This window comes from Chenopodium album, chromosome 13, assembly GCF_948465745.1.
Source record: "Chenopodium album chromosome 13, dcCheAlbu1.1, whole genome shotgun sequence".
NCBI lineage: Eukaryota > Viridiplantae > Streptophyta > Magnoliopsida > Caryophyllales > Amaranthaceae > Chenopodium > Chenopodium album.
In genome coordinates, this window is record NC_137846.1 from 40,190,676 (window position 1) to 40,262,764 (window position 72,089).

Consider the following 72,089-nt stretch of genomic DNA (forward strand, 5'->3'; position numbering starts at 1 on the left):
AAAAGTATAAGCGTGATGCATTGCGATTGTTCAGATTTTTTAACTAAATTTTCAAACTTTGCAATATTAAGATGTTTTTACATGTTCAAAATTTACAATTGTTCAGATTTTTTAACTAAATGTTCAAACTTTGCGATATTAAGATGTTTTTACATGTTCAAAATTTGCAATTGTTCAGATTTTTTTACTAAATGTTCAAAAAAATAGGCGTGGTGCACCTATTTCTAGGTGCACCATGGTGCATCTTAAAATTTACGCCCTGGTTATATGTCACGGGTGAAGCATATGGGGTCTGCGAGTGCTCTATAATTACGTCGTATATTTTTTATTTCTTAATCGTATGAGAAACGCTTGAAAGTTTAGAATCTCTCCTGGCATATTCTAAAATTTATGCATTTCATCTTATTATTAATTATTTTTTAATTATTATTATTACTATTATTATTACTATTATTATTATTATATTATTATTATTAGGAAAAATTAATGGAAATAATCACACCTTTTGAGCGTCCGTGATAAATAATCTCACCTTTGGGATTTTTTTTAATAATCCCACCTTTACACCCAATCCACTCGACTTGAACAATTAGTTTTACTTTTAGGATTTCTATACAGTCCAACTACATAATTTAATTAATTTTTTTTATTAGGGGCCATTTGGTAGTGTCCATCAATAATGTAGGTAATCACTGACAAAACCTTGGATTTATTTGAAATTTCAAAAGTCATGCTAAAGTTGAATTTAAGCCCAAAGCAAACATGAGCCAAGAATTATTTATTAGAACCCATTTTTAAGAATTAATAGAAAAATTATCAAGGTGAGCTAAGCTATAGCTTGCTCAACTCGCGTTTATTAAGGTTATGAGTTTGAGACAAAATAACTCGACTCAAGTTATTATCGAGTCGACCTCAATTTTCTCAATTCGATTAGTATATATTTATATAAATTGGTTGTTTATAAAATTTATGGCATACCATTTTATAACCATTGATTTTCTCAATGAAAACCCTAGTAGTAGTAGTAATAGTAGTAGTAGTAGTAGTAGTAGTAGTAATAATAATAATAATAATAACTTACAAGAGAGAACTTAGTGTCTTCTATATATTGTAACTTTTCCATGTTCATAGTACTCATTTAATTTTCAATGTGGAACTTAAGTTAAAGTTTGACATGATTTTTGCTTTTTAAAACCACTTTTAATTAATACTTGTCTTTTTTTATCTATTTTCATGTTGGATTTCAGCAATCCATTTGCTTAACAAAATTAATATGTGGTTAGCTTTTTCTCCCACATCTTTCTCTATCCTCTTTCCATTACATAGTTTCATTTGTTCAATCTTAATCAATATTGCCTACTTTGTACAATAGTATTTCACCTCATCTAATTAATTTCCCTACAAATTTAAAATGCGGTGAGTCATGGACATAAATACTAGTTTCTTTCTAAAAATGTACCAAATTAAATTTTAACCATGATATTTTATTTTTCGCAATTTAATAAAAATATTATTGAATTACTCACGAGCTTATCAAGCCAGGTTATAGCTTTCTTAGCTCGAGTATAGGCAACTAGAGTTGGGTTTATACCAAGAAAACTAGGTTTAGGTAATGTCCAACCACAATCAAGATAATTACCAACAAAATTTGGTTTAGGTAATGTACAACCACAATCTTGGTAATTACTAAGAAGACTGGGTTTAGGTAATGTCCACCACAATCTTGGTAATTACCAAGAAGACTGAGTTTTTTTTGGCTAGTCTCCCGGCCAGCCAACTTTGGCTAGTCCCTCATTTTGCAAAATGAACATATAGTACAAAAAATATGAACAATTTGTAATTGAACATATTTTGAAAGGAATATTGAAACTAGATATGTATATCTGAAAATTGAAATGAACATTTAATTAGATAATAATGAACATTATTTTAAATGGAAAAGAAACCCATAATAAGATGAAATTATTTTTTAAAAAATTTAATTTAACATACAGTAAATAAAATATTTTATTTAGCAGCTTCAGTTGAAAAGTTTCCTTTGCTTGCTCTATATTTCTTTGTTAAGCAGCCTATAATGATGCTTCTTCTTCTTCAAATTTTTTTTTTAGCTTCAAGATCTACACCCTTTTCTTGAATATTTTGTCTTTTGGTGCAGCATTTTGAAAATGTTCAAAATTTCAAGGTTTTTATATATACCTGTTAAATTTAAATATTTGTAATGAAAATTACATATAATAAGTATGAAAAATCCAATAAATATATATGAACATTTTCTAACTGTTAAGAGAAAGATCATATTAACATAATCTGATATACCACATTCTAAACTTTTTCTAATTTTGTTATAATTTGCAATTTTTATTTTCATCTTCTACTTGTCAATGTTAATGCAGAATGTCAATTGAAAATTCTTTAACATAAAATGAACATTCTCTACAAATGAGCAAACTCAAAAATCCATTTTAGTTGAAAATGAAAATGAAATTTTAATTTTACAAGAACAACATCCTATAATTAAATTAGAATGAATATTTAAATGTTGAGGATGAACATCCTATAACATGAATATGAAGATGAAAACCTATTACTTTGATTAAGTAAATGAAAGTGAACATTTAATTTTAGGAGAATGAACATCCAATGTCGTCATGAATTATGAACATTTGATTATTTATTTTCCATTAAAAGGTGTTTACACAAATAATGGATCAGGAGTAGAAGTATTCTAGATGAACATCATTCGTTTACAAAATGAACAAAAATGCAAATCCACAAAATCTGATTAACAACAAAATTATACTATCTTATCTTGTAAATGAACATTAAATCATATGAGAATGAACCTCCAATGTGATTAATTATGAACACTTTATTATTTATTTTCATTAAAAGGTGTTTACACATGTTGTGGATTGATTACACATGTTATGGATCAAGACAATTCTAAATGAACATCACTCATTTACTAAATGACCAAACAAGCAAATCCACAAAATCTAATCAATATCAAAATATATTTTCTTATTTTGAAAATGAACATTAAATCATACATGAGAATGAATATAGAAAATGCACATCTTCGTCATCATCACTATATCATTAAAATGAACATTTGATTTTAAGAGTTGAAGAATAAACATTTAATTCTTATAGAATGAACATTTAGCCAGTTAAAGCGCGACTAATTACAATATATACTCCAAAATTATGAACAAAATTTAAACGAAACACTTACAATCCTCTGCTTCCATTCCTTTTGGTGAGGCATAAATTTTCTTATTCTGGACATTAAACAAAAAAAAAGTTAGGGTTTCACTTTTTTGGCATTAAACAATGTAATTAGTAAAAATTAACTTACAGATGAATTGAATAATATCACCATCTGTTGATTTTATTTCAGGCGTTGATGATGCAATTCTTGCTCTGAACAAAATGTGCAAAATTGTAATTAATTAACCAAAATTGAAAATGTGGATAAAATCAACAAAAATTGCAACGAAATTTGGCAAAATTCCTCCATAATAATGAAATAAATTGCTACAAAAAGTCTAGCTTGTAATTAAACAATTATGCTACTAGTATAAAGAAAATTGCAAAATTACCATTTTCCAAGGTTGTTTTTCATATTCTTTAGATGTTGCTCTACTTTCATCTCAAACATCCATGTTTATGCATGTCATTTTGATCTTTAAGCTTTTTTAGTTTAATATATTATGGTGGTATTGTGAGGAAATAGAGAGAGAAAGATATGGTTAGAGACATAAAGTGGGTATGACAGCTTTTGAAAATGAAAAATGGGTTTTTCTTTCTATTAAAAGAGGTAATTATATCTAATTTAACAACATGTGTTTGACTGACATCACGCGCGCATATCATTGATGTTGAAGCAATTAAACGGTGTCGTTTACAGCGAGGGACTATAAATATATAGCTAATATCAAGGGCGGAGGCAGGATTTTTAAGTTAGGGGGACCGACAATGAATCAATATATAAGTATATAGCTTATTATTCTAACAACTTTTTTAAATCACGCTTTATGATTTTTTATATAAAAAATGTCAATAATAGATTACATGTTAAAATTATTGGCAATCTATTTTTCTATGCATAAATTTGATGTTAAATCCAATTGTTGACTATCAACCACTTGTTTTAAAAATTAAGAGTTTTTTTATTTCATGTTTATACTAATCATATCAAGGAAAAAAAATTGATCTACAGAAAAAAGTAATTTTTTTTATTTTTATAAAATAAAGGCGGTAATACAAGTAGACTATCGAATAATCGAAAAAATAATACACTGTAAAAGAAGTTTAGTAAAGAATTTGGACAAAAAAAAAGATAGGAAAGCATAAAATAAAAGATCTAATATCGTTGGAGTTATAAAGAACATTATGGGTTTAAAACTAGGGAGTTAAAGAGTCACCATTGGATAGTTTCTTAATGCTCTCAACATCAACAAAAAAAAAAAAAAAAAAAAAGCTAAGTAGCATCGAACCTCGGACCTAGAGGATTAATTCTAAGCCCACTTACCACTAAGCCCCTAAATTCTAGCACAAATTTTATGATATCATTAGTATATATACTTAAAAATTGCAGGGGCCAATTAACGAAAAAATAAGGGTTGCTGGGTTGGGCTATAAGGGTTGGGCCTCTGCCAGCCTCCCCTGTAGCTCCGCCCCTGGCTAGTCTTGAGACTAGCTATTACTTATTACTCATGTTCAAATAAAGAAATTGGGTTTATTTAAATGAAATTGGTAAGTACAATAGGAGTATGTAAGGAATAGTTTACATACAATTATTTAAACAAGTCTAAATAATTAATAATGTTTAGCCCAAAATATATTTTACTTTTATAAGACTCAATAATTAAAATATTTTATCCCTTTAAAATATTTCGTTAAAATACTTGAGCCCTTGAGAATACATTAATCAATTAAATTGTTTATAAATGCATAAAAATATGGAGTATTACACACATGAGGGGTAGGGGTGAGGATCGAACCCCCATCACTCGAGGGGAAAGGAGGTGATGGAGAGACTAACCATCCCTCCAGTCCTTGATCCTCTGTCACTTAGGTTGTTAAAGAATAATCAAAAGGTATGATAATTTCTAAAGAACCATGAAAAAGGTTAGATTATTCTTAAAAACTATTCACATTTTATACATAAAATGGTTTAGAATAAATGTTTGAAAACAAAAACAAATTGCGGTTAAACTTTTTTTAAATCAAACCATAATTTTGAAACTGTAAATCAAATAAAAGTGTTAAAAAAAATTTGGGTTTTTCTCATTGGTAGCTGTAGGGAATATTTCAAACATCAATTTTGAGCCCTACTGTGATCATGCATTCAAGCATGGTGGCGTATAAAGGGAAAGAAGCTAGAGCAAAAGAGTAACCAACAAGTTTTAGGAACTTGTAAACCGTCTACAGGTGTGTAGGATTCGTTCAAAGCGCGCCTACGTAAGCATGTTGTGAATATGCTTGGCACTCATAGGAAGTGGGAATCGACATTATACGATTAAGGACAAGGTAAGTAAGGAGACACAAAAAAGTTTTTAAAGAACTTGTAATCCGTTCACATATCATTTAAGGCAACCATGAATAAGGGACAACGATAGGAAACAACGATTGACCCGTGAAGGTTACACCCCATTCATAATCCATGAGATTACTAACTCCATATGGTTCGGAACCACGAAAGGAGGATCCGGAATGATGGTACGAAGTGAATAAATTACTCACGTTCCGCTCTTTAAATTGCTACATCATGAATAAATTGTTAGTAACTTCAATAAATATATAAATCAAATTGAAACAATTAAATTAAATTAAAAGTAGACTAGATTTGGCCCAAACCCTTAATCGATTCTACCTTTCAAGCCTTGGTTTAAGTATGGAACTTCAAGTCAAGTATGGACTCCTTGGAGTGCTTAAGGAATGAATGATGTAATTAGGAATATAGATTTAAGGCTTATAATATGAGAGAGAGAGAGAGAGAGAGATAGAGAGAGAGAGAGATAGAGGGATTAGAATGTGTGTTGGTGTATAAGAGAGAAGGAGAGAACTATTTGGTGCCCCGAAACTGAGGAAATCAGCCTCGTATATATAGAGAAGTATGAGGGGTGAGGTACGGAACCCTAGAGTTTAATCGCTGCAAAAATTAAACCCTAGAAAAATTGTCGTGTCACAATGCAAAATACCGTGACACGGTACAAAGTGTCGTGACACGTCACAATATGCCGCGGCGTGACAACTTTACCGTGGCGCGGAAATTTCCAGTTTTTACACGTTTTTAAAACTATGATAAATTTTGATCCGTAACATGGAATAAGGTTATAATACACGTTGGAAAGATTATCAAGTCTACTTTCCAACCCAATTAAAATCAGGTCAAAATCTTTTGTATATTTTAAGATAATGTCGTTTTAGTGAAAGGGTGTCGGTTTTGGGCCGAGTTTAGTGTTTTACTCATATCTTGTTCGTTTTGAATCAAAATTGGCTTTATGATATATCGTTGGAAAGTTTATTTCATGGCCTATCCAAATAATATTCGGATCAAAATTATAGGGCCACAAAATCAGTTTAGCTCGGTTTTGTGATGTGGTCATGAAAAGTGGAAAATAAGTTATGGTTTGGGCAAATGGGCTAAGAATTAGGTTGGTTTATGAAATATATTGGATTGAACATAGATTTAAGCACTCTAAAGATTATATACTCAACCCGATCAATAATGGCGGTGAAAGGTTGTTCATCATCAGGTTTGGTTTTGAGGAGAAATTCTTACATGTCTACAGGGTGTGAAGGTTACACCCAATTCACGATCACAGAGATCGCTAACCCCATAATAGTCCGGAACCATGGCTGGATATTCGAGGATGATGGTATGAATCCAACCTAAAAGAGATTTAAACCGCCCTAAATAGGCCTCTACTTTATTCTTATGATATTCATGTGCGCAATTCGATCAACATACAATCAATAAATTAATCCTAAGAATATTTAATCTACGTTAGTTGATTATTAATGCACAAATAAATCTATTATTGGTGATCACTAGAATAAAAACATATTAGCCTAAACCAAATTATTAATTATCTTATTAAGCGTGATTTCAAGTACAAATTTTCTTTAAACCTGCAAATAAGGGCGTGATCAAGCAATAACAATAAATCATAAATAATCATGTAATGTAAAATCATTGACACAACAATCAACATCATAATTAATATAATTAGCAAGATCCTAGGCATGATACTGTCATGATTAATAACAAATCCTAGTATGTCACTAAACAAATAAATATCAAAGCTTTAGCCTAAACATGACACTAGAAATTAAAATAACCTCCTAACATAATACTATGAATTAAAATAATATTATAAGAATACATTCTATATCAAAAGATAATAGATTTACTCACTTTGATGTCTCGTACTCTTTCTATCAAAAGAATACACACGTTAATAAACTTCAAGAAAGATTAAATTAAACAATTAAAATAATAATAATAATTGAAATATAGATTTGGGACAAAACCCTTAGAACTCTCAACCTTTCATGTCGAGGTCTAAGGCAACTTCGAGCTTGGTTAGAGGTATTCGAGTCTCGTGAATGAGGAATCGTGATCAAATCAAAGAAGAATCAAAGAGGTGTGTGATGTGTTTAGGCTAGGCTTAGAAAATCAAGAGAGAGCGAGAAAGAATAAGCTTTAGTTTAAAGAGAGAAAGAGATGATGATTGTTGGTGAATGAAAACAAACGAAAAAACCAATATTTATAGAGAAAAATCGACCGAAAAGATCAGAAAAAAAGTCAAAATCTGTAGACACCTAATTGTGTCTCCCCAAAAACCAAACCCAGTGATGATTATCTTTTACATCATTGAGTATCAAACGAGGTGAAATGTTGAAGAGTCTTGTGATTTCTTCTGTTTTCTAAAATGTTTTAATAAAAACAATTCATTTCTTATTTCGAAAATCATTCATTTTCGTGCCCTATTTATGAAAAAACAATCTAGTTTAGTATGATCTATAATCTGGGTTCAATAATTGTGTATTTGGATAAATATTGAAAATATATTTCCAACGAATACATTATAAGCCCAAATCCGAGTTATAACAAGGAAGTTATAGCCAAAATACTAAACTGGGCTCAAACCAAGCCTTACCGACGACCCAATGAACATGTGAAGAGTCCAAAGGCTTTAATCCCATTCTTAAACCTATTAGGATTAATTAGAAGCTTCTTTAAGTCTCTAAAATATCTTAATTATCCTTTTTGAAAAGATAAAGATCAAGAATTTGAAATTGAATAAAACTTTCGTTTTTGAAAGTCCTAATTCTATTCGAATTGAAAGACATTCAAAGACGGTCAGATATTATTTTTTTGCCTCATAATTTTAATCCAAATTTTAGATGGTTGGATAGATCTTGAAATTATATTTCCAATGATATATTATAATATTAATTCCAAGCAATAACGAAAATGATATGAAAGAAATACAAAACACTATCCAAAACTGACACTCTTCCGCTATTTCGGCCATATCTTTTATTCTAAAAAACATTTTAATCTTATTTTAATTAGGTTAGAAAGTAGACTTCAAGATCTTTCCAACGACATATTATACGACTTATTTCAAGTTCTGGATCAAAAGTTATTATAAAAAAAATCCGCAAAAAATTGTCTCATCATCGCATCGTGGTAGAGCCATCGCGACACGATAAAAGGAATTTTAATCCGATTCGAATTCTGATTCTTTTCTTATCGTTTACGATCAATTTCTCTATAAATAGGTTCAATTTCCCCCGTTTTCAAATCATCAACAATCATCTATTCTTTCTCACTCTCTAAGCTAAAGCTTATTCTTTCTTTCTCTCTTGATTTCTAAGTCTAGCCTTTTCAAAATACACCATACGTCCATCACGAGACTTAGATACACATAACCAAGCTCGAAATTGCCTTACACTTCGACGTGAAAGGTTGATAGTTGTGAGGGTTTGGTCCCAAATCTATTTCAATTATTATTATTTTGATTGTTTGATTTAATATTTTCATTGAAATTACTAATGTGTGTATTATTTTGATAGAAAGAGATACGAGGCTTCAAAGTAAGTAACTAGATTACTTCCTTATTATTTTTTTTAATATAGGAATCATGCTTAGAATATTATTTTTATTCCTAATATCATGTTAGAATGTCTTTATTGCTTTCTAGTATCATGTTAGGGATAAAGCTTTAATCTTTATTGTTTAAGGACATGCTACGGTTTGTTATTAATCATGTTCGTATCATTTCTAGGATTTTGCTAATATTATTATGTTTTGATGAGATTGATATTATGATGATGAGTGTTGTGTGAAATTATATATATAATTTAACGTAATTTGTTAATTAATGAATTGTTTTATGTTATTTGTTAATTTACGAATTGTTTTACGTAATTTGTAAATTAACGAATTGTTTCATGCTATTTGATAATTTACGAATAATTCATATATAATTTGTTAATAATTATATGTTGCTTAATATATATTATTGTAATTACTTGATCACGCCCTCTCTTGCAGGTAGGGATGACAATTTGATCAAGTTCTACCCGAGGTCCGATTCGATCCGAAGAAAAAAATTCGATACGAATCCGAAAAAAATAATCTGACTTCGACACCGTTAAAAAAATCCGACTCCGAGTCGTAGGAGGGTTTCGATAATAATCCGACTAATCTGACTCGACTCCAACTTCGAAAATCCAAGAAATCCGACTCCGAATCTGACCTCGACTTCTAATATGTAATTTTTTGTAATGTTCAACGCCTTGTTTTGTAATGTCCGACCCTATGCTTTTTTTGTACAACTATTTTCAATGAAATTCTGTGAGTATGTTTTGAAAAATAGAAAAGATATTACTATACTTTATGATTAAATTTGCATTGTAATTTGCATTGGAATCTCCCAAGAGGCCAAGATTCCAAATCGAAAGGAGTACACACCTTGAAAAATAAGGTTTATGCTTTTAAAAAATGTATAAAAATTAAATTTATAAAACATAATAGTAATAATAATATTCCATATATTTTTTGTAAATTCACCTTTTTCTCCTTGACTTTTAACCAAAAAAAAACCAAAAGTGTTGCACCATATAGGCTACAAATAAGCATTAATACATCATGTACGATGTTATATAAGTGAAATTCGGATAAATTGAATCTATTGGGATAAATCAAAAGAAAGTCAAATGGAATCAAACAAAAATTGAATCAAATAAGTCAAACGAATTCAAATAAAGCTAATTAAACCAAATGAAACTCAAATGTAGTCAAACAAAGCTTATTAAATCAAATGAAAGTCAAATGTTATGTGGTGAAATAAAACTAATTAAATCAAAAGAAACTCAATTGAAATCAAACAAAACTATTGAATCAAATGAAAATCAAATGAAGTCAAACAAATTTAATAAAAATAAATGAAACTCAAATGCATTTAACAAAAGTAATTGAATCAAATGAAAGTCAGCTGAAGTCTAACAAAGCTAATTGAATGAAATTGAAGTCAAATGCATTTAAAAAAACCATTTAAATCAATTGAAACTCAAATGCATTTAACAAAGCTAATTGAATCAAATGAAATTCAAATGTAATCATACAAAGCTTATAGAATCAAATGAAAAACTTAAATGAAGTCATACAAAGCTAATTGAATAATATGAAAGTTAGTTATCTAATCGTATTCAGTTATTTATTTATACTAATATAAGGGTGTGTTTTTGACGTCTAAACTTATCTAAATTTAACTTGTTAGACTTAATTAGACTTTATTAAACTTTACCTTAATATGCCAAAAAACCAAACAACAACAACCAAAAAAAAAATAAAAAATAAAAAATAAAAAAAACAATTAACTATATATTTTCTACTAACCATATTAATATAAAAATGTACCAAAAAAAAAATCAAAAAAAATCAATTTTGTTATTAAGGAAAATCACTTCCAATAGATGACAAGATTAATTAAGATTAGAGAAGCTTAGCTATTAAAATTCATTTTAAGTCTAAAAAAAATTATAATTCGTTTAAAATTAAAATTTAAAACACAAAAATAGATACCACCCAAAAAATATGGTACTGATCCGTGCCATTTATGTCACCTTTAGGCTATGTTTTCTTTATATTTCTATGCTTCTTTGTAGTCATTTATGTCGTGTTTTTAGAGAATAATGTTCGATTCGCGTGTTTTTGTGTTAGTTTAGAGAAATGCATGCTTTAATGGTTTTCTTATCATTTTATTCATTTCTCGGCTATTTCTCTTGCTTCTCCGTTTCTTTGTCTTGTTTTGTAGGTACGTCGCGGGCTATATGCATGGGAATTGAAAATAGCACCCACTAGGATCAATATGCACTTTTCGGAATTGAATTTGAGTTTGAAACAAAGGAAAACGAAGGATTGCAAAGTATCAAATAGGACCTTTGTGCATTGTTTTAGTCATATCTCAAGTTCTACAGATCGGATTAGGGTGATTCAAGTTGGGTTGGAAACTAGACTTGAAGTGCTTTCCAATGATAAGTCGCACTCCTTCATAAGATTCTTAGATCAGAAGTTACAGCCTTCTGAAGTTGTCCCAGGAAAACTGCCGCGGGCGCGGGGTTGCTGCTGCTCCAAAACTGCCGTATTTGGGCAGTAAGCACCCGCGATTGTCCCGAGGGCTCCCCGCGGGCGCGGGCTTGGGCCGCGGGCGCGGCTATCGGGGTGTCCGTTCCCCTCCGCGGGCGCGGCCGATTTCTCCGCGGGCGCGGGTTTCCGGGTCTTTTACGATTTTTAAGCTTCTTTTCTCCTTTTGTTTATATAGTTTTTGGTTTCCTTTATTCTTCATTCATGTAATTCTTTATTTTTAGGATAGTTTTCTCTCTCTTAGGTTGAGAGCTTCTCTCTCTAGATTAGGCTAGCTTAGGAGTAGTTTTAGAGAGAGAAAGTGAAGAATTTCAATGGTGATTGAGAGATTGAAGATGCAAGTGTGACAATTGTGTTGGAGATCTTCCTAATTATCAATGAGCATTTCTAAACTCTATCTCATTCAATTGCTTTGTTTAATTTGATGTTTGTTTGGTTTGATTTTGATATTTGATGTTTGATTAGAGTAATTGTTCTTGATATTTTGTTGATTCTTGTTCTCTATAGTAAATAGTAGTTTTGATCATGTTTCTTGAGTATTTTACTTGCTAGGGTTTGGGTAAACATGTGTGATTGATGGATTGAGATTGATTTGGGAATTTGAGTAGTTCTTGTGTTGTGATTAAATTGATTCATAGAGGTTTGCATGTTGCATAAGTTTGATTGGAGTAGCTAACCATGATTGCTAGCATTGATTGCATGATTGAATTGATTGACATGACCACTTGATATCGATTTGATCATAATTAGTTGAGTATTTGATTATGTTTCTTCATATTGTTTAGCACTAGAGAAATCTATGTTAGAGAGTGTGAGGATGATTAGTTGAATGCCCCTAATTGCTCCTACTATTTGTCTTTGCATTGCTTGGATTGCTTGACTCCCTAATTAGCTTGGTTATCATGAATGCATGTTGATCCCCACTCCCTAGTGTTTCATTTGTTTGCTTCTTGATTTAGAAAGTAGAATAGTGTCACCTTTCACCTTAGACTTCGACCTAGCTTAGGCGTTAATTAGAAATACTTGAACATAACCGTTCCTAGCGGTTCGACCCTTGACTTACCTCTATACTTGTATTTAGGTAGTTGAGTGATTATAAATTTGTTTGACCGTAGGGAGGATTAGTTCAACGACCTAGTTTTCCCCACGTCAGGTACAGCTAAAAAATTTCAAACAACAATGTTACAAACCTTAATCAAAATTTGACCCTCTAACTCAATTCTCTAGTCGTCACAAACACAAAACCTTCCTCTTCTCTGTCTCTTACTACATAGTGCACCATCACAAACTCAATTTTGACGCCACCACCGCGCTCCGACCACCACCACCTTCCAACTACACTACGTACAGCAGCCTAGCTACTTCAATTACCAGGTTTTTTTCTTTACTTTTTTAGTGTTCTTAATTACATCTTAAATCATAATTAACTTGCTTGTTGGTTTAAATTGGACTAGATAATTTGTGAAGCCAACTAGTGGTTGATATATTATTTAATTCTATTTGTTGCTTAGTTCTAATTGTTGATGTTACGGTGGGAATTGAAATGGGTGGGTCTTGTAATTTTTACCATTGAAGATAAGTAGTTTTGCATGTCAATTACAAGAGAACTATGGAAAAATTTAATGGGAATTTTTTAGTTTGAAAAATACTTCTTATTTAGTTTGAAAAATAAATAAATTGATTGTAAAGTCTTCTTTGATTTGTTGCCCCTGCTGCTTTATTTGTATATACTGTTCGTTATTTGCTTAATTAGTGTTATTTTACACTTGCATATAATATACAGCATTTCCAACGAATAATATTTGATTTGTTTGTTTAGATATAGTGTAAACTAAATGTCAACATTGTATTTTGTATATAGTATAAGCTAAATGCTAGTATTGTTTTGTATATAGGGATGGAAGAAGTTTGATCTACCCCTATTGGAGCAAAACAAAAATTTGGGAGTCGGGTCAGAGGCGCGTCAGAGTCGGAGGCGGGTGACATATATATAAGTCGGAGTCGGAGGCGGGATGTAGGGGTCGGAGGCAGAGTCGGAGTAAAAAAAAAAACGACAGCTTATAGGGTAGGAGTCGGATTATGCATAATCCGATCCGAATACGACTCGTTGCCATCCCTACTTGCAGGATTAAAGGGAATTTGTATTGAAATCACGCTTAATAAGATAATTAATAATTTTCTTTGGACTAATATGATTTTAATTTAAGTGATCGCCAATAATAGATTTGTTTGTGCATTTATAATCAACCAACATAGATTAAACAGGTTTAAGATTAATATATTGATTGTATGTTGATTGTAAAGCGCGCATGAATATGAGAAGAACAAAGTAGAGGCCTATTTAGGGCAAGTTTAATCTCTTTTAGGTTGGATTTGTACCTTCATCTCCGAATATCTAGCCATGGTTCAGGACCACTATGGAGTTAGCGATCTCTGTGATCGTGAAGGGGTGTAACCTTCACCTTGTGAACAATTTACATGTTCCTTAAACTTGTTGGCGACTCTTTTTCTTTAGCTTCCTTCTCTTTGGACGTCACCATGCTTAAGTGTATGATAACAGTGGGGCTCAAGTGTGGGATAATTGAAATATTCCCTACAAAATCTAACTCGGAGTAAAACATTTTTCATCGTGTGGCGATGTAACAATGCTTATATCGCTGCATGATATTAGCATCGCTGTGCGATGATTCCATCGCAACGCGATATTTTCCAGAAGATAATATTCATACGGAATTTGACTTCCAACCAAATTGGGTTAGTTGAATATCCATACTTATCCTTGTTTTATCAGAATTAAATCCATTAAAAACAACTGTTTTATCCGATATAGAATTCTTAGTCTTTATCTTTTCTAAAAGAGGATAAATTAGAAATTTCTAGAAGATAATAATAAATCCTAATGGGTTTAGAAATATAGTTAAGGTCAATTGACCCTTTACATGATCATTGGGTCCGCAAGTAAAGCTCGGTTTTTACCTAATTTAGTATTTTGGCCATAACTTCCTCGTTATAACTCGAATTTGGGCTTATAATATATCGTTGGAAAGCTGTTTTCAAACCCCATCCAAATACACAATTATTGAACCCGTATTATGGACCAAAATAAAATGGATTGGATGATTTTAGACAAAGGACACGAAATAAATGATTTTAAGGGCACGAAATGAATTATTTTGGTCAAAAACATTTGAAGAAGGGTTAGAATAAGAGAAATTCACGAGACTCTTTTACTTTTCACCTAAATCGATAATCAAATACATGAAAGATATTCATCACTGAGTTTGGTTTTTGAGGAGACACAATCAAGTGTTTACAGTAGCAATAAACATTTGTAAATTCTCTATGGTAGCAAAATTTTTGTTAAATTCTCTTAAATAGCATTAGTTTTATAATTATTCCATAGTATAGAAACATGATATATTAGCCTAAAATACACTAACCATGGTTATGTAATAATAAATTTACTAAACTAACCTCACTCAATTTATTGAATTATACTTACAATAACCAAAACCCTCATCACTTCACTGACGAAAAACGTTCAAATTTTTATTTGATCGCTCAAACTCAAGTGCAATCATCAAAATTGTTCACCTCAATCATCTCAATCTGCAAAAAAAAAAGGCCTAATTTCAACAGTTTCAAGGTAATTCCTTCCTTCTAAATTTCAAACAAAAAAACAAAGTATTTGCATTAGAATGCCATGGATGCCCTGTTTTATGTATGAACTAATGTTGATGAATTATGGGTTGTTTTTATGTATTAAGGATTAATCAAATTTTGTTTTTTTGTTTTGCTTTTGTGTGTTGATTGTATTAGGATGTATGAATATAATGCATTGTTATTGAATTGAATATATGTATTTGTGCATTTATCAATTCAATTTCTCTCTTTTTTTTGGGTATTCGAATTATATTGAATTCATCTAGAATTTAGTTCTTTGCTCTATTTTTCATTGAATGTAATACAATTAGGGTATTCGATTTTTTTTTTCTCCTGAACTATGCAAATTGAAATTGAAAGTCATTTTTTTTTAAATTGCAGAATGGGTGACGAAATTGTGTCGAAATTTTAGTATAATAGTGGTGATGTTACTGTTGTTGTAGATGACATTGATATGATAAACCTTATTGATGTGGTTATTGAATATTGGGACAATGCAGTTAAATAGGGTATAATGATGCCTAAATTTCCTAGCTTTAGATATGTGCATAAGATGAAATACCACTATCTGAACAATGATTAGGATTCAATGAGGATGTTCAGTGAGTTGGCCGGAAAAAGTGAGATTAACATATGGGTCTATGATGAAGGTAGTCCAACTCGGGTTTTTAAAGATGCTAAGTGATGTGGGTGCACGGAACTTGGTGGAGGAAATTGAAGAAGTGACACGTGTTGTGACACGTAGCCGTGCTAAATTACTTGGTGGACACCTCTCGAGGTTGATTATCATAAAACTTGAGTAAGTTTTGTTTTCTTAGAATAAAGCTCCAAGGGTTCCATGTGTTAGCCAAAAAAGAAACTTATCAATGTATGATGCAACTACTTCATTCAGCCATATATTCTTCATTACAAGGAATTTTCATATAATTCAAATTTTTGGTGAAAGAAGAGCCCAAGAGCTTTCCAATGACTAGTCACATGCCCAATTTGAGCGAGAAATGAAGTTATGAGTGTTTGAAATCGAGCTATCTAGGAAGAACCGCTGGAGTGACCGCTCCTAACTTTGGAGTGACTGCTCTGCCCTTTGGAGAGACCGCTCCATCCGAAATTGGGATTTTTGGCAGAAGCTTTGGAGTGACCACTCCCATATATGGAGCGACCGCTCTGTTTGTGAAGAGCGACCGCTCCAACTATTTAGAGCAACCGCTCTAAGACCCCTGTTTCGAAGCGGCTTTGTTCTTCTTTTTTTTTTGTTTTTCTTAGCTTCCTTTAATATTGGCCTTTCATTTCTAATCCAACGGGTGTAATTCAAGTACTCTAGGGTTGTTTTGAAAAGCCTATAAATAGGGCTAACTTGCTTTTGGTGACAAATTTTGTTTAATTTTGAATCTCATGAGATTTTCTCTCTCTACCCATAATATTTGTGATTATTTGCTTTCTTTTTTATTGCTACTTTGTAATCTTTGTGGTTACACCTTAATACTAGCTTTACTTTGTGTTAGCTTTGATTAAGAACCCCTATTTCATAGATCTTGGTGATTGTTGAGATAGGTTTATCTTGTTTTGTTGATTTAAGATTATTGTAGGTTGATTTTTCCCCCTTTTTAATTTCTTTCTTTTCTTGGTTATTTCATATCACTAAGAGTGTAAGGACGACAAAGAAAGAACAAGAGATTAAGGATCGGAGAAAAAAGATGCAGAACTTGTCGGGTTTTCAAATGCTGGTCATAGTGGGATTGGGAGGCATAATGATGTCACTATAGTTCCAAAAATTCCTTGAATAGGTAAGCCTTCAAAATTAACACCTAGAGAGGAAAAAATTTAATGTCTGAGGGTACCGTCATTCCAACTCCAAACCCTACCATTTTCCAAAATAATGAAGGTATTGAATCAGATTAGGTTGATTTAGATGCATTGGATGATTTGAGTCAAACAATAGGTCCTGTAAGGGCTAGAGGGGAGAGAAGAGGAGAAAGAGGTGAAGGGAGAGGAGGGAGAAGGGGAGGTTTTAGAGAGAGAGAAAGAGGAACATCTAGAGGTTTTGAGTATTAGTTGGGGCTTGAAAGTGAGGCAGGAGCTACAATTGGTAATGTAACATCTCAAACTGAGCTTTTTGTTGAACTTGAAGCTAATATAGGTGTAAGAATTGTAAGGAGAAGTCCAAGGAAGCATAGATAAGCTATTGTTGAACCTGATCGACCTGAAAAATAACCTAAACAACAACAGCAATTGTCAGTTGTGTCATCCCTTTCATTTAAAGCCCTAGTTATGAAAAAGAAAATGCCAAAGACAACAGCTATGAGGAAGGGTTTGATAACTTCGACTTCAATTTCACCTTCAGTTGCTGGAACGTCTAACATGCTTTCTCTTGAAAATCAAGATCTTGATGATGAATATGATCCTGAATTCTCCTTCTCTGGCATAGACAATGAATCTTCAACTAATAGTGATGAAATTTTAGATGGTGAAGATGATGGGCAAACAAATAATGAAGCTGGGATTGTTGTTGTGGATAACTATGACCCATATGTTGATGATGTTTGGGAAGATGATGGTGTAGAAGATGATGGGGATGGAAAGTACTTTGTAATGCTATATAAAAACGAGGAAATGTTTGATAAACAGGAATATGGTAAGATAAAATTAAGACCATGGAAACTTTTCTACTAAGCAACATTTGAGAAATGTAGACAGGGACTATTGTATACAATGTGGCTTTTCAATAATTGTTGATAGGGCAAACAATTCAATTTACATTGTGTATTGTTCTGCAGAGAGATGTGAATGGAGGCTACATGCTTCTAAATTAGCGGATGGTTTCACTTGGGCTATAAAGTCAATAAAAAAGTGGAGAGCACACATGCTTGGGTTTGGAAACTAGATATCTAATGGTGACTTCAAAATGGGCTAGTGGAGTGCTATTGGAATACATTAGAGCCAACGATGACATTTCTTGTAAGGCATTGAATGCATTACGATGGAACAAATTTAATGTTCAAATGGCCACTAGTACATTGTATAGAGTCAGAGCTCGGGCCTTAATTGATATACATGGTGGCTATGATGAGTCATATGCTTATTTGCCTAGTTATTGTGAAATGATTAAGAAACTAACACTGGTTCTAATGCTAGTTGTGTGTGGAACCCAAACACTCATGTTGATATGCCTTTGGCTTTTGTCACAAAATTCATTTAAGCCATGTTTGGATGGGTTGATGGATGGAATTATAGGGTTTGTTGGAGTTAATTGGACACACTTGAAAGGAAATTAGGGGGTGTTCTTCTTTTTGCATGAAGATTCAGACACTTGGTGCTTCTTTGTGCATCATTTGAGGGATTTACTTAGGTCAACTGGAAGAGGAGATAAATGGTGTATCAAATTATTATCTTTAAATATTAGTTATTATCTTTAAATATTGATTTTTATTATAAAAAATCAATTATTATTATTATTATTATTATTATTATTATTTATTATTATTATTATTTATTATTATTATTATTATTATTATTTATTAATATTATTATTATTATTATTATCAATAATAAGTATTATTATGATTATTATTATTATTATTATTATTATTATTATTATTATTATTATTATTATTCAATATTAATTATTAAATATTAAATATTTATTATTATTATTATTATTAAATATTACTTTTTAATAATATTATTATTATTATTAAATATTACTTTTTAATAATATTATTATTATTATTAAATATTAGTTTTTAATAATATTATTATTATTATTAAATATTAGTTTTTAATAATATTATTATTATTATTAAATATTAATTTTTAATAATATTATTATTATTATTAAATATTAATTTTTAATAATATTATTATTATTAAGTATTAATTATTTATTATTATTATTATTATTAAATATTAATTTTTAATATTATTATTATTGTTAAATATTAATTATGCATTATTATTATTAAATATTAATTATTATTATAATTATTCAATATTAATTATTATTATTATTAAATATTAATTATTTATTATTATTATTAAATTTTAATTATTATTATAATAATTCAATATTAAAGGTTATTTTTAACAAGAGCAGAGCAGATTTCAGCATAGCAGAGCAGCTCTAAAGAACGGGACCTAAGTCTAATCGAAAGACAAACAGGTAGTACTACATCAGAATGACAAATCTACTCCCACCGTCCCATAATACAGTTCCTCTTTTCCTATTTTGGAGATCCAAAATATTGTTCCTATTTCTATTTTTGGATAGAGTGTAAAGTCTATATACCCTCATTTTTTTAAATTTATTCATTAAACTTTCTAAATTACCCTTAAATTTTGCACATGCCATATACTCCCTCTGTCCCTTATTGATAGTCCCTTAGGCTCTAATTTAACTCCTAAAATAATAGTCCTATTTTCCTTTTCCAACTAATATTAATATTATTTTTTTAATCGAATTTCCTCCAATTTGCAATAATATTTGTGTAAATTTAGCTTTCATATATAAATTTTGCATTTTCATATACTTTATTATCTCTACTTTTTTTGCATACCCCATGTAAATTTACCTTTTCAATGTACTTTTACTACTCCCTCCGTCCCATAATATAGTTCTTGTTTGTGATTTTTCACGATATTTAAGAAATAGGAGGAGAAAGTGGATAAAGTATATTAATAAAAGTGAAAAGTACAATCATAGACAAAAGTTAGAGAGAGAAAGTGGAAAAAATTACTAAGCATGTGCAAAATTTTAGGGTAAATTAGGAAATACAATAAATAAAGTCAAAAAAAAGTGAGAGTATAATGATATCTACATACTATCCAAAAATAGAAGCACGAACAATAATGTGGTTCTCCAAAATAGGAAAACAGGAACTATATTATGGGACGGGGGGAGTACTTCTTATTTAAGTTTTTTAATTCCCGTGAAATTTTACCATAAGAAACTATCAATAAAAGACAAAAGGACTACTTTTTTCACTTTCTCTCTTTGACTTTTCTCTATAGTTATACTTTTCACTTTTATTAATGTACTAGGTTAGTTCTCATACCATGCACGGTATTTTCAATACTATTATTAAACTATCTTATAATTAGTTTTTGATAAACCAAAAAAAAAAAAAAAATTAAAATCATAGTTGACAAATTTTGATCAAAATGAATGATTATGAAAGATATATTATATATAAAATGATGTAGAAACTAAACTAATCAAAGTTATGTTAAGAAATTTTTTTATAGGTTTTTAAATATTTATATTAAAAATATGTCAAATCTTTTTTATTTTAAGCTACATTATAAAGATTTGACATATATTTAACACAAATATTTGAATATAATAATACTTCACTTTCTCTAAGCTAATTATATAGTCATCTCTGTTAAAATATAGTAACAATACATGATCGTATATAATAGAACACCTGATTGCTTAGCTTGTTACCAAAAGTGAGTAAACTATAAAGTTAATTAAGTATGATGTTTAAATAAACGATATCAATTGACACAATCAAGATGATACTAAGTAAATCATATCTTGAGTATATCTCAAAAAAGTTAACTTATTTGTTAACTTATATAAGAGAATATATCTCAAAAAAGTTATTGTAGTATGAGTAATTGCCATTTTTTCATTCACATTTTCAAAACATTATATTTGTATGTGAGTCAACTATAATATTACATGCTATGATATATCTAACGATATTTTTAGTTGCCATTATTAAGTGTGAATATATTTAAGTTAATTTATATATAAAAAAAAAACTACGTATTTAAGTTAATTACTTCACGGTGTGTTTTTTTTTTTGGAAAAATATATGGGATTTTCTATAATACAGAGTAAGGCCCTGTTCACTTCACCTTAAAAAAAATAATATTCAATAAATATAATTTTAGTTCAGTAAAATTAATTTCAGTTCAGTAAAAATAAGTTCAGTTCAGCAAAAATAATTTCAGTTCAGTAAAAATAATTTTAGTTCAATAAAAATCATCAGTAACTTAAAGAAGAAATATAATAGCAATTCAGTAAAATAATTTCATTTCAGCAAAAATAATTTCAGTTCAATAAAATTAATTTCAATTTAGCAAAAATAATTTTAATTTAGTAAAAATAATTTCAGTTTAGCAAAACTAAGGTGAAGTGAACGAGGCCTAAGTAAGTATATTGCTATATTTACATTTTTGCTTTTTTTTTGGAAGGATTTACGAATATTTACATGTTTGCTTTTTTTTGGAAAAACATATAAAATCTTGTAGAATATTGAATAAGTAAGTATATATTGTTATATATATTTGCAAAATATTTGTTTCTTAAATACAAATGGTTTTCCGAAAAAAAAATTAAAGACACATCAGGAGATGACACGTGTCATTGCTGGTGTGTCTTTTCGTATATTATTATTGAAAAATACTGGATGAAGCCCGTGTGATGCACGGTTTGTTTGCATTTTTTAAAATAATTTATATATATATATATATATATATATATATATATATATATATATATATATAATTCTTAATATCAAAAGATAATATTTTATATTTAATTAATTTAAACTGGTAAATCTCATTCGCCAATTTTTCTTACGTGTTATTTAAATTATTTAATTCTAAAAGAAATTAATAATCTCGTATTTAATTGGCTACCACTAAAATTTATTATCCTACATGGTGCGCTGAAAAAATTAAATCCTACGTGGCTCTCTAAAAACTCAGGAAAAAACTCCCCTTTATATATATATATATATATATATATATATATATATATATATATATATATATATATATATATATATATATATATATATTAATTAGATTTGTTTCTTAAATACAAATTGTTTTCAAAAACAAAAAAAAAATAAAAAAAATAAGTAAAGTTAAAGACACACCAGGAGATGGCACATGTCATTGCTGGTGTGTCTTTTATTATATTGTTATTGATTGATGATGATTACAAATGAGAATGATAATAGCTCCAAATTAAATATATGCAAAACTATTAAAAATAACAAACCACTATGTTGTAAAATTTAACTATAGTAAATTGTTATTATTAATACTTTCTTCCTCATTCTCAATATTTTTCTTTCTTTCAATGCTTCTTATAGAAAAATAAATAAATAAATAAATAAATAAATAAAAAATTCTCCAAAATAATCTATTTTACAAATCTTCCTATTGAATAAAATAAAAATTTGTCTTACACAAACCAATAAAATTTGTTTCTCATACATTTCAATTTTTAAATATTATTTCACAAAGTTTGTATTTTTATAACACATTGATCATTATATTCATCATTTTATATTTAACAAATCTTTCGTAATCCTTTAGTTTGATTAAAAATTTTCAATAACATTTTTAGATAGTTTTTTTTGTTTATAATAAAGTAATTAGTTTTATGCTCGTGCGATGCCCGAATTATTTATTGAATTTTAAGATAAACTATTTATTTACTACGTATATGTCAAATTTTAAAAAGTATCATAGATATAAAATTTGTTAGGAATTGATTTGTTTTTGTGATGATTTAAATATGTAGTAGGCATGTAATGACAAATAATATTGGTGAAAATGTTCTATTAAAAATTATATTAAAAAAAAAAAAGCAAAGTAAGCTTACAATATTATAAATTTCTAAAAATTAGCTAAAAATAAATTAAATTAAATAAAAAAATTATTCTAAACCCGTTGGATTGATCCAAACCCCAAACATTGGGTTAGGGTTGAATATTTCTTTACCTGTGCCTAAAGTGACCAACTCGAAATGACCTGTGAAACCCGATTGACAGGTCTACATACCGTAATGAAACTATATTAGATTGTGAAGTATTTTATTTCAATAAATTTGGAAAATGTTATATATAAGAGATGTGGTACGTTTTGAACTAAAAAAATAAATTTATATGATAATTATTGAGAGTTATAATCTATTATATTTTTTTTTGAATAAAATTATAATTTAATTTGTATATATGAAATTTGGTATTTTATTAATAATAAAACTCTAAACTAATATTTTTATCCTAAATTCTATCCAAATTTGATTGCAAATAAAATTCTAAACTAACTTTTTATAAATTCTTAAATGGGCCTGGTTCACACTAATTTATTGTGGACCACTAACATTAGAGACAATATGATTGTTTTGTTAATAAAAAAAAAAGTCACTATATTAAAATAAAGGTTATTATGTTGAAATAAAAGTTAGTGGGACATTAAAAGCTATAAGAGGTTATTTTTTTAATGATATTTTTAACATAATGGTCAATATGAATAATAAAGATCACTATATTAAAATTAGGTCACTATTCAACATAATTTCGTACTTTAAGTTCATGATAATATTAATGGTCACACAAGTTTTAAAAAAGGTTACTATGTTAAAAATAAAGTTACTATATTAAAATGAAGGGTCACTATGTTGAATATAATGCCAGTTACGTGTGGATAAACCTTAGGTTCACAATAATATTATTGTGAACCAGGTCCACGCAAGATTTTTTGCTAACTTTTTAATCCTATAAAATTCTATCCAAATATTTTTTTTTTAAAAAAAATATATATTTAAATAAACCCTACATGTCAAAATAATCATTAATTATTTGTCACCAACGTAACGCGACACTTGGCGAAAAGTTACTTAAAACTCCAAATTTCTATGTCTTGTGGCCGAACAAAAAATTTGGATTTATATATTAGTTATATGATTTCATCTACTTTTTCTTCCTATTTCTTAAATACCATAAAATAACACCAACAGAGAACTATATTATGGAAATTTTAAAACAAATGTTTTGTACTTGGATTTGTTTTTTGGTAAACGTAATTGGGCGAATCACAATAAACCTTCAAACCAATTTGATAGTATCTATTGTAGAAAAAAAATAAACGCCAATGTGCCGATAAACAAAATTAATACTTATCATTTCAAATGATTACCTTAAAAATTGCATCAGTAATTAGATAATAAATGACAGAATCAGAATAACATGAAAATCACCATCACCAAGAACAAACAAATTAAGGTAAAAAAAAAAGTACAAAAATCAAGATCTGACGAAAAAACACAACGAAGATTTTGGGCAAAAAAAGCGTGATTTTTTTTAACAAAAATAGCATAAAATTCTAGAAATCAGCCCAACCATTATAGGGCGGGTGAAATAGAGCCCTCGATTGATAAACAAAAAAGAAGTCATTGGATCAGCCATTAATGGAGATTTAGAACGAATTTGATTATGTATCAAAACACCTTAGCATAAATCTATAGAAATAGAGATAAAAGAATAAGGAAGTTTAGAAGATTGATGTCTGCCTGCAACGGAACTCAAGCGCAATAGAGACTGCGGTGAGTTCTTTAAACGGCAATGTTGAAAACCCTAGTTTGAGGTGCTGGGGTTTTTATAGATGAGGGAGAGTTTGATGACTAGATGTTTAAACTTGACCTGCCCAAACTATCGACTTCTTGATCGATTTTTTTTTTTTTTTTAACAAAACTGAAATCTAAAAATCATTTTAAAATAGTTTTTAACTTTTCGGTTGTTAACTAGTCTTAAACCCGTGTAATGCACGACTATTTAATGTGTTATAATAATTGTTTTTGTATTTACATTTTTGCTTAATATTTCAATTTCATAAAAAAATTATACTCCGTACAAAATATTTTAATAGCAGTATTAAATAAGTACTCTATATATTTCAAAAAAACTACTTAAAAAAAAGAATTTTAAAAGTAAAATATAGTAAAAGTCTTATCAAAAAAAAAATTTAAAAAAATAAAATAAAATTTAAACGTATGTTATGTTGTGAAAAACTTTTTTCATACACTTTTTTTTACACAAAGTTTCACATGTGGCTGGTCACACCGTGCGGCCAGCCATAATATTAAAAAAAAAATTATTTTCTTCTCTTCTCTCCCTTCTCTTTCTCTCTCATCTTTTCTTCTTCTAGGGCAGGTTTTTGGTGCGGCCAGCCGCACGGTGCGGCAAGGTGCCACGTCACTAACCCCTCTAGTAACCCCTCAAGTAACCCCACTTAAGTAACCCCTCAAATAACCCCTCAAGTAACCCCACTTAAGTAACCTCCCAAGTAACCCCTCAAGTAACCCCTTCAAGTAATCCCAATTAAATAACCCATCTAGTAACCCCTTAAGTAACCCACGACCTACCCATCTAGTAACCCCTTAAGTAACCCCCGACCTAGTAACCCTTGACCCACCACCACCCCCAATATGCCACTAGCCCCACCCCCAATACGTCATGCCACCACCACCATACACCGAACCCACAAACAAACATAAATCCAACTGAACCCACAACCAATTCGTAAAAAAAAAAAAAAAAAAAAAAAAAAAAAAAAAAAAAAAATCTAACAAATACTTTTAAAATTAACAATGGCTTCGAATTTCACTTCAAATATGGTTAAAAAGGCCATATTCGACCACGAAAACTATAGAACTAGAGTTTTTATGGCCGAATTTAGCCTTAAAAACCCTTAGGTTGTTTTTCGGCGACATTAACGAGGAGCTCCGACCTTGAAAATTCGAACTCAACTTCCCATCAACGATTCAACGATTATCTCTTCATCAAAAAATTCATATTCTAGAGAAAAAGAAAAGAGGAATGAGAAAGAGGAGAGAGAGAAGAAAGAGAAAGAAGTAACCCCAACTTAGAAGAAGTACAAAGTTTCATATGTGGCTGGCCACATTGTACGGCCACCCACAGATTTTTTATTTTTAATTCTTTTTCTATCTCTTCTTGCTCTTCTCTCTCTCCTCTTTCTCTCTCCTTTTTTCTTCATCTCACCCACGCTAAATCCTCTCCTCTCATGTTCTCAGAGAACACAAACTTCACAACCATCGTCGATAGTCGTGGTTCGTTCGCCGGTGGTGGTGGTTTTTGGTGGTTTCGTGGATGGTGTTTTTAAGGCCATATTAAGCCATGGTCGAATTTGGCCTTTTAAGCCATATCTGGAGTGAAATTCGAAGCCATTGTTAATTTTTATGGTATTTGTCTGATTTAATTTTTTATACGGTTTAGTTGTGGGTTTGGTTTGATCTGAGTTTGTTTGTGGTGTGGGGTAGTGGGTACGAGAGTTGGTGGTGGTGTGGTGGGCTTTGAGGGTGGCTGTTGAGAAAGGTTGGTGTTGGTGGTGGTTAGGGTGGGTTTTGGGTGTGGGTGTAGGTTCGAGTTCGGTCAGGGTTAGGTGGTGGGTGGATTTGGGTTAGGGGCAGGTGGCATGGCGTTTGGGGCTGGGGCTGGTGGCATGGGATGGTGGTGTGGGGCAGTGGTTTGTGTGATGAGTGAGGTGCAGCAATTGGTGGTGTGGTGGAGTTTAAGGCTTTGAGACGGTGTAGGATTAGGGGTTACTAGGTTGGTCGGGGTTTACTAGGTCGGAGGGGTTACTAGGTCGGTCTGGGGTTACTAGGTCGGTCAGGGGTTACTTGGTCAAGGGTTACTAGGTCGGAGGGATTACTCAATCAAGGGTTACTAAGTCGGTCAGGGGTTATTAAGTCAGTCAGGGGTTACTTTGTCTGGGGTTACTTGTTGTTTGTTGACGTGGCACCCTGCCGTACTGTGCGGCTGGCCGCACCAAAAACTTGTTGCCACAAATACTGCAATAATTACTATTTTATGAAATTTCACAATTATTGCAACATTAACACCTATACACATTTTCTCTCTATATCTCTACTCTATTACTGTAAATATAATAAAGGATTACTCTATGAGTATAATAGGGTTACTCTGTCAGTGTTAAAGAGGTTACATCGTTTTTTACAAGCGCTTATATGGTGTGGCAAGCCACACTGAAAACACGTTAATATACCTAATTAATAATAAAGTTAACCACTCTCCCTTCGTTCAATTAAATAATCTCATTTTGATTTTGCATAGTATTTAAAATGCATTTTTGAACAACAATATCTATAATTATATTTTAACAAAAAATTATTAAAATTTTATGTTATAAAACTATACATTGAGACGAATCTAACAAAATCTCACATGATTAGAATTTTATATATATATATATATATATATATATATATATATATATATATATATATATATATTTTGGTGTTCCATCCGGTTTACCTTTGGGCTAATCCGGATTCGAGGATCAATGCTGGATGCTTAGGTTCCAGTCCCCTCCCAATTGTTGTTACGGGGGATCGAACACAGATCCTCCCTATTAAGTGCAAGCTCAATCACCACTGCACCAACAATCAATTGGTTATAGATATGTTAATAATGTTAAGTTTTTGGTCAAAGAATTACAAGTTTGATTAATAACAATCAAAATATAGGTATCAAATTGAAACGATGGGAGTACAATGTTATTTTTTTATCTGTGATACCTTGAAACTTTATAGTACAAAATTTGAGATTGATGAGAATTTTACCTTTTTTTTTTTTTTTTTTTTTACCTGGCATAGGTTGCTTCCCATCTTTTAAAGGTGAGGAAAAATATTTTTATAAGGCTTAACCAAAGATTATTAACTTGTTTACATGAAAGATTGCTAACAGAAAATAAAAATAAATAAACAAGACAACCAGCAATCATCTCTGTAATTAATCTTTCAAAACTATACTAAAGGTTATCTTAACATCTTTCTTTACACTTCTCATAAGTAAAAATTGTAAAATTATTTCCATAATCTAAGACAATTGGAATAAAAAGAAAACTTTGAGCACAGCTCCTCCCACCCCTCCTAAGCTGAAAACTTTTAATTGTATTTTATTTTATTTCTTGTAAAAAGCAAATGAAAAGAAAAGGATAAAGAAAAACTTTTGAGGTATGAAAAGAAAAAGAAAAACTTTTGAGGTGAGTCCAAGAACTATCATGAGCTATCAAAAAGAATACAATTAGAAAAAAAGTACAAGTTAGAGGAGTTCAATTCTCCACAGATCATGACTACGAGCAGCTTCATGAATGAAGCGTTAATGGTGTTTACTTGTTCTTGCTAAGATGTTCCGGTCAACTTGAAGAAACCCCAAAAAGGGGGGTGATAAGCGAACATCATTTGAGTCAAGTCCTCATTCATGAAACAGGTTCGAATATGTAACACTTGAACTGCAGGCGCACACAACAGAAGGATTCAGCAAGGTGATATGGAATTACATGCATTAGGACTGAAATTTTATTTAACCAGTATTTCATCAATAAGAATTTAAGATTACTTTTGAAAAGTAAATGGCAAATGTATAAGAAAAGGTAGCAAAAGTGTACCTTACATTGAGGCTTCCATCTCATCATTATCCCAATCCCAATGATCCAAACTCAGCAAAAGGCCATATCTGTGGTGTTTGACAAAAAAAAAGGTATTAATGCATATTTTTATATCTAACTCAACTAGTCTGAGATACGAAGATCAAAAGCAGTATCTTATACATAACTGAACCGGTGTAAAGTGTTGGGTTTGTGGAAACTGAAACCATAACTATGGTAACAATAAACCATAACTGAAACTGAAAGCATTTTTAGTGACATGGAGTGCAAGGAGAAATGTAAAAATAAAAAAAATAAAAAAGTCTTTACTAAATAAGACGATGTTTTATAACATAGCATCATCATCTATCTTAGCTAAACAATATGGTAGTGGTAAACCATGCTGACAAAAATTTCACGTGTTTTATTCCAAAGCAAAAGACTGATTATTTATTTATTTTCATTTAATTTTACTACATATTTTATTTTAAGCATCATAATCCTATTCAACTATTCAGAGAGAAACATCTTTCATTTCTTTCAGCTTTTGGACTTACAACTTTATCCAGTACTATATTCCTTGTTCAAGATTTATCAGCTACAGGTGCATCAGACATTTAAGAAAGAACCTTGAAAAAATATTGGTAGGAACCGAAACCAGCAATCAGCTTCATGTGTTGACCAAAATGCAATAATTCCAATAATTGTATCATGACTGTAGGCTTATATCATAAAACCAGAAAATTTACAACAGCAAAACTAAAACAAAAAAATGGATGAACATACCCGACAAAATGCTTTGCCTTGGATAAGTCCATAAGGAACTGATCCAAAATGCCGGGAATCATTTGATGCATACAGGTTGTCTCCCTGAATCCAAACATGCCCTTTTGGCACCTGTTCAATTTGTAAAATATAAAATGAAATGACAGTATATGTTTCCTGCCCTTGGAAAAATGTGAGATTTTCCCACAAAGGCATAATGGTTAATCCAAAGCACGGGGAAGACAACTGATCAACATTCACTACTTAACAAGTACTTCTCATTCTCTTGATTTGTCATGCAATGTACAATTAGTGGTCAATCTAACAAATAGCATCACCACACATTGAGAATTGAGATCCTCAACAGAGTGGAACCCAAGAAGAGTAAAAAATACACTAATTTATCAGCATAAAACACACAGGGCTATTTCCAACAATCATGCAGGACAACAAAGGAAGTATTTTGAAGTTTGAGCAGCACCAAGATTTTCAGTGTATTTAGAACCCCATTTGATAATAAAGATAACATGGAACTCAGCTTTTCTCGTGCTTATAAAGAGCCTCGTAACAGTCTGTTTACAAAAGCCTGTAAGAGCCAAGTGAATTTATTTGTAATCAAATGCTCACAGACATCAATTATCAATTTAGTGCACAAAATGCTATGTCTGCCCAAAACCACACACTCTTATTTCAAAAACCTGGCAGATGATAATAGTGAATCCACATGATGAAAATGACATCTAACATGATAATAAATAAAAACAAAGTAAAACACAAATATTATAATTTAGATGTAAGTCCTCAAGACTGGAAGAGATTGCTGGCTAGAAGAGCAAACCATATTCACACCAAAGCATCAACATGGATCCTACCCTACCAATCTATGTTGTGAAAGACTATCCTCAAGAATCCCCCACATTTCGTTGCCATAATCATACCTTTTCAACATGGATCTTTTATTACTTGGAGGGCCACAATTCTAGTACCAAGGAATGTGAAAGGAGATGAGGATATACAAGTCTTGATTATTAGAGAAGGGAAATGCTTAATCCACTACATCTACCCCATGCCTATTTTCCAACAAGATTGATCACTGCTTTCTGCTATACAATATAGAGTAGTGGCATGCTCCTTCTCTAGTCTTCAATTGATGCAACATCTATATTTGACGGGATAACATCATTCCTTAAGTTTAAAGGGCACAAGGCGCAAATTTCTTTGGAGCCTAGAAACAAAGCACAAGGTAAAGGCAAGTGCCTTTTGCAGGTGAGCCACACTCTATTTATATTTTTTCATTTTAAAAAAAAAAAAAAAAAAAAATACTATGAGAAAAGGTGAAAGGACCATGTGATCAATAGCTAGGGGTCTTCAAATGGAACCAGGAATGTGGGTTTCTCTCTCCTAAAGTAATAAAGTAATTCTAACCTGTAATGGACCAGGCCCAAGGCCCAAAGCTGCCAATTGCCAAGTTTTACAAGAGAAGAGAAAAGAAGGAAAAGGGGGGGGGGGGGTGGGGGTCAAGGCTGTCAAGTGTTACCGCAGTCACAGCACAAAAGCAAGGGAAGGAGGTGGCACATGAAGACAAAAACAATTAAGAGCTGAAGGTAGCAGTGCAGCAGCAAGTAGTGGAACCATGGCAAGCAGCATTGGTAGAGTATAGACAAGAGTAGTAGTAACAGCTAGTGGTGGGCATGGGCCGTGCCGGGCCTACCGTGGGCCGTGCCTAGGCGGGCCATGAACAGTGTCGTGCCGGGCCGTGCCGGGCCACGGTGGAGGCGGGCCGTGCCGGCCTTCAAGCTTCCCCTGTCCACGGCACGGCACGGCCCACCGTGCCGGTCGTGCCGTGCCGAGCCGCCCGTCGTGCCGGCCCACGGCTTACCCTTTTTTCTTTTTTTTTTTAAAAAAAAACAATTAAAAAAAACTTTAAAAAAACTTGAATTTTTTTTATGAAAGAAAAAATTGAATTGAATAATTATACAATTTAATATTTGAATTTAATAATTATTAAATTTTTTATGGAGTTAAGTTATATTAAATATTGTTTAAATTATATTAATATTTATTGTTCATTCATAATTTACTATATATCATATTATTCATATAACTATATAAGTATTAGACAAAAATTAAATAACAATATAACATATTCCATAAAATTAAAAGTTGAAAAAATTCATTCATAAAAATTTATTAAGTAAAAGATAATATGAAGTACAAGTGTACAACTAACAATAATTGATGAATAACTTATTTTGTTATTTTATTATACGGCTAATGTTAATAGAGTACATAGCCAACATAGGAAATACTAACATTTTCACTAATTAATAGAGTACATAGGAAATACTAGAATTTTCGCTAATTAATATTAATTCTCGAGTTGTTGGTAATCTTCAATCAAGGTCTTCATTATCTTCTTCGTCTTCATCTTCGGCTTCATGTTCACTAGCTAATGCGGAGGAGCTAGTTGAACCAGAACGATCGAAACCATCGATGTTGTCGTTGGCCGTAAAAGTACGATCTTGGATGCGTTCTTGGGCATCCATCCAATCCTTCAAGCAAACACACATTTCTAGTGTTTCGGGCAACAAACTTGTTCTTCTATCGTCTAGAACCCTTCCCGAAGCACTAAAAGCTCGTTCGGAGGCAACGGAGGAGGCTTGGATGCTGAAAATATCACGTGCCATTGCCGCCAAAATTGGATGCTTTGTGCTTTGGGATTTCCACCAATCTAGGATGTCCATCCCCAACCTCGAATCTTCGTCCAAGCCTTTCATGAAGTCGTAGTTTAAGTACATTTGCAACTCCGAAACATCGCTTTGTGTTCGCCTTGATGATGATCCACTACCTGAAAACTTAGATAACATGTTAGCAGCTTGGGCCGCCAAACTTTTGCCCGTTTTACTTACGCTTTTGGATGTTTGAGAAGGGGCAAAATGAGTGACGGTTCCATATTTAGATTCATAAACTCTATATAACTCAAAAAATTTATCTTTCACATGATTTTTATATTCTTCGGCACCATCACCGAGTTGCATGCATTCATAGTAAATATCAATTAGCATAAATGTGCCATCATACTTTGATCTAGGATCTAAAATAGAAGCAAACATATAAACCATAGGAAGCTTAGTGTAATATTTACGCCATTTAGCCTCCATTTGTGGAACATAATCATTGTAATCTTGTTGTGATCGATGTTGAGAAAGAAGTTGAGCAAATAAACATGCATTTTGAAGGAAAGAATGAATGCAAGGAACATAAACAGAAGAAAAACAGTGAGTCATACTATATAATAATTGTAAAAATTGCATATATTTTTCACAATTATCCCAATCGGAGTCTGCTATCATGAATTGTGGATACTTATTATTGTAAAACAATGAAAATGGAACTCTATACGAAATTGCCTGACTCAACATGTCATAGGTGGAGTTCCACCTAGTTGGACAATCCGTTTTTATTCTAATAGGCTTTATCTTATTTTGCTTAAGATATCGCCTCCATTCCTGATACCTACTGCTAGAAGACATAATAGACAAAACAACATTTCGAATTTTGGAATAGTATGGACCAATTGCTTCTTGTCCATCCTTAACACACAAGTTTAAAACATGACAAATGCATCTAATATGTAATGCATCTCCATCCATTATGACATTATGCAAGTTTGGTTTAATTAGATTAGCACTAGCTGTCATGGATGTTGCATTATCAAACGTCATGGACATGATTTTGTCCCTAAGACAATATTCATCAAGAGCACTCATAATACAATTAGAAATATTAAAGGCCGTATGGGGGTATTCAAGCATTTTGAAATAAATAATACGTTTTTGCAATAACCATTCACTATCAACCCAATGACAAGTAACACACAAATAATGTAAACCATAACCACCATCCCATGCATCAGAAGTTATAGAAACTCTTGAAGTAAGAGTTTTAAGTTCTTCAATTAATTTCATTTTGTATTCTAAGTAAGTTTTCATGGCAGCTGTTTTAACGGTTTTTCGGGAGATTTTTTTGTGTTGGGGTTGTAGTGCTCGTTTAATGTAATTGTTAAACGGATCACTTTCAGCAAAAAGAAAAGGTTGTTCGGCTTGGACTATCATTCTCCCAAGTTCATCCCTATCCCTCTCATAATTGTAAGTGAAGCCATAAGGATGGAATTGAGAAATTTTTGGTTGAGTTGGGTCAGTACTAGGGGCACCACATTTTTCACTGTGTCGGTTTAGGTGCCCCGTACCGCCTTTGGCTGGAGCCGAATAAACATTACCACAAGTTTTACACTTGGCTTTTTCACCATCTTTACTTAACAAGAAATATTGCCAACATTTACTCTTTCGGTTTTTCAAAAGGGTCATTTCTTCTTCGGTGTACCATTCAATGAATGGGTTATCAGATGGGGGAATAGTATTTTGGACGGATGGGTCACTAGAGCCGGCAGGTTGTGTGTTGCTTGCTTGAGTTGTTTGATAGTTAAATTCAAAAGGCATATCATGTGCGGAGGCATAATAAGGTGGAGATTGGGTCCTTTGCCATGGTTGGAATGCCCCTTGTTGATCTAATCCGGTGGAAAAACCGGTAGAAAACCCGGGGTGGGTGGGATTGGCCATTGTAGGGATTTGCATAGTAGGGATTTGCATTGTAGGGAGGGGCATAGAAGAGCCTTCCAATGATCGTTTAGATTTGGCTTTTTTAGAGGAGGATTGGTTCGGGTTTGATGTCATGATTAATTAAGATTATTAACTAATAAATAATAATTAACAACAATATTAACAATTATAACAAATTAACAATTATAAGTTTATAACACTAACAAAGTAACAAATTATAACAAATTATAACAATTAACAAGTATAAGTATAACTAGTAATACTAACAAATTAATAACAATATTAATAACAAATTAACAAGTAAACAACAATTAAAATAATATTAATAATAACAAGATAAAGATAAGAAAGATCTTACAACCGTGCTTCAAAGCTTTCCACTAAACCGAAACCCAATTTTTTTTCTTAATTATTACTTAATTAGTAATTTAGTATAAGAGAATAAGAGATTAAGAAATATTAAGAGATTATAATTTATAAATTATAATATATGAGAATAAGAGAGTAAAAGAATGAGATGAGAAGATGAGTTGTGGAAAGAATTGGAAGTTGAGGGTGGTATTTATAGGTGAAAATAGAGCCGTTTATAGCCGTTTATAGCCGTTGGAGGGAAATAGAGCTGCTGTCAACTAGCCGTTACCCACGGGCCGTGCTGCGGGCCGTGCCGGCGGGCCATTTCACGGGCTCGTGCCGGGCCGGGCCATTTTTTGTTTTTTTTTTTAACGCAGCCCGCACGAGGCACGAGGGGCGTGCCGTCGTGCCGGGCCGGGCCACTCAGCGGGCCGTGCCGTGCCGGGCCATCCTCGGGCCGTGCCCGGGCCGCCCGCGTGCTGACCCGGCCCATGCCCAGCTCTAGTAACAGCTACTTGTGTACCTTCTTTTATATAAATTAAGTGGAGAGGATTTAGTGAATGTTATGTGAGTAGACTATTTGAAATTGAGACCTGTATCCTAAAGATACTATCTTGGAGATTAATAGACTCAATAGCTATTTCAATCTATTTTGTGTGTTTGTTCTTTGTTCTTGTTTGACAGTCCTTTTGTTGAGGGTGTGTTCTATTACATAACCATTGCAAGGTCAGGCGGTGTTTTCTTAATAAAATTATCTTACACATTGGCTATTGATGCCTTAAAACAAAGTAAAGATATATCCGGGGACTTCTTTATAAATTTAGCCTTTTGGTGACTCACCTTTCTTTCACCAATTAGGAACTTTACCTACTTTTCTGGCTAAATATAATAAAAAGCAATAATAAAAGGTAGTCCCTAGAGTTTTAAAAAAATAGTCCCTTGAGTTGACCAAAAAGTAAGTCCCTTAACACAATTATTATTTGGTAATCGACGCAAGTAAAGTAGTTTACCGAAAATCCTTAAGCAATGAATAATCAATAGGAAAAATTGAAATGAATAATCCGACCTTTGCTCGAACTGCTCAAAACGAGCCCACCTTTGCGTATTCTGGGAACAAACCCACCTTTGCCCTCTATTATCTCAAAACAAGCCTTTTTACCTATGACCTATTGAGCAGGTTAAATTTTTTTTTTTTTTTTTTTTTTTTTTTTTTACAAATCTTTCTCCTCCACTTCACCACCCTCTTCCCACCTGCATTCCTTGTCACCACCAAACACTACCATCCCCCACTCCCCCGCACCACTCCTAACCGCAACCAAAGCCACCCCACCACCTTCGCAGCAACTATACACCATCAACCTCAATTAATCACAGCACCTTCACACCCACAACCCACCTGCTGCACTCTCCCAACACCACCACCGAACCGCACACACCACCTTTGCTAACACCGCATGCAATAATAATCGCACCTAATAACACCAACAGCGCCGCAAGTCACTTGCAAGCAATTTACGAACCCCCGAATCACCAATTTGACGCACAAGCAGTAGCAAGTAGCAATTAATACTCGAATTGCATGGGTTCTTTGGGTGGGGCTTTTGAGTGGTGGAGGTAAAGTTAAGGGGGAGTGTTAGTGGGTTTTTTGGGTGAGTTTGGAAGACGAGGCAGTGTGATAGGGGTGGGTAAAGTTTTTTACAGGTGGGTTTTAGGGTGAATGAAGGTGGTTGTCGTTGGGGGGAGGGCAGGGGCAGCAGGCGGAGCAGGGAGAGGAGGCAGTGGCAGTAGTGGTAGCCAAAGGGGGGGATGGCCGGTAATGTTAGTGGTTAGGATAGGAAGAAGAGAGAAAAGTTTTTTTTTTAAAATTATTTTCATTTATTTTTTAAAATTGGACCAATTAGAAGGTGACATGTGGCAGTCACCTTCTAAAACCGGTTACTAACTTAAAAAACAGGTCAAGGGCTTGTTTTGAGAAAATAGAGGGCAAAGATGGGCTCGTTCCCATAATACGCAAAGGTGGGCTCGTTTTGAGCAGATCGAGCAAAGGTGGGATTATTTATTTCAATTTTTCCTAATCAATAATGGGAACCACTCCATAAAAAAGTCTCAAATTCAAAGTAAAATAAACGAAAGGTTATTCAATAACCACCAAAACTTGTAGCCACTACAATGAGTGTATATCTCAACTGTAAGAGCTGGCAGCAGAACTGTGAGTCTGTGACTTCGACTAGATAATATTTTATTTTGGGATTAAACTAAACCCCTATAGACACGTATATCATATGAGAAAATAAAACGTTCTTAAATTATATAATGTAGTGTTTGGATTCAAGTATTTGATTTCAAATTTTGAATTTCAAATCTGGAATTCCAAATACAGACAATCAATTCCAAACTCTTTTTGGATGAAGTGAGCATCAATCTCTTATTTGGCCTTATTTAACCAACAACTTCAAAATTCTTGGGACAGGGATCGAGGGGGATATGAAATTTGGCAACAGCTTTCTCACACAAATTGATGAAACTTTCAATTGTTCACGACACTCGAGTTAGTAATACAACATAAACCAACTTATTCTGCTGGTTGATGGTGAGATTGCAGAGAGATGCCCTGTTGTCTTTTGCAGCTTTAGCGCGGGCTGTGTGGTCTTTTCGAAATGCTCTTGTGCACAACAACCCTTGGAAGAATAGAGATACTGAAGTGCTTGGTTTTTTGCAGCTGGTGGGATAGTATAAGAAGTACAATTATGCAGTATCACAAAGACCAGGTCAGCAGGTGTATATCGTCGTTTCTCGAAATGGGTGGCATCGTCCCAATGCCGGGAGGGCACATATCAATACAGCTGCTGCAATGTAGTGGCGTGGGTGCTGGTTTGGGGGCTGTTATACGTGGGTCGGACGGAGAGGTATTTGCAGTGGCTGTGCATAGGGTAAAATATCAGAGTACAGTTCTCGATGCTGAAGCTCCTGCTGCAAGAATGGGGCTGCTGTTGGCCTGCCAACTCGGGTTTGAGAATGTTGAGCTAGAATGCAATGCGTTAGGAGTTGTTAAAGCCATCTGCTCAAGAAAGAAGGGGAGATCTCTGATTAATCTGAATTTTGAGGACATTTACTTAATTGGGGATTCCTTTGTTTCTTTTTCCTGTAACCATGTTAAAAGAGGTGGTAATTCTGTGGCACACCTTGTTGCTAGTAACTTCCTGAGGGTGATGCTAAGTAAGTTTTTCTGAATTCTTTCAAGCATGGTGTTTTAACACTTACAAACCTTGATGTAACTTAAGCTTGCTTTAATATTTATTTCCCCACTTTCTTTCAAAAAAAAAAAAAAACTCCTGACACTACCATCAACAAGAAAATTTAACAGCTATTATTACACTAATACACTCTTCCTCATTTTAAATTCACATATAAGTGGCATCATCACCTAAAAATTACCAAATTCTGATAACCAAACAATCAATTGTATTCCCACAAATACTCCAAAGCATTAAACAGAAATCCACAATAAAAATAAATAAATAAATAAGTAAAAACTGCTCATCCAATCAAAACATCTAATTAAGCAAGCAAAATCAAATGTTAAATCACACATGAAAAACAATTTATCCAACAAAAATCCAAAATAAGAAAGCAAAATTCAATGAAATTTTATTTAAAAACTCACCACCAAAGTCTTCAGAAATCCAGTGTTAGAATTAAAGGAAACAACATCACCCTCCATTCCCAAAATACGTTTCGTCAAAGTTCGTCTAGGGTTTTGCGGGGATTTAACAAGGACAACATCTCCAAGCTCCAAATTCCCAATTCGATGCGAAAATTTATCAACCAATAACACATCTCCTCGAATATTCAAAGTCGGAAGCATGCTCGGACCATATACCTGAATCAAAACTACAAAATTTTCAGAAATAGTATCGAAAATTGATTAATGTGGAAGAAAATTAAGAAGAAAAAGTGAGAAAATTACGATTGTGGGAGAGAAGATGTAATTTTCGGTGATATGAAAGAGACTGAGGAATTTAGCGATGATTATGGTGCGGTTCACTGCTTCTTTGGCTATGCTCCGCCATTGTCGAAGCTTCGACGCGAACATTGTGAATAGTGAGTGTGCTGCCCTGTTGCACCAACTACAGGGTGGAGAGAGGGGACTGGATTGTGTGACTAGAAGTTTTTAAATGTTTCGGCCAGTCAAAAATTTATTTTCATAAAAAGGACGAAAAATGACACTTAACAATGGTACTCTATTCATATCCATTTTTGTAAAAATCGCTTAATCCCTCCGTCCCATAATACTGCAGAGAATCTTGCGTAGACCTGATTCACAATAATAATATTATAAATCTAAGGTTTATACACACGTAACTGGCATTATATTCAATATAGTGACCCCTAATTTTAATATAATAACCTTATTTTTAACATAATAATTTTTTTTAAATCTTGTGTGACCTTAATGTTATAATGAACATAAAATACGTCATTATGTTGAATAGTGACCTTATTTTAACAGAGTGATCTTTATTATTCATATTGAGCATTATGTTAAAAATTTCATTAAAAAAATTAACCTCTTATAGCTTTTATAATGTCAAACTAACTTTTATTTCAACATAATAACCTTTATTTTAATATAATGACCTTTTTTTTATTAATAAAACAATTATATTGTCTCTAATGTTGGTGGTGCACAATAAATTAGTGTGAACCAGGTCTATTTAAGAATTTGTAATACTCTAGTTCCTATTTTTCTATTTTGGAAATCCGAAATGTTGTTCCTGTTTTGCACATGCTTTATAATTTGTACTGTACTTTTTTTTTCAGTTTCCCTCTCTAACTTTTATATATGATTGTACTTTTCACTTTTATTAATATATTCCATATACTTTTACCTCTTATTTCTTAAATACCGTCAATGAACACAAACATAAACTATATTATGGGACGGAGAGAGTACATTTTGAAAAATAGCTGGCTTTGGCACGGACAACCTATACTAATACTTTCTCCATTTTTTTTTTAGATGCTACACTTTTATTTTATGGTCTCTTAGACAATTTTTTAAGAGGTAAGAGATAGAGAGAAAAATAAGATGGTCCCATGTGGATAGGAGAGAGATAGACGATAAGGAAGTACAATAAAAGGGTGTTCCTAATAAGGTCTCAACTAAATATAGACAATAAGGTTCGAACACTCAACCTTGGCTAATTGTCACTTATGTTCTAATCTTGCACTCAAATAAATTAATACTATATTTCAAAAGTATTGAAAACACATACAAATTATTAAATGTCATTTTTAAAAAAAAAAAAATTAATAATTGCACAACCACAAAAATAGCAACCCGAGGCATCGCCCGGGCCACACACTAGTGCCTCGATCATTAATACTATATTTCCTCTTGCCGGTAGCTATGCGGGCGAAGCCCAGCCTCCCCCAACCTCGGCAGGCGATGCCCAGCCTCCCCCGCCCCCACCTCCTCTCTTTCCCCCACCCCACCCCGGTCCCTCCCAATTCCCCCTTCACTCTCTCAGACGTAAAAAATCTCGCGGCTTCCATTCTCTCTCCTCCTCCATTATTGGCGAGGAAGGGAGAAAGAGCTTGATTACCGGCAAAATCAGAGACGGTGATGGAAGGAGGAGCGAATTGAGTGGAGGAGAGAGAAAGATTGGAGAAGAAGAGAAAATTAGAGTTTGCAGAAGCTAAAATTGGGGGGAAATGAAGTTTGTTGCTTAGGGAAAGAGAAGAGGTGGGGGCAGGAAAGGTTGTGCGTAGCCGAGCGAGACTGGGGAAGGCCGACATCGCCCGTCCAGCCGCCAGCAGGGGGAGGGGCTGCTGCATGCTGGTGGCTAGGTAGGGTGAAGGAAGGATTTTGGTTTTATTTTTTAAAAAAATTATTTGATAATTAAATTATTATTTAAAAAAAAAAAAAAAAAAAAAAAAAAAAAAAAAAAAAAAAAAAAAACTAACTATAGTTAAAGATTTTTATTAAAATAACACTTATCAATGATAATCAATAACACAAGGTTACCAAAGAAAATTGAAATTTTTGCAATTTACCAAAGAGAAAATGAAAAACTTGAGTATTACCAAAGAGATTTCCCAAACTTAAATCTATATTTGTACATTCCTCTCAAGTATTGCTCTCCATTGTGCATTAATAAAGTTTCAAATCTAAACCAAAATCAATTAGACATTAGCCGAAAAAATGCTAGCTACAAAGGAGGTAATCAACCATCCCTATATACATTCAATGACCCAAGCGATACGACTGAAACAAGTTTTTGAAGATCAAATGAAAGCTAAATGTATAAGGTGTCACTTGTATTACACGAGCAAAAAATTATTAATGTATACAGAGTATACAACAATTATTTCGTTGTTGTTTCTTCAATCAAAATCTATAAATCATTTAACCTTATAAATGTAAAGCTATCCTAAGAGATGATCTCGAGCTTTAAAAAGCCTTCTATGTGAATAATTGAATATACAGCCACCAAACAATGATATACCCATTGGTGGTAATGCAAGCATAGAGATCAAGAAAACACCCTGACATCTCCTTTGCTCTTTTGCTTGTTTTAGCAAATTATCTGATGATACATGATACACGCAGCAAATTTTTGCTGTTTAATCAATCCTTTCAAGGTTATATAACACCATTCTTTCAAGAGCTACACGATATGCGCTATCAGGAAGGCATTGAAGGCTCTGCAGAGCAATATCAGCCTTTTCTAGAGCTAATTCTCGAGCCCTCTCAATACCACCACAACTCTTAACAAGTTCAACGGCTTCATCTAGTGAGCCAGTCTCAGAGAATTCAGACTCAATAATCTCTCTCAGTTTAGGTTCTTTTTCCAAAGCAAAAATTACTGGAGCAGTCAAATTTCCTTTTGCTAAATCTGCACCTGCAGGCTTTCCCAGCTGCTCAGCAGACTGCGTAAAATCCAAAATGTCATCAACAATCTGGAAGGATAGACCAAGATTCCTGCCGTATTCATACATACTTTCACAGACATTCCGATCAACCTCACTGAATATGGCTGATCCCTTTGTACTAGCAGCAAGCAACGAGGCGGTTTTATAGTAGCTCTTGATCAAGTAGTCCTCCAGTTGTACATCACAATCAAATAGGCTAGATGCCTGCTTTATTTCTCCACTGGCAAAATCTTTAATAACCTGCCAAATCACAACGAGGATTAAATGTACAATTAAGAAATGCATCACCATACAAATTATTCTTGATAATTTTGTCATTTTCATTAGTACACCAATCAACTCCACTTGTTGGAAGAATTGAACAAATGCGTGCTATTTTATCTCTTAAAGTGCAAACAAAAAAGAAGTTTCTAGAACATTAGTGAATGGACATAGAAAATCATAAGTTAATGTCATCATCATCGTCATCTCACAAGATAATCCTCTTTTTATCCAAATTTGATATATCTCTTATTGGAGCCTCATTTCCGGTAGTTCCTCACCCTTAAGGAAATGAAGAAGGGTGAACTTCATTTCCGGTTAGCCATTATGGTCATGAACACACAAAATTATTACACAAGCCACTGGCTAATCTATGATAATTATAGGTCCACTACAGCTCACACAACTCGGCAGCGACAAATCAAGCTAGGAGTTGAGCTACTTTGTCTGCTCACAAGACAATAGTTACTATGCTTATTCTATAACAAATGTTCATTAAGTGCTATTGCAATGAATTACAGATATACCTGACTGATAAGCTTTATTACTTCCAAGTTTTCAAGATTTGCAAGGTACCATGATGACTGTGCGAACATGAAGTCCCCAGCCAGGACAGCCACTCTAGTGCCATAACGTTGATGAACAGTTTCCTTACCTGCAAAGGCATCGTAATCCTTTTTCAGACTAAGCATAAGAAAATTGATAAAGACACAGAAGCTATAATATGTAAAACTCTCATTCAGAGCGAATTTCTGTGCAGGTTCACTTAAGATCAGCAAATGTTCTTCATTATCAAGAGATTAAACACCACTTTTTCTATTCTTCTTCCTCTAAGGATTAAAGAAAATAACATTAAGCTATAACCACACAAAAACTCCTGCTCCTCTAAAAGTGAAAACTAGAAAATTGCAGATCTGCAGTTGAGTTGGAAAGGGAAGGAGAAGAAAAAATGAAACATAATTTGAAAGGTAGTCAAGACCCATGGAAATGTTGCAGCAGGCTCACAATTAAATCAAACCCTAGTATAATTTGAATAAATGTATTAGATCAACAAATGATTATGATGTTAGATAATCAGCAATAGGGAACGGTATACAAATAAGCATTGGTCCTTCATGTAGTTCCTCGTCTATAAAGGTTGCGAACATATATTTGCATGAGTCATGAGACAAACTTGCAAGCACCACAGCCATGCAAAGGTTAATCATTAAGAACGACATATCTAAATTGCATGATTATCAGCATGAAAAGTCTCTTAAGCAAAACCAATAAAATAAACTATAACAGTTTATGCCTTAAGTACCTAAAATCCTATGGCATCAAAGAGCCATTCAACAAATACAAACCTTACCTCTTCTCAAGTTACTCTCATCAATGACATCATCATGTATCAAACTTGCAGTATGTATCATTTCAATGATTTCTGCCAAACGGCGATGCTTTATTGTAAGTTCCCTGGATAGTCATAAATAGGTGATAAGTGAAGAGGTTAAGAATCATATTCTGAAAGAAGCAAACATGTGACAGAACTGACATACTTTAAACCAGCTAAGTGTGCTGTAGCTCTTGAGACAAGGAAAACTAAAGCTGGTCTCATCCTCTTCCCCCCAGCACTAAAAATCTGCTCTGCAGCTGACATCAGCAGTGGGTTTTCTGCACCAACAATCTAAAGCTAAACCAACATTAGATGCAGGCATCGGATCTAACAAAGCTAGGACATGGACATTATGTATACAATATGATCCCACAGACATCTAATAAAAAACGCACAAATTGATTTTTTTTTTTAATTTTTTATTTGTTTAAAAAAAAATTAGAAATAAATTATCAAGATTCATCCACAAGGAGAATGTAAATGCCCACAGTTTCACAAGCCTTAATAATCAAATTTCTAACTTTGCAGCTCAGTTGCTCATATAGGTGAAAAGACTTGAAAAGAATGAACCATATAGAGTAGCTACACATCTCATTCATACAGTTAGAAGAAATGTGAATATGCTACAAGATCCCACGTGACTATATTTTTCATTACACATAAAGCACAAAATACGGTCAAAGGGGAGTGTGTGAATAGTGCTAAAGTCAAAACGTGTCAACTATAAAAATTAAAAAAAAAAAAAAACGGAGGTAGTAATATTACTAATAGGAAAATCCAGTTTTATCCTCGAAAATGGCCAAAATCCAGCAATACACCCCCACCCTATATAGATGAACCATAAAGCATAAAGCCCCCTCAATCTTATGATGGAAGTGGCTGCAGTAGAGGAAAATTGGGAATATACACTTATATCTCTAGCTATGTTTGCGGCCATCTTATTAGCAGAAAAGGTGAACCAACATATTTGATATTCCATAAAGTACAAGTATCCTAACCTAACGAACTGATAACCTTTAGGAAAGAGTATCAAAGGAGGTCCACAAACTACCACTTATTTAACAACGAAGAAAATTACAACCCAGCACGGTCATGCTAATGCGAATTTCAGAAATAAGTGCAATGTGAGAAGAGGTCCTGTTAAGCTCATAAGAGTTCTCTAAAAAAGTGCAATGTGATGAAATTCTAAGAATTTAAAGCGGTCAATATACACTGCTCTAGCGTGCAGAAAAAACTCATATGTATACAGAAATATCAGTCATCCATCCAAAAACCATGAGAAAGAGTTTCCCTTATAACTCGATCACATGTGATGTTTCATGGGCTAGAGTGCGATTTCAACACTCCACCTCACATGGATCCATTTCAATTTGGCCTAGAGTATATCAAAGCCATTACAGGTCCCAACCATAGGCCAAACTCTAATACCATGTTAAATATGAGCTTAGGCCACATTCACCATAAAGAGACAGAGTCCACTTCCCAATCTAAAAGAATGTTCCATCTTGAAAACCATTTGGCAACAGAATGAGTAGCCCTTTAAACTTATAAAGTGTTTTATTCTCTCGTCATTACATGATACTCACACGTGCTGTTTGGGAAGGCAATGCTTCAACAAACAACTTTATCTTCAAATCAGTTACACCTGCTTTGCTATTGAGGCTCAGATCAGTTACACCTGCTTTGGTATTGAGGCTCCTTCCACCCCCCCCCCCCCCCCACACACACACACACAAACACACAGAGACAAAAAACAAACCTTATCATATTGAAATATACCTACATAAGCTGCCTTTAATATTCAAGATAGTAAGAATTCCAAATGTCATTATCACCATTCACCAAAATCCAATTGTGATTTTTCCTCCTCAACACCACCTGTGATAAAACGATGTATCTATTTATGCCTATTTCCTTCTAAAAATTAAGACCAACAAAGCTACCACCATTAAACTGTTACTAGTCTATAAAACCACAGGTCTTCAAATTTGAACAGGATTAACTAGGTGATGATTTCTAGTCACCAATATCCACTATGCTTATATTTTATCTAATAGAGGGAGAAATTAGAAACATTACAAAGCTCATCAAAGTTGCACTAGGCTTGGAAGATAAGAGGCAATACACGGTTCATAATGCTTGATAGTTTCCCCATGAATAAATAAGCTATAAATGTTAGAAGGGAAGGATTTGAATCAAAGACTTTCATTCCTAAGCAAAGGTCTACAATTGAGTGTGCTACCCTTAAGATGATGCGCCCTTGCAACCTCAACAAAAAATAGTACAAATTAGATTTGGAGAAGTCGGTATCACATTGAACCAACAATGTATGTTTCTATATTTATTATTTTGACCCTTTTTGGTTCCGCAAAGGAGGGGGATGGGGTGTGGTGGGAGTGGGAGTGGTGAAAAGAAGCCGGACAAAAGGTCACCACAATTGTTTTAGGAACACTAAATTGTACAAGCTCAATGTTGCTAAAGAGTGTGTAGCCACACCAATGGAGCAGATACTATCTTCAACAACTTTGACAATAACCCCTTGACGACATTGAACAAATTACGAGCAACTAGCTATCCTAGCCTCACTATACAATTTGATAAAACATGGCTTGATATTCTACTTGGATAAGAATTCATCCAAACATACTCTTCCTAGCCTCACTTTACAATCTAATAAGTCCCAACTTTGCACAAAACTTAGATAACAATCCTTCATCCAAGCATGCTCATTCTAACTACTTTGCACAATCATTTTCAAAGCATTAGTAAGACTCAAATCAGTTTGCTTTTGTAGTCTTGAATTCATGAAAGCTTAATTTAAATAGTTGCTAATGAATTTACAATCAATCCAAGAAAAATCAATCCAATTTCATGTTTATTAATAGCTAATAGCCTAATACCATCTTGTTGTATCTTCCTCACAATACTTATTTACTCAATCCACTGCTAAGCAAGTATTATACAATGAACCAAAGAAAATGATGTACTGTAACAAACATAATAATAGACAGAACAATACTTACAGCTTGCAGATTCTTGTTCAAAGTCAAGAGATCATCAGCAACCACTTCAAAAAGATTAGCAATTGAAATCGGGTCACTCGACTTCTTCCTTACATTCAAAACAGGCAAAGGATCATCACTAACCCCTATTAAACATCCAAATTCACAAACAAGCATAAGATATTTGTCCTCGAAATCAAAAACCAATGTTAAAACAGAACACAATAATTTGTCCATACCATTAAGTAAAGTCTCAGGTGTCTTGGTAGAGTACACCCTACACTTGGGACTACCAGAACGAAAACAAAACAATTTTCGCGCTCCATAACCTTTTCTTATGTTCTTCCTACTTCCATTACCCTTTACATTATTACTCTTTGCAAACAAACGATCAGAAGAAGCATTAGATGAACAACAACAAGCAATAGAATTAAACCTCATTCTACTAAAATCAACATTTTGGCAACTCATTGACATCATTTTGATTTTTGAGCAATACCCAGAAATCGAAATCAGTAAAATTTCAATTTCTAACCAAAACCCACCTCAGAAAGTTGCTGACTTGATCATTTAACAAGAACCCACATGAAAAAATGGGATGAAATTTGAAAAAAATTGTCACAAATTATGTGATTAAGTGAAGTAGAAATAAAGGAGAAAAGTTTTTATTTATTTATTCTGTTTTTTTGTATGGTGGAAAGAAAGAATTGAAATGAGTGTTGCTGGAGTAGTTTAGTAGCAGCAGTTGGTAACGAATGATAAACAAGAGATTGAGTGGCGGAAATATGCCCACACATGTTCATTAATTTGCGTATGTGAGGACATTTCTTCGTACCTCTTTATTGATATTCAAGAGACAGCCGTATGTAAGTTGTAAGAGACTAAGGTATGGGAGTAGAGACAATTAAAGATTAAATTGGGATATAAGAATATCTCTTTTTTCGTTTTTATTATGATTGTAAGTAGTCAATAAGTAGATAGTAATATCCAAATTATTGCCAATTTTCTATTGATTATTAAATGAGATTTATCCAAAACAATAATAGCCAAAATGGGTAGATGAGTACATAGTGATTCCAATAATTGCCAATCTCCTATTGATTATTTTAATGAGTAGATTATCCTAAATAATCCTAGCCAATTTCTTATGGTTTTTCTTTGTTGAAAGTAGCCATGATTATTTACTAAGGTCATGTTCATTTCACTTTATAAAAATAATTTTTCAGTAAAAATAATTTCAGTTCAGTAAAAATAAGTTCATTTCAACAATAATAAGTCGAGTTCAGTAAAAATAATTTCAATTTAGTAAAAAAATAATTTCAATTCAGTAAAAATCAGTAACGTTAAAAAAGAAATACTCCCTCCGTTTTTTTTAAATGCATCACATTGATTTTTACACTATTCACATACTATGGTTGACTTAATTTTTTCACCTCTATAAAATAAAAAAAAATGTTATTATATAATATATCATTAGATTAGTCATAATGTGTAGTTTTATAATATAATTTTGTTATAATTTTTACTAATAAACTATTAAAAATATTAATGGTCAAAGTTGCGTCTCGGCAAATGTGCCTGTCAAACTGATGCAAATAAAAAAAATAAATAAATAAAAAACAGAGGGAGTATAACTGAAAATTAGTAAAAATAATTTCAGTTCGGCAAAAATAATTTCAATTCAGTAAAAATAATTTAAGTTCAACAAAAATAATTTCAGTTCAAAAAAAATAATTTCAGTTTGGTCAAAATAAGACGAAGTGAACAGGACCTAAGTGTTAACTCAAGGGTGGGCCTGACAATTTATTACATTATACTTAAGAGTGTTAACAAGCCAAGGTGAGACCGAATCTAGAAAAATTGAGTTCAATTTGACACTAAATCAATACTTATTAAGCCCAAAACTGGCGGGCCCAAATTATGCCCTTAGCCATATTTCAGGACAATCAAAATTTGCTTTTATAACTAATATTCTATCATTTGCTCCTACCTTTCGATGTGAGGCTATTTTCTTTTACTTTCTTTTATTGGTTCTTCTTCTACATAAACAAATAAGCCATGAACAAACTCCAATACTCAATGACTTAGTGGGAACGTAAACTAGAGTTTTGAATATTAATTTTAGTTCCTAAGTCCAAAATATGAAACAAAGTTTATCTTGATTTATTACCAAAAAAAAAAAATACAAAAAACTTCGAGTCGAGCCAAGGATAATTCAGACCTAACTCGTTAAGATGTCGAGCCAAATCCGAATTTGAGTCAAGTGTAGCTTTAACCAAGGCGAGCGAGTCTCGAACAATTTACGAGCAGGCTCGGCTTGTTAACAATATAATGGTACCCTATCATAATTCACGGAATCATAATCGAAATTTGTTGCAATCGGTTCGATCTCCGAATTGATATATGAATGAAACCTCTTGCAATAAGTTCTTGAAATGAAAATTAGAACCACTAGGGACACACTTTGAATCAGGGTATCTTGTCATTTAATATACTTAAACAAGTTGTTGCTAATTAATTTTTGTTCAAAAATATAAGTATTATATGACTTGGGCATAGATTATTTTATGACGGGCTTATATTGTTATTCTAGTTTTTTCATTCTTTCAAAAGTGCACTTGGATTGATTTGTTGTTTGGGCTTAAATAATAATTTTATATGGTTTTAATCATTGATTCTGAGTACTCAATATTTGAACCGGCATTCACTTTTCTGAAAATTTGAGAACACGAAACATAACTTGTTTGCAATATAAGTTCTTAACTTTACTACCTAAAACTGGAACTAACGCTCCATGTTAAATCTCTAGGGTTTTTAACTTTTCTATTAGTATCAACAATACAATTAGTCAATATATTGTAGTTCCCATTTTTATCTATCTCCTATTGATTAGGGGTGAGCGTAGCAGAGTACCTGTAAAAATTTGAAACCGGTACCTGTTGCAACAAGTTCCTAAAAATAGGAAATGGAACCAGAACCTGTTCAATAGGTTCCTAAAAATTGGTTCCGGAACAGGGTATACTGTCTTTCAAATTAAGCTTAATAGGTACTAGATAAATTGTTACAAATTTTTTTTAAAAAAATGGATGTTCACATTAAAAGCTCACAACTTTAATACAGTATTACAAATATAAATAAATCAACACTGATTGTCTAGAATATTTAATACAAAATTACAAATACTTATATTAGGACCATTAATTAAAACTTTAAGAGTAAGATGAAAAATGAATAAGAGAAAGGAGGAAGGTAGGTGACAACTTTTATACAACTTTTGATATAGAGATTTTATATTTGGACTTAAATGATATATTCTGGTTTCGTGTACCGTATAGGGAACCTATAGTAACAGGGTACCCTACAGGTTTAGGGTTTAAAATTTTATTACCCGGAACCGGAACCTATTGCAACATGTTCCCAATTTTATTACCTGAAACCGGAATCTGATCTACATGTTTTAGTTTTGGAACCTGCGATTCCGAGCAGGTTCCAGTTCTAGGTCAGGATACCCTATATTTTTGCTCACCCCTACTATTGATTGTTTTATGAGAAAAGGTTTCAATTTTCAAACAATCATACAACTATATTTGTCAAAGGAAATTAACTATTCAATTATTTTAAAACAAATAAAATGTAAACAATAACAAAATTGGGAATTTGTAATCTAAACTATTATTTTAAAACAGGAAGTTTAAAGGACAATTGTCCTCTTCTAGTTTTTTCAAATTTTTTTTTTTTTTTTTGGTTTGGTTTCAACTAAAATGTTAAATTAATTAATTAAAAAAAGCTCTCATCTTTATCCTAAATTATTACAATCCTTTTAAAATATTATGTGTCTTTTGGGTTTCATTACATTCATTATATAAATTTTCAATCACACAAAAAAATTAATAATATTTTACCTTCCCTCACTTTCATTGATTTTACCATTTTTCTCTTTCACCCAAAGTTTATAATTTATATCAACTAATTGAAAAAATAATTATTTTCAAGTTGTATACAAATTTCAAAAACTAATGGTAGTATTGAATTTACAGGAGCATCCAAAGGTATTTTTTCGATCTACACTTTATTTACACTTCGGTTTTTTTTTAATTTCTTTTTTAATTTTTCGTTGTTTTTGAATTCTATTTTTGAAACTAATTTTGCTTTACAATTTGTGTAGGTTTTCACAAAAATCTGTATAATTTTTTTTTTCTATTTCAATGTTAAATGGTCAACTTTTTTTCTATTATTTTCAATATTTTTAAATTTTATCAATTATCACTTTTTTTAGATTTGATTTTTATAAAGTTTATATAGGATTTTAATTTAATTTTCAAATGCTTTTGTATCTTTGCATCATTGATGTTTAATTGTTTTAAAACAGTTGTGTTTACTTGCCTAAAAAAGAAAAAAAAAATTTGTGTTTACTGTTCAAAAAAATGTGTTTCAAAATTTCATCTGGATTTTTAAAAAAATTTCGTAATTAATTTACATTTACTGTGACAAAAAAAAATAAAATAAATAAATAAAATCTTTTACAATGTTTAAAGTTTGAGTTTGTTTTTTAACGATCTCAATGTGAATTTAACTTTTGTTACTTCGTTTTTGTTTTCTGATTTTTTTTTATAAGAACTATTTTTGTAAATTTGAATAGATTTGCGCAACAATTTTTTATTTGATCTATTTTTTTAATACAACATTTATAAATTGTAACTATTATAGATGACAAATTGTTTAAATTTGACAGATTTTTATGTGTATTGTACATTAAAAATGCTAACCTAACACTATTGTTATAATATTGCCAATTACTATAAGATTCGATAGTATTATTTATATATTAAAAAAAATATATTAACTCATTATGTATGATGTTGAGATCCCATATTATTTTAATTGATGTTTATTTTTTTAAAATAAAAAATCACAATACAATAAACAGCCGTGCATCGCGCGGGTTTAAGACTAGTTTGAAATTAAAAAAGCAAACTAAAGAAAGAAAAAGGAATTTGGAGCAGTGCTTGAGTATGACCCTAGTTATTTTTGTATGTTTATGTCTTAGGAAAAATATAATTTAATAATCCCAAATATAAGCGATTTACTTCTAATAATCCCATCTAAAGTTTATTTTTTAATAATCCTAACTATTAGGTCAGTTTTCCTCCAACAGTCCCAGCCGGTGATCAACCTAATGTAACAGGTTGCTTTGACATGTGGCAGTACGTGAGTGTGGTTCAAAAAAAAACATTAAAAATAAAATTATAAAACCGGAAAAAAAAAACCCTCTCCTTCCTACTAGGCTACCAGCCACCCCATCCCCCATAGCCCAGCCACCACCTCGCCGGGAACCTCCCCTTTCCCCTTCCACTCCACTGAAAACAACCACCTCACTCGCGAAACCACCCCAACCTCCCTCCATTCCTTCCCACCATGCAGGAAACCTTCCCTCATTCCCTTTAATTTCGTTTTCCGGTACCAAGTTGAGAGAGAAAGGGAGGGGAGTTGCGTCTTTGGTGATTTCGGGGGTGGGAGAGGTAGGTGATTTTGAGGGTTGGGATTAGTGTTACGGGTGGTTTCGGGGCGAGGGGGAGGGGAGGTGGACTGTTTCCAGGTTTGGGGCCTTGGTTATGGGCAGAGGTTTCGAGATAGGGCTTTTGGCTATGGCTGATTTAGGGGCGATTTCGCGGGGATCCGGCGGTATCAGGGGAGGTATTGGGCTGGGGGTTTTGTGGCTGGTGGTTGCTTGGTTTTGTTCGAGGGAGAGAGAAGGGAGTTTCGTGGTGGTCATGAACATCAACGTGGGGCTGATGGCTGGGTTTCATGGTGGTTGAAGGGAGTTTCGAGGGGACAGCTGATCGGGGCAATGGTGGCGGCGGCAGAGCTGCGGTGTTGGGCGAAGAAAAACGATAGAGCTGCCATGGCTAGGCCGATGGCTGGGTTTCATGGTGGCTGAAGGGAAGAGGGGGGGTGCTTGGGCTGATTTTTATTCTATTTCCTTCATATTAAGTCAATCATGTGCTGACATGTGACATTTAAAAAAAAAAAAAAAAAAGTTTACCCTTTCAGCAGGTAATCGATTTTTGGAATTATTGGAGGAAAACTCAGGGCATAGTTAGGATTATTAAAAAAATAAACCTTAGTTGAGATTATTAGAAGTAAATTGCCCATAATTGAGATTATTAAAGTGCATTTTTCCTATGTCTTAAGTCTTTACCAATAATTTAATTCTACAACCATATCTTTTGTTTATTATATGGCTCAACTTGAAATAACTATAGGATTTTGTCAATGAGCCTGGCCCCTAAGCTAGAAACAAGTCTCAAGTTAGAACGTAAAAAGTATAACACTAACACGGTGTGGTACATAAACACAATCGTATAGTTTTATGGGAAATGAAACACGTGATTAATTGATTATGGCTAGAAAACTAGTTGTATAGCTAATATATAAACACTATTGTCTATTGAGTTCAAGGGAATTATCATAATAGTGAGATTACTAAACGTCTAAACTCAAAGAGAGAAAATTCGTGTTTAGAGTTATATTGAGAGATATTGAGGGTCTTGCATCATCATATATTCATATGTTATAAATAATGATGTGTGAGTGCTTGGTCTTAACGGTTACTGACCTTATATTCTGTAAGGTTTTAAGTACTCTAAGCGGAATTTCATGAATCTCATTCATACGCACCTAAACAGGATCTTATGCATATACAAATAAAGGATCACATAATAGTTTAGAATTAACCTTTGAAGCGTGAATCCTCTTAGCAATCTTCTTCTCTAGCGGAGATAAAGAGCCTCAAATGCGACTCCTCTATTTGGTCCACCGGCTTGAATCAACACTCCACCAATGCTAGTTGGACGGGAAAAACCTTTCACCTTTCTTGGAGTAGAGGACCGATTTTAGAGAGAAAATATGGAGAGGAAAACTACGTTTTCAGAAAACTGAATACTGTATATCTATTTTCCCTAAACTTTAATTAATATATAATCACATTATCATTAATTAGGTTAGGGTTTTCCTCTCCCCTTTACCTCCTTGGCCGGTCACCCTAAGGCCCACTTTGGGCTTCGGGTTCCTTTATTGATCCAAACGTAATGTGTGACCTTGTAGGATCCGTTTAGGCGGGTTTCGGGTTTGTTACTTACTAACCAAAGTTCTATAGCATTCTCTAGCAAGACGAATAGACGACCCAAATAAACGAATTACTATCTCCATAATACGATCCATAATTATACTTAGTATTTGCACTCTAGAGTCGAGGACACATTGACACATTTCCTTCATATTCTTATCCATTATAAATTGATAGTATCATATGTCATTTATAATTAATATGTAATTCTTCACTTAAAAACACTACAAAAATTGATGGTATTTATCTCATATTCGGTTGAAGCTAGTAAAAAGGGTCTCGCCTTGTTACAAAAATTATCAATTTATAAGGACCAAAATTTGACCAAAAATCCACAAATATTCTTCCTTTAAAGTCCCTTCCACTCGAAGTCATTATATGAGATTTCTTTCTAATGGTAGAGACAATTGCCATAACCTGAAAAAAAAAAAAAAAAAAAAAAAAAAAAAAAACAGGTTAGAATAAACATAATATAAATAACCAAATGGAGAGGAAACTTGCTAAACCAAAACCCTGTACAAGTAAAGTAAGACTTCTTATAAATTAAGAATAATCGGTCAAATTGGCTTAGCCTTTTATTGATATTCACAGCGGTATATAGTATATTTCGTGTTGTATGATTTTATTCTATTACCAAAATGCTTTACCTAAATAAAATAATCATCAATTCAATTCTGCCGGTTCATTAGGTATGACTTAGGATAAAAAAAAATAGTTTAAATTGCGTATCAGATATAGTTCAGTTTTGCCAAGTGTAGTTATCTATGTTTATTACGAAGTACTATGTAGAAATGTAGTTTTGATTACACTTTATTCGTCAACCTCCACTAATTCGCTAAAATTATTTTAATTACCAAAGATTTTCAAATCAAATCCACCTCAAAAAGGAGAGAAAATCAATTATATATAGAAACATAATCAACAAAATATTTTATGAATAACTTAAATAACTCGTAAGTTAGTGTATAACATGTGTAGTTCATATCTTAATGTAGCGATAACTTTTTAATGTCTTACCATAAAATAAATACTCATTTCAAGACTTAGGAAATTGAAAAACAGAACTTACTGGGATTAGTGATGACAATGAGTCCAGAACCCCTGAAGTCACAATTCAACTGTTGGCAACCCTTAGCTCTATAATAAAGATTCATAGCAATAGAAGCATGATTTATTAGATTATCAGGAGAAAAACAAGGACACCCTTGATGAAGAACACTGCAATCTACTTGAGAGCAAGCATAGTTTATGTTTGCTAATAATGTTGCATCATCTGATGATGGCTTTGCTATACACCATGTTTCCTGTTTCAATAATTTTAATGCACCAAAAAAAAAAAAAAAAAAAAAAAATTAGAGATAATTTATAATCCAAATAAATTAAAATAATTGTGGTAACTATAAAAAATAAAAAACGGGTGTAATGTAAGGAATTTATTTATTTTTATACCTGTATATTAGCCATTGCAAACATTTGACCTAGTCAACAAGAATATATTAATGGTTGATTAGTATACGTTTTCAGAACATATAAAAAATATAGTCCATCAAACTTTATAGCAATTTGAAATCATATAAACTGATTGAAATAATCTCCTATAACCCTGGAAAATTATAAATTGGATAACAATTTTCTGAAAATATCTCCAAATTTAAAAATAAATGTTAGGAAATTACTAATTGAGCAATTCATAGCAAAAAGTTAACTCCGTATAATAATTTTCAACGCTTTTTTTTATATGGCCAGCCGTTCCGTGCAATAAATTAACACACACCAAAACACTAAATGGGTAACTTTTTAACCAACCAAATACCCCGGCCACACCGCGTAGCTAGCCTATTGAGCCCAAGAGAAACCCGTGTGTGAGTGAAACTGTTGTCCTATATTGAAAGAGTGTAAAGTGTGTAGAAGTGTATCCCACATTGAAGAAATAAGAAAATCGTGTCCACTTTATTAGGGTAAGAGGCTACTCCCCTTATTGACATGTGGTTTTGAGGTAGAAACTCCTTTATAAAGTGAACACTCGTGGCGGGTGTGATCCAAGCCTGTTTAGCATGGTGTATCAAGAGCAAATTGAATTTTATCGTTTATTTTTTGACCCTTAAAGATGGCCGGAGACGATGAAACTCCACGAGGCTAGACGCAAATTCGTTTTCTTGGATAGTACTATCAACGCCCATGTTCCGCCCTGTACACAGTCCGATTGGACGGCTATCAACACCATGTTGATTTCTTGGATTACCAATACTATCGATCCGGAGGTACATATGAAAATTTGTGAATAATTTTAACATCCAATATAAACTGAACTAAAAAGAGAATTGCCTTGTACGGAGTATATGCAAAATGAAAAAAAAAAAATCAAATATCTTTATAAATTTTTTCATAAAAAAAAAAAAAGAAAGAAAAAAGTTGCTGAAAACAATGATGGAAGAAAAATGTACCTGAAACAGAGAACAGCAGAATGAGAAAGAGGAGAGAGAAAGTAGATTTTGCCATTTCTTTCTTTCTGTACTGAAGCTATTAGTAGAAGTTATATAGAATAGTAGGTTCGTTTTCTTGGGAGAATGTATTAGATGATAAGAGATGAGATGTGAGGGGTTGTGAAGGAGAAGGTGGGTTTTATAAGGACTAAGGAGGAAGACAAAGAGAGCGTAAATCAAAGTTAACGGCTATATTAAGCTACTTATTTGATTCAATGAGTGTGCCGTTATTCGCCTACTAACGACTTTTTAGGTGGATTATATAATTACACTTTGGTTACCATTTACGAAGAGCGTAACTCATAAGTCTCGTTATTTCACGTCATCTAGACATATGGAAAACTACAACTTTAATTTAATTAGGGTGGCTAATTTGCGATGTATATAGCTAATTATCTTTGGAGAGTTTTTTTAATCTATTTTTATAATAGGGCGGCTTAAGCGCGCGATGCATGTAATGGAGTTAGCTCTTATAGAGAAATTGTATTGACATGTATTTACACCTTTGGTTTTAGTGGTAGACCTGCTAGTTTTAATACGTACTATTTGGCTTATGTGCCTATGTGGAGACTTTGTAAAAGTATAAAAAAAGCCACCAAAATCTTTTAAGACAATTATTTTTTGAAACCCTCAAAAGTTGGACACTGTTATTTCAAAATTATTATTAAATAAAAGTTTGACACTGTTATTTCAAAATTATTAGTAAATAATATTTAATTGATTTACATCCCTTCATATCTTAAACTATTGTTAGTTTAGAACTCTTAATTGATGTGCATGATTCAATAATATCTAGTGTGTTTTTCTTCAAATGAATTTTTTTTGAGCTCTGGTCATATAGAGTAATAATATGTGAATTGTTCGTTTTAGCTATAAACTTAATAAACTAAGTTCTTTATTATTTTACGACCATCTAATATCTATATCTAATATAAATCAATAACTACTTAGTTATATTTTTTCTTATAAATTCTCTTCATAATTAATACTCTATACCAGTTTTTTTTTTTTCCTTGATTTGAGGATTTTTAAGTTCTTTACACCTCTTGATAACATCTGCTTAAATATCACTATTTAATATGAATCTCATTCAAATTCCATAACGTTATTTATGTGGCATCAAACAATGTCAATTCAAAAGCTAATTAACCTTAACAATAGTGTTGCAATTAAAGGACAATAAGATTGTAAATAAGAAGTGCAACCATGAAGGAGTAAAAATAAATAGTCTCTTGGTAATAAAGAGTCTCTTCGTAAATACAATTTTTTTTCTTTTTAAATAATAATAATGACATATAAAGTATAATTTTTATATTAAAAAAAGCATTGTAAATACATTTTTTTTATTTTACATAATAATAATAATAATAATAATAATAACATATGAATTATAATTTTTATATTAAAAAAAAGCATTACAAGTTTTTTGTTAAAAAATTTCTTTGAATTAATTAATGATATGTTTAATGAAAAAAAAACATTAAATATATTAATGAGAGCAAACATATTAATGAGGGTAAAAAAGTAATTACACATTTTTGTACATATTTTTTAGGGATATATTTGGTAGCACACTATTCCTAAGAGTTTATCTTCTACTTTTTATAAGGTAGGGATACATATAACTCAATGGGAAGATATGATTCCGCCACGTGTCATCATAACTTGGCAGATGATGTGGCGCCACATTGTTTCTTCAGTAATTCTTATAACCCCCAATTTAAGAGGATGTTTAAGGTAATTAATCACCACCATTATTCTCTTGATAAATAACTCTCATAACCCCTATTTAAGAGGGATGTTTAAGGTGATTATTCACCTCCCTTAGTGCTTGAGATTCTTTTTCTATGTTCTTTCACGTTTCTCTATAAGTAAAAGAAGCTTTTTTTTTTTTTTTTTTTTTTTTTTTTACTTGACTCAACCCTTCCACCCAAAAGTGTCTTTGTGTGGAAGTGATGTGTTAATCTTAGGGTTCGTGCCGGAGAATACAATTGAGCACCTTGGTTGCGCCGGAAATTCGTTTTCTAGTCAGTGATTTGCATCACGACACACCGATATTGTTCAATTGTTTGTGAGATTATCTTTTTGATCTTACTTAAATATTTATATATTGTTTGTACTAGACTACTCATTTATTTACAACAAATGTAACTAATTTAATCTACATGTATTTTATCACATAATTTTTTTTATAAAGCTTTTATAATATACATATAATGACCCAGGTATTGCCCGGGCCAAAAACTAGTTTAATCTTATATCACAATTTTAGTTGTTGGTAGAACTAATGAGGGATATAAACAAATATTTTTAGGAGAATAAATGTGTGCAAACTATTGTTAAGAGTTTTAAAAAAGACAATTTTCATTAATAAAGGTAAATAAGTATATTTATATTTTAGAGGATATAATTATCTAAACACTATTTATAAAAGTTAATCCAAACTTTTTAAAAGGTAGGGATATTTTTTTATTTTTTTTTTGTTCCACCCGGTTTTTCCTTTAGATTAATTCGGATTTGAGGCTTAGTTATGAGTGTTTTAGGCTCCAATCCCCTTCCAATTGTTGTTGCGGGGGATTGAACACATGTTCTCCCAAGTCCCTACCAAGTGCAGGCCTCAACCACCATTGCACCAACAACGACCAATTGGTAGGTCGAGATTTTTTCATATGTCATCTAACTAATTTTCACATGAGTCGAATCTACTTGTTTTAATATAATGAAACATCTACTTTCCCTCTCACATTTTAACTAGACTAGATGAAATATCCAATGACCTATGTCCGGCTCATTATGAATCATACAATATCTCCTCTAAAAACTAATTGAAATGGATTATAAGGGTATATGAATGAATTAGTAATGCATTCCTACAAGCTACTGATTATTATGAGAATCAAAGTTGACCTAATGGTTAGAGGAGCTCCTTCCATTCCTACGAGAAGGGTTCAATTCTCACCCTAAACAAGTGAGATTTCTAATTTCCCCAATAAAATTATTCTCCTCCCTTTAAATAAATAAATAAATTCCTACGAAGTAATATATATTTTTATGTCTCATCACTACCCAAACAAGTCAATGGACTAAAATTCGGCAACACCGATGTGGTCATGCTCCTTGCTAATTTACATGTTAAGATTTGTTGAATAATTCTCAATTTTCACATTAGGTTTAATTAGTTTTCAACGACAAACTACTAGGTCTTATATGTTGGATCGCAAACTTTATGAAAGGATGTGCTCAAAAGTATAATAATTTTAATAAGAAGGCAAAGGCATTGGGAAAACAAAAATAAAAGGAAGGAAAGTATGAATTGAGATTCTCTAAGCACGTTCAAGTTGAACGGATACATGACATTCTTCTTTGTTTCATTCTACATTTATATGTTTTCTTTGCTTAAGTATGCCAGACAAATGTAAATGTGTCAAAAACTGACTCGATCTCACTAAATTTGACCTAATATAAAAATAACTTGATTTATTAAAATTTAACCTAAATAGACACAATGATGTAACATGTTTCAAACTCAAACTAGACTTCGATTAAATCAGACCCAATAACTCAAATAAAGGGCGAGTTACTAGCATATCGTTAAAAAATTTAAGTAGATTAGGTTAATGTTAGACTGTTGTATATGGTCATGTGGGTTAGGCTAGTGTCAATGCCAAATGCAAATGTAAAGTGCTAAAGTGTGTTGTTTGCAGGGCAAGATTTTAAAAAGATGATTCTAACTACTGAATTGCTATTTGACGACATAAAAATACTCAAGCTGACATTATTAATGAACATATTACCCTTACTTTCAAATGTTATTACATCCTCACCCATTATTACCTTCAAACTACAAATTCGGACCATCACACCACAACACATACACTGCCACCACCACTAACACCCCGGCCACCGTCACCACCACCACCAACACCATATCGCCGGAGGTTGGTTAAATAGTTGTAGGAAATAGTATTAGTTTATCGCCGGTAACTATTACAGACATCTGTGGGAGATGTCTTAACCATGGTAAGGACGTCTCCTACAGATGTCCTATCCGTGGGAGGGACATCTTCGATAGATGTCCCTAATGTGCTAAGACATCTCCCACAGATGTTCCTTACATGATAGGGATATCTTGCACAGATGTCCTTTACGTGGAAGGGACATATTCGGCACATATTAGATGCAAAATTATTTATTTTTACTATTTATGAAAAATCGAATTAGATGTAAAACATTAATTTTGATTAATTGACTAATTATTTTCGAAATATTTAAAAAAACGAATTTTAAATAAATTCAAAAAAAATATCGGTGGACATATGAAGGAGATGTCTGTAGGGGTGAGCAAAAAAAATGGTTACCCGGTCCCAGAACCGATTTGGACCCGGCGGGTCCAGACCTGGAACTAGTCCCATCGGTTTCGGTTCCGGGTCCGAAAATTAGGAACCGGTTGTAACCGGTTTCGGTTCCAATTCTTGAAAAATTGGACCCGGTACCCGGTGGGTACCCGGAACCTGTTCTTCAAGTCATCTGAAATTTTGGAAACAAATGAAATATTGGGCCTTTTTTGTTATTACCAGCCCACTTACTCACAACCCACTCACAACCCATTCATCTTATAAGGAGTACTTATTATTAAAACCCTAAAACTACTCTTCGCCGGCCACTAAATGCACCATCTTCACAAATTTCACTAGCCACTATCATCTAATAATTCATCAACCACCCTTTTCCAAATTCTTAGATCTATATCAAATTCTTAATTATTATTATTTTTTTTTACGAAAAACATATTATGAACTTGTTCTCTCTTACAAGTTCTCATTCATGGCATCTGAGGAAGTCGGAACCACCACCACATCAACGAAGAACACACCAATGTTAAGAGAACGAGAGAAGAGGTAATAGTTAAAGGCGGTGACCCAAAGAAGAAGCCTGATTATATGTTAAATTATAATTTATATAGATTATTTGACTCATACTTATTTGGTAATGTATAATTCATGTATTGGTTAGACTATAGATCTAATTTGTTCATATCAATATTGTGGAAATTTTCTATGGTTTCAAGTTTTTTTAATGGCTGGTCAAATTTTCTATGGTTCTGGAACCGATACCCACCGGTTCCGGTTCCGGGTCTAAAATTTTGGGACCTGGTTGATACTGCTTCCGGGACCAGTTCCAAAATTTTAGACCTGGTACTAACCGGTTCCGGGACCGGGTCCTTAGTTTTTGACCGGGTACCCGGTTTTGTTCACCCCTAGATGTCTCTACCGTGGTAGGGACATCACCGACAGATGTCCTTACCAACGGAAGAACATCTATAACAGATGTCCCCCACGTGGTGGAGACATCTGAAGGTGATGTCTCTAACTTGGTAGGGACATCTCTGACAAATGTCTCCACCACGTTGAGGACATCTCTGACAGACGTTCATAACCAACAAAAAAAAAAAAAACTTGCCGGTGCGGTTGCCGGCATTTTATCCCATTGTTGCTTCCCTTGACGAGACATGACGGTGGTGGCGTCTATCTCGCGATCCCCTTGATCGACGGAGATCGGCCGGTGTTATGTGGTGGGCTGTTGTCGTCGTGAAGAGGTTGTTGTCGTTTAGGTTGTGATGTTGTTGTGGGTGGTGGTGTTGTCGGTGGTGGCGGCTTGGTGAACAGTGTGAAGGAGATGGTGGTGTTATGAGGTAGATTGAATTAAGGAGAATGGATTAGTTACAAGGGTGTGTACTATGTAGGTCATTTATAATGTCGCCATGAGTATTTTTATTTCGTCAAATAGTAACTCCAAACTAACTATTAGAGCATAATAGGAGCTAGCCATAATCTTTTAAGTCAAGAGGACCGAAAAGGGCGCACCTCTAGTGTACCAGCTATTGTGCCCACGGTAAAGGTAATGTTAATATCATATTAATAACACCACACAACAAAATTTCGTGTTTATACCGGCTGAAATTACAGACCAAAGGTGATAACGATCGGTAATTTTAAATTTACTGATTGATTTAAAATCGGTCGGGAATTATCGACCAATATTAATTCAGTCAGAAAATACCAACCATTTTGTAGTTCGCAAATAGCGACCTGTCATTCATTTCAGTCGGTACTTACTGACCAACGTTAGTTCGGTCGATAAATCTTTTAAAACGGTAGGTAAAATTTTGCCAACCCACTATTAGTCGGTAAATAAAAAATTACAACCAATTCTTTACTGCTCGGCTATTACTGACAAATTTCAGTCGGTAAAACTTTTAGCGATCGATTTAAAAGATTTACCGGCCGACAAATTAGTCGGTGAAATGGTATTTTCTTGTTGTGCCACTCTTTATATATATATAAGTGAAGGGGAGGGTGAATGGGTGATGTAGATGTTCTCGTAATAATAAACAAATTTGCCCATTATTGTTTTTCAAATACTACTAAACTCAAAGTTTTATAAATTGGTTTTCCTTGAACAACTTTAATACAGAGTACATTGGTTGAAATAGGCTTACCAAACAACACATGTAAGTGTTGTTCCACATTGAGAAATCTTAGCTAGAGAGAGTTAAACATTTATAAAGCTAAAGGGCTACTCCTCCTATTGTCATGTGATTTTGGAATGAAACCTTTTAGAGTTGTGAAGTGGACTATTTCTCTCTTGGTAGCGGGTGCGACAAACCCTGCTTTAACATGGTATCACAGCGAGGTTCATGATTTGGGACCTTTAATGGCTGTAATGCAATGTATTGTGGGTTAAAATTGAATGACCCTATGAAACATCACATGTGACAGAATTGAAGGGACCTTACATGTGAGAGCGAGTGTTGAAGTAGGATTGCAAAACAACACATATAAGGGTCTGTTCTCTTCAGATTATTTTCAGTTCAGTTCAGTTCTTAATTTCCTTCTCTCATAAAATATTCAGTTCAGTTCAGCTTCAATAAGTTCAGTTCAGTCCATTTCAGCTCAGTTAAATCAATCAGAACATGCCTTAAGTGTCTCACATTGAGAAGTCAAGGAGAGTTAAATACTTTATAAGGCTAAATAAGAGGCTACTCCTCCTATTGTCATACTTTCTCTACATAGAGAGAATGATATTCATGCATATCTTTATTAATTCAACTATTGACCTTAATGCCAAGAATCACACTAGTTATCTCATATTCTCATTATTTCGAATTTCCATCTTGACTTATATACAAATAGAGACTGATCTTAAAAAAAAAAAAAAAAAAAAAAAAAAAAAAAAAGAGGTGTTATGATGATCAATCTAGCACATTATTAATATCAATGCTAATCACAGTAAATACACACATAAATCAAATCAATTCCTTAACCAAGGGTGTTTCTGAGCATGTGTAGGATAGTCGATCACACAAGGCCCTTTAAGTAAAACTATTATAAAAGGGCACTAGTTTTGAAATTTACTTATACAAAGTAAAAAGAAAATTTGTTAATCAATAATCTATTCTTCAATTTTATCATTAAATTTATAATTTAGTAATATATGTTTTCTTACATAAATGATTTTAGGGCTCAATTTAACAAAATTACAACGGGCTACTTTTAATGTTAGCATTTATAGCCCCACCTCCGTCCTTAACATGCAAAGAATAAAATCAATTTATCAAATTACCAAGAACTAGGTGCTTGCACTTGACCCCCACATAACCTCTCAAGTCCACTCACCAGATGTACCCCAAGACCAGGGGTAATATGTAGCATAATAGACATACTATCTAATATTCTGTTCCTTTAAGCTTCTGAGCATGGTAGATTTCAACAGAGTAGAGTAGTAGTTACCTTGTTGTTGTTGTTGTTATTGTTGTTGTTATTGTTGTTGTTGCAGTTGTTGTTGTTGTTGTTGTTGTTGTTTAATTGTAATAATTATTCACTGTCGTTATAATTATTGTTACTATTATTATTATCGATGGGGAAAGTATTGTGTAGAACGGACTCACGTGAGTCCAATCATACAAACCGAAAAAAAAAAAATTTAATTGTCAGAAATTAGATAATAATGGCTAGATATTAGATTATAAGTGTCAGAAATTAGATAATAATGGTTAGATATTAGATTTCTTTTGTTTGATAATAGGTTATATAGGTCAGGTATTAGATTTCTTTTGTTCGATGTATAATAGGTTATATTGGTCAGGTATTACATTTCTTTTGTTTGATAATATATTAGTATGGTCGGGTATTAGATTTATTTTGTTTGATAATAGATTATATTGGTCAGGTATTAGCTTCTTTTTGTTTGATAATAGACAATATTGGTCAGGTATTAGCCAGAATATCACAAATTCGAAAGATGTTAACATAAATACATTTGTGTGTAAGCATGTCATGGTATCTGATTGGAAATATCTAAGTTGTTAAGCCATGAAAATCTTATGTTGTTGCAAGGGTTGTTTGTTAACAATGATCTATGTGTTTACATTGTGCTGGCAGCTGCAGGTGGAAGTTGTAATGAACTGGTTTTCAGGGTTTATATCAATGGGTCCTTCTTCCACAGCGGCGAAGAGCGGCCATGGTTGAGAAATGGGGTGAAGATTGGAGGAGAGAGAGTGGATTGAAGTGGGTTTGTGGAGGAATGTGAGGGGGAGGGTCGCCGATCACCGACAGGGGACTAGGCAGTGGGAGTGGGTGGGAGATGAAGGTGTGCATTATAAACCGGACTCACGTGAGTCCGTTCTACGCAAAATTTTCTCTTATCGATGTTACTTTTTTTTTTTTTTAAAAGATTACCGATGTTACTAATGTAGTAGCTTTTTAATTTTTTTTTTTATATTTTTATTATTTTTATTTCTAATGTAGTTTTTAATTTGCTAATGTAGTTCTTAATAAAGAATTGAAATTACTATTTCCTTTGGGAAAAAAAAAGAAGTTATTGCGTGAGGCTTGCCTCAAATATAACCACCCATTTTATGTATGATCAATATTATTAAGGAAATGAATGATACCATAGACATAATAGATGATACCATATAGACACAATAGATGATTTTATCTAGTCTATAAATGATTCATAGAACCGAAATTTGATATCATATAACTAATAGATACATGATTTGTCATGTTACTCCTTATTCATGTTCCTTTTGTTGGTTGATATGTTCTTCTTATTGCTTAATATGTTTATTTTGTTGGTTTATATGTTTGCTTTTGTTTGCTGATATATTTCATTTGTGCTAATATTTTTTTTTTTTTTTTAATTTCTAATATGCTCCTTTTGATACAATCAACTAACGATCCTCTTGCCCACTAACATCCCTAACTTGAATGCAAAGGACGGAGTCACTTAAAAACTATACAGATCTCTCATGAAGATATTAGGATTTGTGTAATTGTGTTCCTTGCTCGAGATGTTTCCAAAAAAATTGATCAAATATTACAAAAGCCGAAAAGGTTACATTTTTAAGAGAAAAGGAGAACGAAAACAAATAAAGGCCTGCCCGAACCATTCTCCAAAAGAAACATGGCTATGTCCAAACTATCGAGTGAACTCACCCAATCGGTCATTAACCAAAATAGCAAGATGCATTACTAGAATTTCCAAAAAAATCGATGTCGTAGAGCTTATTTCAAAAGGAAAAATCGAAATAAATAATCCACCTTTGTCTGAATTGAAAATAACAAACCCATCTTTTGATATTTACCAGGCAAACCCATCTTTTTATAATGAACCTTTTTACCTATACCCTGTTAAACAAGTTAAAATGTTTTAATTTTATTTTTTTAAAGCCATGTGTCGCTCAATAATTGGTCCAAATAAAAAAAGTTAAAAACAAAAACAAAAATATGTAAAAAAAGAAAAAAAAAACCCACCACCCACCCCCCAAGCCACCGCAAAACCCTAACCCTTATCCTAGCCCCAGCGAAAACCGGTCAGCCGCCACCCTAAACCCCCGAAAATGGCCATCCGAAACTCCCTTATACCAAATGCCACCCCCGAATTCACCCTTGACATAAATCCTACCCTCGAAACCACCATAAACTACCACAGTCACCGCCCTTAAAACCATCACAGCCAGCGAAAACCCCTCTCTAATCGCTGGAATCCCCCGAAACCTCCATCCCAGCACCGAAAAACACCACCCAACCTCCCTAACCACCCCAAAGACCCCACCATACCTCCTTAACCACCTCGAAATCTCCCTTTAACACCCTAAAAACCGGCTGTTTTTGGAGGTTAAGGAGGGCAGTCGGCCGATTTTGGTGGTGGATGGGGTAAAGGCTAAGGTTTCACGGTGTTGAGTTGGTGGCTGGAGTGTTTTTTTTTTTTTTTGGGGGGGGGGGGGGGGTTTGTATTAAAAAAATGAAATGCACCAATTAAGATTTGACATGTGGCATACAACCTACTAAATTCGGTCACCAACAGGTCAAGGTTCATTAAAAGAATATGGCATACAAAGGTGGTTTTGCCTTGTAAATAACAAATGGTGGGTTTGTTATTTTCAGTTCGAGTAAAGGTGTGATTATTTATTTCCATTTTTCCTTTGCAAAATCAATTACTCCACAATATACGATGCAACCGATTATACTGTGAAAGTACTCCGTATCAAACCCCTACGGGCAAATCTGAAATATGGAGTATTGAGTTATGACTATCATGAAATGCAGGTGATGAATCAACAAAGTGGAAGGGACTATAATGTCAACAAAAGCCGAAAGGACAAACACAAGGTACTGCACCCTGCTGTTATATTCCCTACGTACAGTTACACTTCATGTGATGTACCAAAATTAATCAAACTCATGACAAATCAAACCCAATCACATTCTCTTTAGTTTTATCCACCACTTTTTCTTTTTCAAAAAGATACACATTACGGAAGAAATCAGGTGCCATTCTTCCTCTTTTTCTTCTCCATTCATCGATATTCAGCATCAGTAACAATCTAGCCCAACGTGGTACGCGCAGCGCCTTCCTGATAGTTTTGGTGTTAAAACAGTTTCATAGCAGGTTTGTACGAGCTGACGGACCAGGTAACATTTTTCTATTTACATCCTTACCCCAGTTCCCTCTTTTAGGCAAAACATTCGAATTCTGGGTTAATCTCGAGATATGCATACTGTGCTGGTATGTCACAACCCGACTGACGTTCACATATCTCAGAACAAACTGATGTTCACATATCTCAGAAAAAACTTCGGCTTTCCAATGATATGGAGAACCAACAACATTTTACAAATTCAGTGATTCAATTGTGAGCTCATATTTGAATTGCAGTCTGACACTTCATTAGAAACTTTCTGAAATAATCTTCAGATCCGACTGTAGCAAATTCTCATCAGAATATTAGTTTTTTGACTTCTAAAACTTGTACTGTTTATAGGTTTTCAAATGAGCAATGCAAAAACAATAACCCTGTACATTACAATAAGTTGTCTTGCATTTGTAACTTCGAAGATCATAATATCTATTCTTCTCTACAAGAAATGGAAGCGAAAGCATATATCAGTTCAAGACAGCTACTCAGGTACGATCTGAACTTTGAAAACGAATGTTCTTGACTTTTCCTGATAAACATCTTACAAGACAGTAAAAAAAACAGGTGGAAAAATGGTGATGTTCAGGCCTTCAAGTACAAAATCACTAAAGGCAGATGCATTGTTAAAGAAGGCGCTCAAGTTAAGCAACAAGGATATTATTGGCTCTGGAGGTTACGGGACTGTGTATAAACTAAGCATGAATGAAGAAAGATTATTTGCAGTAAAGAGGCTTAACAGGGGAAGTGTAGACCGAGACCGTGGTTTTGAGAGAGAATTAGAGGCAATGGGTGATATAAAGCACAGAAACATTGTTACTCTCTATGGATATTACACTTCACCACAATATAATCTTCTCATATATGAGTTAATGCCCAATGGAAGTCTGGATGCATATCTACATGGTATGTTCATAACCAACTTAAATTACACGTTTTGCTTCATTTTTATTTATCAGTTTGAATTTTTCGGAAAACACGAGGCATACTTTAGAAACATTTCATACTTTACAGTGATTTTTAAATAAAATTTTGAAAACATCACTTCCTTATCAGTTTCAAGTTTTTGGAAAACACGAGGCATACTTTAGAAACATTTCATACTTTACAGTGATTTTTAAATAAAATTTTGAAAACATCATTTCCAAATTAGAACATACAAACTCAAGTTTAAAGCAAACATCTCAAAATTAGAATAACTGTTAATGTATTATTTTATGATATAGGTAGATTCAAAAATAAGAAGCTTTTAGACTGGTCTTCAAGATACAAAATCGCATTAGGAGCAGCAAGAGGAATAGCATACCTTCACCATGACTGTATACCTCACATCATCCACAGAGATATAAAATCGAGCAACATCTTGCTGAACGAAAATTTTGAGGCTCAGGTTTCTGACTTTGGGCTAGCTACTTTCATGGAACCCGATAAGACTCATGTATCCACCATTGTTGCTGGAACTTTTGGCTATTTGGCCCCAGGTACTGAAACCTTTCGGGGTACTTCCTTTTGCTAAATTTTGGAAAGAGTCATATGTTGATCAAAATATTTAAACACTTCCACAGAATACTTTGATACAGGGAAAGCAACAGCAAAAGGGGATGTTTATAGCTTCGGTGTTGTGTTGTTGGAGCTTTTGACAGGAAAAAAGCCCATGGATGAAGCGTTTGTTGAGGAGGGAACAAAGCTGGTCACCTGGGTAAGCCTTCAATTCTATGTTTGCTTTGATTTTAATACACTCCAATATGAAGTAATTTAAGCTAAAATAACATCAAAACTCTAAAGCATATTTTACAGCCACAAATACTCCATAGCACTTCTTCTGTTGCATACTTGCATGTCAGTATTTGTGGTAGTAACTCACATCAATAATGCTCCGCACAGTGATAGGCTTGATAAGATCACATAAAGAGCTAAAAACAAAGATTAAGTTTTAGTCTTCTGATGCTAAAAGCAGCTATCGATAATTGTTAACTGATGAGCAGGTAAAGGCAGTTGTCCAGGAAAAGAGAGAAGAGCAAGTGCTAGACAGTAGCTTGGAGTCCTGCTCCATCAACGAAGTAAATTCCGTTTTCAGCATTGCATTAATGTGCTTAGAGTCAGAGCCATTTAAGAGACCAAATATGGCTGAAGTTGTCAAAATGCTAGAAAAGGCAAAACCAGATAGAAAGGTTTCAGATGTTTCATCAGATACTCATGTATAAAAGTAATAGAAATCAGTGTTGAGCATTTGTAGTTTCTAGTATCAATTAATTGCAGAAGTAGACAATAAAGGTTCAATCATCACTTGGTACAGGTTCAAACTTGTCATGAAAAAGATAAATAATACAAAGTAGGAAAGAAGTTGGATTTTATGGCCACAGAGCACAGTTTTTGAGCAACAGGCACGACAGAAATGATACACGGATTTTTAGGAAACATGAAGGGTAGCCTGTCACAGAGAAATGTGTAGCCACCACAAGGTTATAATCATGTAGAAATGGCACATTGTAAGTGAAACAAGACCAAGCAGCAAGTGGTAATAAGATCAAACACATATTGTGAAAAACATCTCGATCTCAATTGAAATCAATTAGTAAAAAAGGATCAAATTCATTTAATACTTTTTTTTGAAACATCAAATTCATTAAAAATCAAAGCACGCTTATTTAATTTCTATACCATGGACCAATGTTTACAATGAAGGAGATAAACAGAAAAATGGATATGGAATTCAAGATAAACCAATCAACTGCTTGGAAATCTATTGAACAAGACAATAAACAAAACAAAATCAACATCAAGAGATCTAATAATATCTAAATCAAGGGTTTCAAGAGCACAAGATTATCAAAGGCAAACCCTTGCTAGGAAATTTTAAAATCACGGTTTCGGCTAGAGTGCTAGAGCTTTCACAGTGCAGTTACTACAAGGTGGTTGCCAAACCATTGGCAACAGAAGACTTTAAGGTAGGAGAAACTGGAGATTCTCCAAAGAACACATCAAAAAGGGCTTTTGTGACATTCATCGACTCAATTGTGGCATCTACTTTTGTTGGTACCCCATTCAGTGACACAGACACCTGTTAAACAAATAAAACCCAACCTTTTCAGCAACCCCCAACAGAAAAAGTGAGGGGAAACTTCTTTTCTCAAAGTACAACAGATATACTTACCATCATCTTGGATGGCTCAAGCCAAGTAAGAAGAATCAAAGTGCCTTTTTTAAGAGATAGTGCTTGGAAGATACTACGGAAAGTTGAAAGAGCTGATTCATCAACAGGAGTCGGTTTCTTTATTCTTGGAGAAATAGCTTCATCCAAAGCATCCCAAAATGTTTTTCCATCGACATCTCTTACTAAAGCAATCTGCAATGATTTCTCCAAGGATGCTGTACAAGAGATAATTTAAATTAGAATTGACCTTGTGCAACCCCCTCTCATTAGTGTACAATCTACAAACCCATTTAATTGATTTCATTACATTGGTATATAGATTGGAACAAGGCTGGATCCTGTTCAACTTCAGGTTTTGACTTTCCTTTCCAAGGACTCAATTCATTCGGCATAGATGGATTCATATAAAGTCCTGCTGCATACACTTTTACTCCAATAATCGCAAAAACTTTTTCCCTGTAGCCTGAATTTCATTGCAAACAAAAATGAATCGACAATGTTGATCATCTCACCTAAAAGAAAAATAGGAAAGTATTAAATGACATTGGCTACTTAAAAAAGTTGATAAAACTCAAAACCAGCCGAAGTGCACAGATAGATCTCATTCTATTATCTTGACAATTGATTTTAGATAGAGAGGAATCTCAACTTGCATTGAAAAAGAGCTGGAAAAAAACTGTCAGTACTAGAGAAATGCTATGTATGATACAGAGTAACATAATTGCTATAATAGACAGCTATTTACTAGGATAGTAGGATGACATTATATTCTACACCCAATCATCTAAAACAAAGTCAAGTGATGAAGTGATGAACAAAGGGCTGTTACTGGATTTGCCTTTTAGCTGTCTGCTAGTCTTTATTGTTCTGCTACTTCAGTTGCCAAGTTATCAATAGTGAGTTACTGGATTGAATTAGTGAATTAATCTCTACCATTACCCCGGTGAGATAAACCTGTATATGTTATGGGCTAGCAACTACAATGTTGTGCATTAGCAGTCTTCAAAAGTCCAAGATCTGGCAGATGAATGTATCAGGTCAGTTTCAAATTCTAAAATTTTGAATTAAGGTTTGAACAGTTATGTGTTAAATTCATAGTCCTTTTCAAATGAGCATCTAGATTCAAGGGCAGGTTGGATTCAGGTTTTACAGTAGGTCAACTTTAGATTATTCTGCTCACATACTTGTACTACATTTGTAATTTAGAAAAATGCAAATTTGATTTTCGATTATAAGAAATTATTAAAGGCTTCAAGCAATTCAACATGTGATCTACCTTCTACAGAAACTATAAAATTAAATTTCGCTTAATAAGAAATTTAACATATGGTTGGAAATTATACACAGCTGCTAGGTCTCCTATGGATCCTCTTTAAAATCAGAATAAAGATAAAGCATCGTGCCATGTACATTATGTTTAATGTCAGACCCACATTGTTGCTGGTAGGAAGTAATGTCTTCCATTGCTCATCATCAAAATAAGATATGAACTAAGCACCTGCCCTTGTGAATTATGTTAATGTCAGATTCACAATGTACTGGTAGGAGGCAGCTTTAACATCACTGCTTCATGCTTGTCTCCGAGACGGAGAATTAATCAGAAATTGAGAATTGAGAATTGAGAAAAATGGATGTTCCAAGAAATAGCATTTATCATGTAATGTTCATTTTGATATAGCAAATGAAAGATAAAAAACTCAGCATACCAGTTCCAACCAAAGACAAGGAAGTCGAACAACCAGGGATATTTAAAGACTTCGGGAATTTCACACGGGTTGCAGGTTCCTCTGCACATTCTGCATTCGCAACTGCATGGTAGTTTAAAACATAAGAGCAAGTCAGCATCTTAATGTCAATTTGGTGAGAAGAGCAATAGAAGCTGTATAACACGAAACGGAGTAGTTTTCTCTGCCTCCTTTGCTTGCTTCCATTATTTCCTGTTCACACTTTGAGCACTTTAAGTTGAACTTTGTTTTTAAAATTTATATTTTGAAATTACACATCAAGGCAAATCAAACAAGATCGATCATACATGAATTTGTTTTCTTTCTTATCTACCAATGAATACTCATTATCGTTTGTCTCTTTATAAATGAAATATTCTAAATAGGACGAACTAAAAGAAATGGATTGAGTAATGAGTAGTGTTATAAAAAAAAGCACAAAATTTCACCAAGGGCTAGTTTATAATTTATCAACCACCTTCTATGTAATGCTAATTCATAAATTTGGCACAACAATTAACAGCATTTCCAATACCAAAAATTTTCCCAAATTCAGCAATAATTTATTAAGTACACAAAATTCAAAGGAATTTTAAAATAAACCAACAAGATTAACAATATAATAAACACCCACTAAAATTGAAACACTGCATTTGCTCATAACTCAATTAACAGCAATATAATCAGTACTATTCAATTTCAATGAAGAAATTCAAGTAAATATTAAGCTAAAAAAATATAAAAAATAGCCAATTAAGCATAAAAATTATAC

General features: G+C 32.9%; 5 protein-coding genes across 7 annotated transcripts in view; 1 reads left to right on the plus strand and 4 right to left on the minus strand.

The window, feature by feature from the left end:
• Positions 1-28,003: 28,003 nt before the first annotated feature.
• Positions 28,004-38,423, minus strand: LOC145574758 (mitochondrial ATP-independent inner membrane protease subunit 1a-like). Of its 2 annotated transcripts, none has more exons than XM_081632611.1 (5): positions 38,243-38,423; positions 37,940-38,155; positions 29,327-29,437; positions 28,567-28,629; positions 28,004-28,405 (listed from the first exon to the last, which is right to left on the minus strand). In XM_081632611.1, the coding sequence occupies exons 1-4, from the start codon at positions 38,366-38,368 to the stop codon at positions 28,588-28,590; spliced, it is 495 nt and encodes a 164-aa protein (XP_081488737.1). In that variant the 5' UTR covers positions 38,369-38,423; the 3' UTR covers positions 28,004-28,405; positions 28,567-28,587. The 2 variants fall into 2 exon arrangements, with proteins under 2 accessions (XP_081488737.1, XP_081488736.1); XM_081632610.1 differs by having other exon boundaries at positions 28,011-28,405; positions 28,562-28,629; positions 38,243-38,422.
• A 2,145-nt stretch (positions 38,424-40,568) lies between these two features.
• Positions 40,569-46,691, minus strand: LOC145574759 (solanesyl diphosphate synthase 2, chloroplastic-like). Its single transcript, XM_081632613.1, has 6 exons — positions 46,089-46,691; positions 45,871-45,995; positions 43,011-43,138; positions 42,819-42,927; positions 42,000-42,122; positions 40,569-41,451 (listed from the first exon to the last, which is right to left on the minus strand). Exons 1-6 carry the CDS (start codon positions 46,327-46,329, stop codon positions 40,903-40,905), a joined length of 1,275 nt encoding a protein of 424 aa, XP_081488739.1. The 5' UTR covers positions 46,330-46,691; the 3' UTR covers positions 40,569-40,902.
• Positions 46,692-53,228: 6,537 nt separating this feature from the next.
• Positions 53,229-55,589, minus strand: LOC145576645 (glucan endo-1,3-beta-glucosidase-like). The gene is made up of 4 exons (XM_081634365.1): positions 55,420-55,589; positions 54,425-54,453; positions 54,045-54,279; positions 53,229-53,392 (listed from the first exon to the last, which is right to left on the minus strand). The coding sequence occupies exons 1-4, from the start codon at positions 55,472-55,474 to the stop codon at positions 53,367-53,369; spliced, it is 345 nt and encodes a 114-aa protein (XP_081490491.1). The 5' UTR covers positions 55,475-55,589; the 3' UTR covers positions 53,229-53,366.
• Positions 55,590-66,217: 10,628 nt separating this feature from the next.
• On the plus strand, positions 66,218-68,931 carry LOC145576647 (receptor-like serine/threonine-protein kinase At1g78530). Of its 2 annotated transcripts, none has more exons than XM_081634367.1 (6): positions 66,218-66,437; positions 66,889-66,931; positions 67,007-67,345; positions 67,666-67,920; positions 68,005-68,138; positions 68,425-68,931. In XM_081634367.1, exons 3-6 carry the CDS (start codon positions 67,015-67,017, stop codon positions 68,641-68,643), a joined length of 939 nt encoding a protein of 312 aa, XP_081490493.1. In that variant the 5' UTR covers positions 66,218-66,437; positions 66,889-66,931; positions 67,007-67,014; the 3' UTR covers positions 68,644-68,931. The 2 variants fall into 2 exon arrangements, with proteins under 2 accessions (XP_081490493.1, XP_081490492.1); XM_081634366.1 differs by having other exon boundaries at positions 66,219-66,437; positions 66,788-66,931; positions 68,425-68,930.
• A 197-nt stretch (positions 68,932-69,128) lies between these two features.
• Positions 69,129-72,089, minus strand: part of LOC145576648 (fatty-acid-binding protein 3, chloroplastic-like) — a 3,258-nt gene continuing 297 nt past the window's right edge. Inside the window, exons 2-5 of the mRNA XM_081634368.1 lie at positions 71,300-71,401; positions 69,901-70,056; positions 69,594-69,808; positions 69,129-69,500 (exon numbers count right to left, since the gene is read on the minus strand). Of these exons, the coding sequence (XP_081490494.1) occupies positions 69,345-69,500; positions 69,594-69,808; positions 69,901-70,056; positions 71,300-71,401 (629 nt within the window). The 3' untranslated portion in view covers positions 69,129-69,344. The remainder of the gene's footprint in view (positions 69,501-69,593; positions 69,809-69,900; positions 70,057-71,299; positions 71,402-72,089) is intronic.

Bases quoted from the DNA above. Each gene is read 5' to 3' on its own strand.
- LOC145574759 (XM_081632613.1), bottom strand. From the start codon at position 46,329: ATGATGTCAATGAGTTGCCAAAATGTTGATTTTAGTAGAATGAGGTTT. The intron at 45,996-46,088 runs GTATGGACAAAT...GATGTTTAATAG, and splicing joins ACCTGAGACTTTACTTAATG to GGGTTAGTGATGATCCTTTG. The intron at 42,928-43,010 runs GTATGTCAGTTC...ATGACTATCCAG, and splicing joins GCACACTTAGCTGGTTTAAA to GGAACTTACAATAAAGCATC.
- LOC145576645 (XM_081634365.1), bottom strand. From the start codon at position 55,474: ATGGCAAAATCTACTTTCTCTCTCCTCTTTCTCATTCTGCTGTTCTCT. The intron at 54,280-54,424 runs GTATAAAAATAA...TTATTGAAACAG, and splicing joins TTGCAATGGCTAATATACAG to GAAACATGGTGTATAGCAAA. The intron at 53,393-54,044 runs GTAAGTTCTGTT...TTTTTTTTTCAG, and splicing joins CATTGTCATCACTAATCCCA to GTTATGGCAATTGTCTCTAC.
- LOC145574758 (XM_081632611.1), bottom strand. From the start codon at position 38,368: ATGTTCGCGTCGAAGCTTCGACAATGGCGGAGCATAGCCAAAGAAGCA. The intron at 38,156-38,242 runs GTAATTTTCTCA...GTTTTGATTCAG, and splicing joins ACATCTTCTCTCCCACAATC to GTATATGGTCCGAGCATGCT. The intron at 28,630-29,326 runs GTATGTTCATCC...CAAACACCACAG, and splicing joins AAGGCAAAGCATTTTGTCGG to ATATGGCCTTTTGCTGAGTT.
- LOC145576647 (XM_081634366.1), top strand. From the start codon at position 66,796: ATGAGCAATGCAAAAACAATAACCCTGTACATTACAATAAGTTGTCTT. The intron at 67,346-67,665 runs GTATGTTCATAA...TTTATGATATAG, and splicing joins TCTGGATGCATATCTACATG to GTAGATTCAAAAATAAGAAG. The intron at 67,921-68,004 runs GTACTGAAACCT...ACACTTCCACAG, and splicing joins TTTTGGCTATTTGGCCCCAG to AATACTTTGATACAGGGAAA.